This window comes from Spea bombifrons, chromosome 2, assembly GCF_027358695.1.
Source record: "Spea bombifrons isolate aSpeBom1 chromosome 2, aSpeBom1.2.pri, whole genome shotgun sequence".
NCBI lineage: Eukaryota > Metazoa > Chordata > Amphibia > Anura > Pelobatidae > Spea > Spea bombifrons.
In genome coordinates, this window is record NC_071088.1 from 130,382,585 (window position 1) to 130,443,532 (window position 60,948).

Sequence of the window (60,948 nt, forward strand, 5' to 3'; positions counted from 1 at the left end):
AGTGTGCGGCGCCATCGGCCACCAGACCCTGACCTGGTTGGGGAAATGCCTTGTTGCTTATAGATATTGTATAGTTTGTTTCAGGATATTTAGTTTTATTCTTTAGGGGACTTATAACTTTAATTTTGATTGCATAAAGATTAAAACCAGTTGACTTGATTGGTGAACTTTTAAAGAAATGTGTCTACACCTTAACTGCTTTAGGGCTGAAGAAGCAATAACACAACTAGGATTAAAGTCTTTTGTATTATGTACTTTTTAATGGTGTCGCTTGTCAATATGTTGTATATAAGATAGATCGATCGATAGATAGATAGATAGATAGAATCAGCAATCCAGCCATAAAGAGTTTGCAAGATTCTTAGTGAAACAGAATTCTAGTAATATAAATTAGTCCGATCATTTATCTCATCATTGGTCTCTCTGGATGAAAGAATCTAGTTTTGTTTAGTTTCTATTCCAACGAAGTGCAGTTAATTAGATATTTTTATCTACATTATTAAATAATTAACAAATTAAAGATCTATAAAAACAAGGCAGCTAAAATCACTGCCTGCCTTAAGCATAGAATTACAGCCAGCATCTTAGAAATGTCTCCAGGGTATACTTTAAGACTCTCAACCCATACCACTGTTTTCTAGGAGGAAATGTCCCTGTTACAATAATGTGTTATGGTTAAGTTGCATACACCACAAACATGTATGTACATGTGCAATAAATGCCTATTGTATGTGTATTTATGTACATGCTAAGGAATCCAATAAATAAAGTCCTGTATAGTGACACAGCCTTATGACCAATCCATTGCGCAATAGTCTTTCATCTTATGGGGTTCCAGTAGATCAGTGAAGGCTCAGGAAATGTTGAAGCGACTGTTATGATGAAGTCCCACGTGTGACAGAATAAAGGAGAATAGGAACCATGTGAGAATTATGGGTTGTAGGAGAATAAGGAAGGGTATAAAATGTTTGAACCGTCTCCTTTTAATTTATTAATGGTCATTTTGTTTGAGGGCCATCAGAATTAAACAGAGCTGTGCAGACACAGGGCTCAAGGACTAGGTACACAGCATTTGCTTTCCATCAATAACTTCACAGCAGTCTGATGTATTTAAGATGCTTCATGAGAAGCCATGATTTGTGCAGTAGGTTAGACAAAGTAGGCGAGTGGGTCTACTGGCGTTACTTACTAAAGCAGGCACTAAACAGGTGGGATTGTAGAGAAGCGGCTGTTTTTGCTCCCTGTCTCCATAATGCAGTAGTAATTATGTTAAGCAGTAAATGCACAGAGGTTACGAAACCATTTCCCAAATTCAGAGCAGGTGCGGGTGAATTTGGAGCTGCTATTAAAGTAAGTACTACAGAAAAGTAAGTATTAAAGAAATGATTGAGAAGGTGCTCCACCGTTTTGTATCATTGTTCCTATATGGTGAGCTTCAACGGCTACAGTATGTACACAAGAATAAAGCAAAGAAACACAAGACGGAATTAGTTTGGATCAAGAGTAGGAAGGTGAGGTAGAAGGCTTGAACTTGATGGACTTAGGTCTGTTTTCAACCTTATTTACTATGTAACTATGTAGTTATAAAATAGGAATGTGAACAAATGCAATAATAATAAAAAAATAATTAATAATAAAAAATAATTAATAGCTTTTTGTCATGAAATTGGTGGATTTTATTAATGTTTGTACAATGAAACATTATATCTGCTCACAATGTATGAGAACCATGTTTTAAAGCCATGTTCTTCAAAAATACAGTGACGCGAGTATATAATTCAACTCTTAAGACCAAATTTATTTATAATTATATCAATAGCATAATTTAACTTATTTTTGTCATACACCATATTTCCTGCTATTGTAAACGAAACATATATTCTGGAGAAGTTACGATTTCTGTATATACTTGGCCCTGTCTCTTAATGAAGATGTACAAAGGTTATTATTAAAAATAGACGTTTCGGTTAAGCTCCGTACCCTTGGGAGCTTGTTAGATATGGATTTATATCTGAATTTTTATTTTTGCATGGATTGCAACAGGATGCTTGGGAAAAATGTTACAAGCTTCTGTCTAATTAATAGTGACAGCTCCACGAAAAAAAAAAAACAGCATGCGAAAATTGGGAAATAGAAATTAATCGGTTAAATGAAGCGATCCGCGTGCGGAATATTTTTCACTAATACTAAGTCGTTGCCATCGATTTTCTTCAAGTTTGTGTCCAAATTTAGTAAAGTGAGCAGAATTTTTAGAGCGTGAACTCAAATAATACTTTTGTTTAAGATGTTCCACTGAAACTCTTTATCATTTATTTATAAAAACTACAAAGGCAAGAAAAGTTACGCTCTTAAAAGCTTAACAATTTAGACAGAAGTGTTGTGACCTGTATGTGTGTGCATTTATACAAAACTAAGAGTAATATACAGGTTGAAAAGGGGTTTCTTCATACATTTCTTATTAACCTTCAGTTCATCTTTTAAGGAATATAATAATAAATATATATATTATTTTTTTTGGTCAGCTTTGATGTAGGTGGGACACTGTCCTACATATTGCAAGTTCTGTACACCACAATATGGAATCTTAAAGACATTCTTTTTGATGTAACAGTTTTACTGCAAATAGGATATTAGACATTCACAAAGGGGGTTAAAGGTGGGATATGGCTGGGCACAGTGGGACGTGGCAACACAACATCGATATGAATAATTAGTAGATACTTTAAGTGTGACCCACCTTGTGGGACATTGAGAACACATAACAAGGGCCATAAGAACCATATTATATTCTGAGTCTTGATAAGAGATATTTGGGAAAGATAAGCGTCTACCGCAATGTTCTATTTAAGTGCAAATGTAGCGAACAAATGGCAGATTTCCATTCTGCTTTTTGTTGCATGGTCAATATATGTATATTGAGCTTCCCATATCCATTTAATGTGATAGAGAGGATGGTGTCCTTGCCCCGTTATATCCCACACAGGGAATGAGGATGCTAATTGCCCGTAATATTACCCCCCAACCCTCTATTTTAATCATATCTCACCAAACCATTCCTAGGTGCTTGCAGAGGCAAGGGGCAAATGTATTAGTTTTTCCAAGAAAACAAAAAAAATCTATAAAATTCAAACAGAAAATCAAAATTAACAGAATGAATGAAAAAAAAACTCAGCAATATTGGATGCTCAACAACTACCTTTTTCCATTGGGCGGAAGTGCAGCCTGCATCTCATTTTTGTAATAATAATAGTTACCCTTAAGGATGGTGGTTAGCAATAGAGAATCAACAGATGTTTGGCCGCATGAGGTGTATAGTTCAAGATCGCTTATATACAGAAATCAGCTGGCGGTATGGTGGAGGAGCATCACATTTAGCGTGTAAGCAAGTTATTTCTCCACCCGTTTTTTTATGCTACAATGGTTTTCCACATTTGGAAATATGATTCAGAAGGTGAGACGCACCGCCAACAATCAGGGTCTGCATCAGGGTGAATTTATACCTCCAATTCTAGAGGGCTGTTCCAAAGCATTAATATTTTGTGTGCATTCTGCAGAAATTCGGTGCTTCTGGTTCAGTATGAATATATATTACTGCCGTTAGAAAAGATCCTCCAATCTCTCCACAAAAGAAGGCTCAGAAGCCATTATCCCGTCCTTAATACATATGTCACAACCCTTCTGCCCTAACATAAATATCAGATAGGATATTGTTTCTAGGGCAAAATTATTTATTTTTACCTCAAGGACTAAAAAAAAACAAAACCACTGCAGCCACATGACTAGCTGATTTGATTACAAAAGGGTTAAATATTTTTTTTTCCTTAAAAAGTCTAGTAATTATATTACATCTTATATTCCGTGTGTAATTTAATCATCTTTATCACTTTCTAGCATAAATTAAGTAAAAAAATGACTGCCAGAGGGAAATGTTACACTGTTTTTAGTAATTTGTTTCAAAAGCTGGCAGATGCAATATATTCTTAAGATTAACCCCCTAAACTGAGACGAAAAGGGCTACCTTAAAGCCCCAGCGATCAAGACCCTTCTGGGCCAATTAGAATGTTCCCAGGTAGGAGCATTACATGCGATATGGTCAAGGAGCACTTGGTGTTGTGATAGCCGATTGACGTCATAGATAGATGCATCGGGGCACTCGGAACTATGTCTTTATAATTGCCAGACATTGATACTTGATACGTTAAGTGTATTTATACCGCAGACTGAATTTAATGTTTATAAGTGTTTTCTCTTAAAATACAGATTTCTTCTTCATGCCTAAAATGGACACTCCAGTGTCCCAGAAAGCCCCCTAAACAAAGAATGCAAATTAAAATATTAAAATTTTTTATTAAAATTAAGAAAAATACTTACCTTTAGGAGAAGCTGCAGTGCAAAGCTAATTGGCTGCTTAAAACCGCCTTATGCACTTTCTGTGTTAGACTCCTGGAACACTTACCGAGCCAATACTGGAAATACTGGAGCTGGCTGGCAGTAAGTACATCGCAAGGCAGGAGATCCAAACACATCTCTTGCATGGCAAATACATGTATGTATATGGTTTTTACAGGAGATCCAAGGAGAAATCCAATTGGAGTCAAGGAAATGGCAGAATTCGAAGTAGCTTAATTAGGGAATTTTTGCCTTCTTTAGGATCAAGAGTAGGAAGGTTAGGTGGAAGGGTTGAGCTTGGATGATAAAATAAATGTAAAAATAATTTTATTGTTTCTCTGTGAAGAATAAGCCCACCAGCCTTAGCACAATGACCTGTACTGAGTACCGACTGGCTTTCATTTTCGATAGAGAGTGTGACTATTTCCAGGTAAGTTACGCGATGTAAAGCATATTTCCACATTTAGCTACATGTGATTAAAGAATACACAAGCTCATAAAATCTATTCTAGACAGTATACGGATGGAGCATAACCTCCAGTCTGAAGCTTTCAGTATAATGGCACTTCCACTTACTCTCCAAGGCGCTTGCTACTTTTAATACATATTGTATATTCTATCCTGAAGTGTCGTCACATTTACTTTCTCCAGATAAGTGGTATCGGTTGTCGTCTATAAAAGTTGGAATACGGGCCATATCCTGCGTCTAATTCATATGGAACTAAATGTATACTCAAAAGGATACAAATGTTGGATACAAAAGACATGTGATGTATAATACAGTATTACATTTTGCAGTTGCTAAGAAACGAAAAATATTAGCTTATTACGCTATAAAATATCATACAGGCCTCTTCACTAAACAGAGTGAACGCCTGGTCTTAATCCACCCCTGAGCAGCACAAAGGCATTAACTAATGTTTTAATAAGTCTATTTGATACAGGGACATAGCCAGGACTGCTGCAGCCGTGTAGATTGATATCTATTAAAGTATATCCAAGTTTATGTCAAGACTCACAACCCCAAATGGAACAATACGAAACATTAGCAGCAAACTAAGGGTTAATCACATTAAATGCATAGACAGTGCAAGCATTATTAACCCCTTAATGACAAAGCCCGTACATGTACGGGCTCAAAATGCATTGTTTTCAATGGGTTTAGGGACCACCCATTGTCCTTAAGGGGTTAATACATATATAACGCAATTTGCAGCTCGTGTTTTCATTGAAGAAGTCTCTTTAGCCCTGCGAGAGAAAATTCCCTTTGCGTTGTTGCAAGTGGCTTCCAAATTAGGAAGAAACACAATTTCAAAGAACTACAGAGCATTTTGTGTTCAATCACTTTTTATGTGGCACCAAATCCATCGTAATAAAAAAGGCAATTTCGGTTTCATTCTAGAAAGTCATGAAGTGATTTAACTGGCCACGACTATGAAGTGGACTTGAAAGTTGGCAGATTTGGTGGTTTACGACTTAAACTCTACATCATCTGTTATTATTTTTCTTTATTGTTTTATATAGCGCCATCATATTCCGTGGCGCTGTACAATGGGTAGACAGGACATGACAAGTAGTACATAACATAACTATTTGACTGAAGAAGGCCCTTGCTCAAATCTAGGTAAGTCGATAAATAAATACTTTAATAAGTATTACAATATCTTTTCATTATGACGTTGATCAAAACATCAATAGAATAGAATACTGAATATCCTTTCCTAGTCATTTTATATTAAAGTTTAGTACTTTGGTTGCAAAGTAAAAAAATTTAAAAATGTTAAAATATGAGTGTGGCTTGGATTTTGAGTGATTTTATTTGAGGGGATAAACAATCAAGTACATTTATTTACAAAATTGTTAATAATAACACATTAATTTGCATAAATATGAATAAAGGTAACACACAAAGAAGGGTCATAGAAAGTTGCATTGAAAAAAGCAGTAAAAAAGCTTTTGGGATTAAAAATTGTAAATGTTTGTTTGCATATAAAGGGTTGAACCAAACTAAACCAGAATATTCAGGGATTAATAATGTGGTTATAGTGGTGTCAGATGTATGGCCAGACTGGAGAAAGCAAGGTGGTCCTGGCACCTTAAGACCAGCAGCCCCCTGATGATGTAAGCGCAGCAAACTTTACAAAATGACACTAAAATGTCACAGCCGAGACCCATAGTGTAGACAGCACTAAGCGGCTTTCAAACACAGAAAAAATAGTTTACAAACCATAACTGTAACATTTCAGCAACCGGACGTTCATAAACTATACATTTCCTGAAAGAAGACAACCTAAAGTATCCAGAACTGCCTGAGAAAAGGTGGATCAGTAAGTAAAATATCTCTGCTCCTTGCTATTTCTCTGCTTATAATCACCGGGGTCTGCCACAGCACTGAGAGACAATCTCTGTGGAAAGGAGCAGCTCTGGATAAGCCCCAGAAGCACTTTGTGTCCTCGGCAGCTGCAAACATTGGCCCATCATAAAGAAGACCCTGGGCCAAGTACAAGTAAATCCAGGTCTGACACTAGAGTTTCGTCCACTGTCACCCAATGATACCTGGGAACTTCTCATTACTGGTCTTTCTAAGGTTCTCTCTAACCTTGGAAGGATGAAGGGGCTTAGTTGGTGAGGCATGGCCAGTCATCTGTGGCTTTCAATAGCCAAAGGGTTGACCTTGTCAAGGAGTGGGCAGAGTCAAACACTTCCCCCAAGTTCCAGTAATAAACTTGAGTTCCCAGAGCCACTTGAAGAGTCCCCAGGTGTGTGGACTATGTGTCAGATGCCCCTCTCCTGCCCTTGCTTGGGAACAATAAACATCGCAGCCCCTCTACCAGCTCACAACACCGTATGCGGCTTCCTAGTTTGCTTGCGTGCTAAGGTTTAACCTGTATAGTTAGGTCTCTGTTTTGGCTCCAGTCCTTTGGACCCTGCGTCTTTCTTGTTTACATGACGTGCTCTACTAACACTGAGCAGGACCATAGTTAAAAAAAAAAAGGATAAATACCCAAAGAGAAATGGTAACCTGATCTTAACACGCAGGGATCATAAGTAAGGGGAGAGAGAGAAGAGAGACGGATGTTTTCCTTGGTCTCTTCTACAAATGACAGAAAGCAATTCTGTTGCTTTCTAGCTTACAATAGCATTCGAAGGATGCGCAGATAGAGCCTGCTAATAACTACAAGATTTAATTATGTTTAGTGCATCCTTTTTCTGGATATCTAAAAGCTCACTAAATATTATTTAAAAATGTTGCATTAAAACGTATTTCCAGACTTCATGAAGAAGCAGTTAAGATAATGTAATTGTGGTTGATTGTCTGGAGCTAAAGAAACTCCAAACAAACCTGATTTTACATTTACACTGTAAATATTCTGTACCAAAAGGTGAAAACAGGTTGTTTAATAATTTTGTGTAACTATTGGGTGAATCATAAATTATCATTACTCATTAGCTGCTAATTAACATGTAAGGAACACATTGTTTAACCCCTTCATGACCCTTAGGACGTACCAGTACGTCCTTAAAACCTGTGGCAAGAAACCCATTAGGATGTGCCGGTACAATCTAACTTTGTTGCAGCAACAGGGACATCTGTCTAAATGTCTACCGACAGCCTGGATTTTCCCCTGTTGGTAGAAGACCATTGCTGGCTTCCTGCCCACTGTTGATGTGTTACAACGCTCACCGCGAACGAAGGTACACCGTCATTCAAGGAATGCCCCATCAAAGGATGGGCCATTCCCTTCCGGTAGGTGTCACTGCTGACATCCACCAGAAGTTCACCTGAGGACCTGGTATTCCCGATGGCCAGCCTGGGCCTGTCACCACACCATGTGCCATATCTTAAGGTGTTCTTAAACCCATAAACTATCAAGAGGAATGTGGTGTAGCTCTAGCAATCATTCTAGAATGGTCACCATGTACCAAAGATGCCATAATGGATATGCCCACACTTTTGCTATGTGCATTGGTATGTAGCCCAGTGTAAGACATTCTTGTGTAAAACAGGTTAACGTTTTCTTGAATATAAATAGGATTTTATTATGAATGCTTTTTTTCTGGTGTAAAGTTTTTAAAGTGGTCTAAACACCATAGCGACCAACAGAATGGTCCTGCTGAAATAAGACCACTTTTAAAACTTTGCACCAAAGTCACTGTTAAAACAAAACCCGCGTTTTTACTCGATATATTAGCAATGTCCTAGGGATGTACCAATTACTCGGATGACTAATTGTGGAATGCTTTCTAGAAATGACTTTCTTAAACGGCATAGCGATAGCATGGGTCATGCTGCTACTTAGAAGAAGAATCTGCTCTCCTTGAAACAGCCATCATCATCCGTCATGATGATGACATTTTGGATTTTAATTCAAACAGTCCGTTCTCATGAGTCACTGACCTCATAAAAGTTATTAGTGATTTTTTTTTCATATAGACCTTTACTAGAAATGGACACTTTTCCTAATCCCACCATTTCAGTTTGAATTTTTATTTTTTTATTATAAACAAGTTGTATAAATACTGAACCGTGCATTAATGACCCTTAAAATTCCTTTTGTAAGTAACTGCACCAATCTATATTTTTTTAAGCGAATACCTGATTTTTTATTCGTTTTTATATATCACTGACTAAATGTTAATGTTATTCACTCAAACTTTGTAATATAAGTTCTATACAAAATTATAATAACTTTACAAAATACAAATTATATATTAAATTATAATTTTCTTTAATCACCCCTATAAAGTGGACATTGCTATCCCTGTAACTCAATGAATATTTCCATAATACTTTCAGTTTATTATATATTAGTTACAGAAATTTTTTAGATGCCTACTCACAAAAGACATACCAAAATTTAGGGGAAAAATTAAATTGTGCAGAACCTCTTGGCTTTTTCACCTCCGTTCCCTCTATCACTTTCCTTTGACTTTTTCCTGTCTCATCCCATTTCACCTCCAACCTCATTTAGTATTTTTGATTGTCTTTCCTCCTTTTCTCCTTAATACTTTTCTCTCGGTCTCTTTTTGCTATCTTTCTCTTGCTCTACTCTCTAACCCTAGAGGCCGGCGAACACAAGATGAGTGAGAACGAAAGGCTTTGGCTTCTTTTTGCTTGGCCTTGGCTTACATGCCTGCCTTTATGAGAAACTAGGCCAAGCCCACCTCAGCTTGCTTTGTAAACTGCCCCCTCCATCTTCCCTCTAGCCCTTCTCAGTATGCCTAGTTGTTTCCTCCTAACTAGGGGGGCAAAAGGTTCCTCCTATAGTCTAGCAATTGCCTTCATGGAAACTTTTGTTTCTGTGGCCAGTTACATCACAGGCATCACGAGGTTGAGGTCATCATGCAGCATTTCAGGAACTACAATATATAGAGTCATACTCTGCATTGGCGGCAGACAAAAAACATTGGGGCCATCTAGTCAGACCTTAATCAGTCCTTGATATCATCTTAGATTTAGGAATATTCAAAGTCTCCAGAGGATATCTGCAAAATTTGAAAATACTCACTGGGGGGGGGGAATTGCCTTCCCCCCAAGCTCGACTCTTGAATACTATTCTTGAATACTGAAAATGTACAGCCAATTTTTATTAATGGGGGGGGGGAATCCAAATATACATTTTCAGCAATTCAGTCAAATTCATTTTATCTTTATTATTCTAGACTTTTGTAATATACCAAAGATAATAATGGGTTATAAACTTATAATAATGGGAAATCGGTTAAGGATACAAAGCTTATTGTGAATGAGACGTTAACGGAATGTAGGTGTTTATCACTGTTAACAAAACGTTGACAGCGATGAGAAATTTCAGATAAAAACTTCCAGATCTGTTTTACATCACGTGCAGAATGAAACCTCTGATTCAAGTATTTAGTAAACGGGACTCTCTCCTAAAAATCTCTAAACCCCATATTTAACATGAAAAACATATTTTTTCACCTTTCTTCCTTCTCATTTGATTTGCTATTCGAGATCTTGACACAGAATTTGTGGATGTGTCAGTAGAGTGACAGTAAAGTTTACGGGTCAGCTGGCTGCTGAGTATGAATCGTAGATGTAACAGATGCCAAATATTCTAAATAAAATGAGGGGTTTTTTTACAACTTGGGTATCTCTGTGACAGCTATGTGAAAATTCGGTGGCGGCTCATGTTCAGATTAGTTGATATACTAGAAATATAACTGCGGAGACATCTTGGCATTTAAGGCTGACAGGCTTTAATCAACGAGAGAGGGAGAGAAGAATCGTAATAGTTTGGCCCTTGGATTTATCCTTACAAAACCCCCACTAATACTTTTGTTTTTTAAAGGTCAATGACTTACATTAGAAGCTCTCCGCAGAGCACTTAAAGGCCGAGGGGACTGAATTTATTCAATAAAATGGACGGTCCAACATTTGTACTGCGGTACGGATTATGACGGGGCTCTATAAAACTATAAATTATTCCCTTTATGTCCCTTTAACTAGAACATTTGTATGATAAATAACATATTAGCAAATACGAAGGCGTCTCCAGCCCTCAATACCAAGTATAGGCAGCGCCATTCTATGTAACTAAATGCCCCATAAGTAACGATGACTCCCACAAGCCTTGTCACGGACACTGGTGGGTGCGGACACGTTGCTTGCCCCTGCTCAATACATTCATTTGCGTGGGGTTTTCGTTTGTGTGTATTCCACAGCTGTAATTTGGTTATTCCCCATCTGATGATGTGATGCTATATTTAAAACCCATACTATAATAATATAATATTAAAAACATAATTTAAAACAGCTGTTGATGACTTGAATAACTCATGGCTTTTATATACTTTGTTATATCGGTATATAGCTGTTCATTGAAATTATATATATATATATATATATTTTTAATTATTATTATTATTTTTTTTTTTTATTCAGACATTTCATTGAATTTAGAAGTGTGAAGAAAAATAAAAGTATAAAGAATAAAAATACCCTGAAAGAAATAGGGAAAATTTGCATATGGCAAGCACTACTTCACCTAGGTCACAGCTGAACAACGTGTCCCTAGACAAAGGACTCATGATATCTCATGAGATTGTATTATCTCATGATAATAAAATAAGTGTTTAGTGACAACAGTTTCATCAGGAAAGAATAGCGTAGCGGGAAGCATTATATATGGGGTTTACATTCAGTAATAATAAATAGTACAAAAAGACAAACTATCATGCAGACAAATAACAAATTGCAATCTACAGTAAGTACAGAGGTTATAATATGTTAAATGATCTGTAATGCAATATGTATAGTACGTATAATGTAAATCAAAGTATTGCCACATGTAAATATCAACACTACGTTACCCTAGACTATAATGTGTAACGACAGATGGGTCACATACGTGAATATTATTCAAATAAACAATTAGAAATCTCAATACACACAGTCATCTTACAGGGGGGTTCGTTATTCGAAACATTCATCTAAGAATAACTGCATCAAAACACAGGAAATAAACAAAAATGTAAAAATAAACCCATGACTACGAACCCATATTTAACTAATTTAAAAAGATATCCATTTTTTTTTTTTAGAAATGGTTAAAGAACCGTTATGCCTTAGCTGAAAGAAGGTTGTTCCTGGCACTCAAAGGGTTAACTCCAGCAATAAACATTTCCATGTGTTTTTCTGCCGTACAATAAAACAAAAATAAGCAATTTATACATTCACAGTTCTAATAACTAATTCATTGACATTATTCAAACTGAAAGTCTGCTTTATTAGCATGAAGATTACAGAGAGGATTTTTTTTTTGTATTGTTTTTCCCATTCAATTTATTCAGAGCTATGAGAATATCCTTTCAGAGACCTACAATTAATGAGCAGCAATTAGAGACAGTCGCCGTCTAATTTCACATCCACAGCCAATCGTGAGCCCAGATGTGACATGAATGGGTTGACTCGCCTGCATTCTACTTTCTGCCTCTAGAGGGAGTAGAGAGACAGAAAGTCACCAAAAAACTCAATCAGAGGACCTGATCATCTGGAGAATAAAGAGCATGCAGGAGCATCTGGAGGATGAGAGCTTTGTGCTCCTGGTCTTCAGACACAGGGAACACCATTGCCAGCTTTGCAGATGATCTGCTCCCAGCACTGGGGCAGCTGACACATTGGATTGCATTTATTAGGTTCTTGGGCACTGAATAACCTTTTTTACCAGTGATTGTGAGAAAGGAGAAACATCTAAGAGGCTTAACATGAGCCACTGTGAGCCTTACATGACCAGGAACAGTAACTGTCCCACTACAGCTATACGGAATGAGAGCCAGGACTACCTGCTGATGGAGACAGAAGATGGGGTGGACAACTCAGTGCATCCCTATGGCTATTACCCTATGTAAGTACACCTGAGCCAATGCTGTAGCTCCTATGGGCTACAATATAGGTTAATCTAAAAAAAAACAAAAAAAAAAACATGCATTTCATTGTGTATTAATCCATGCCTAATTGCATAAAAATGATTTCTACTCTGTTGGCAATGTAATGGTCTAATACACATATATTCTACTATAAATTGCACCATTCTAAAGTTTAACAGATGTGAGAATGCAGCAAATGTGTTAACCCACTGTGTGCCAGATGTGTTTCCTGCCTCCAGCACTCAATTAAATGTAATGTTATCTGAACACATTCAACCTACAACTTAACAATTAGACACTCAAGATGTTTCTTTTGCCTGCTGTTATTATTATTTGCAATAATCTCTATGTAATAAATAAGAATGGCTGTCAAGCTGTACATTGGCACTTGTTGAAGCATGGACCTGACCTCCTCTCCACATTGGAAGATATGATATCAGTTATTATCAACAGGTTTCTTTTAGTGAATCCACTTGGTGTTTATATCAAGGCAAAAAGCTACATAGTAATTGTGTATTCTTGTGTTCAGTGCAGATGCTCATGCCAGACAAACTGATATTATTATTGTAAGCTGCAGAAAAAGGACTACTTTATGGTTTAATGGACCAAAACCACAGATGGTGAATGTGTTCTGTAGGAAATAGTCTGTTGACGGATGGATAAGAAATTAGATTAGGAAAAAAACACTTAACTGCAAATTTTAGTCTGTTTGTTGAGAAATGGGGGCCAGAAAATAATTATGAGCTATGCTGTGTTTCAGGCTCATTCATCAGAGCATCCATACAGAAATAGCATTCAGCGTCCATGGCTACTATAAATGGGAGCCCTTATTACTGGCAAAATGGCAAAGCAATGATTTTTTTTAATTAGCCTTTTTTATGATTGTTATATTTTTTGTTATTGTGTATAATCTTTGTTTAATCTCATTTGAATCCTTCTGAAGTACCAGCAGTAACGTGATTTAAAGGCTCCGACGCGTTTCTTGGAGAACGCTTTATACCATAAATGGATGCAAAAAATGTCAAAGAAATTCAAGTCGTGTTCCAGATCTGGAAAGGCTTAAATGCGGATTAAATTATACTTTTAAATGAATACCTTTTGTAAATTTTAAACTGAGTGGGTGGGGGGGGGTCATATAGTAACACGGGATGGGGACAAAGCAAAAACTTTTCATGGAATCGCATGTGGGTTTCTGATAGATTGCTTTCTGATTCTGTTGGTGATACCGGAACCTTATCTAATGAAATAGAAATTACTTTCTGGACAGCTGCGAAAAATGACTTTCAAAAATGTACGGAAGCCAATTTCTGGCATTATAACGATTGCGTTTTAGACCAGTGGTTCCCAACCCAGGCGCTTTAACAGGACAGGATTTAGTAATTAACACATTGTGTTCCAATAGGGAGACCTTGACCTTCAGGACCACCGTTTTAGACCCTTCTACCTTGAACGGGTCCCGAAATACTGAATGGCTATTGGTGCATTCAGACGATATTGCAAAACCCAACATGTCCATGAGTGCGGAGGGTATTGCAAACACTTATTTCTTAGATTTATGGTGCGTCGTTCCTTTGTCAGCCTCCAGTGCTAATATCCTTGGATGTTTTCTAGGATTTCCCACATGAAGACATATTGATCTCAATGGCAGATTACGTTAAATCCAAACTGCATTGTTGGGGGGTATATGACGTGTAGTAGGAACCAGATGGAAAGGTCGGAAAGATCATTTAACATATCGGAGATATTTCTCTGCAGGGTGAACGTTACATTTTGTTTGTAGAAGTCCAGTTTTTGAATTGTTAATGGGATGTTGCCATGGAAAAAAAAATGTTTGTGCACGGAAATGCTGCGTTTCGAAGAGCAGGATTGCTGTATGGAAGCACCGGCGTCAATTTTATGGCCTTGTCTCTCCCAAGCTTTCTATTGTTTGCATAAATCAAAGACGATTTGAATGTGTTTTCTTGGAAAAAAAAGTAGAAAAGAGATAAATTTTCTATTTATGGAGAAAATAAAAATTTTAAAATTAGGAAATCTAATTTATATAATAATACAAAAACTATACCCACTTAATGCGTCCATTCTAATAAGATAACATAAGATTCAACCCCATTAGGGAAAATAATGAAACATCTGTGCTTGCGTAAAGCATTCATGCAAATTTATTGGAAAAACAACGTGTCTGCATATCGTTAATTTGCCCGTCCGTATAACTCAATCTTCAAAAGAGAAGTTGTAGCAAAGATACTTGAGACTTCGCGGTGCTCCATGAAATTGCGTGATGACTTCAGATTGCTTTGTTGTCGCTGTTTGGAGTAGACATTTTATAAGCGTGATACGGAGTGTGAAGCGTGATAAGAAGCTTTTAATATAACACCGGTCACTGGAGACTTTAGTTTGTCAGAATGACTTTCCTCTTCACACTCCTCACACCGACAGCAACAATCCGCAAACTGTTTCAACGGAACGGAATATGGAAATTAATTGTAGACGCCATACCCCATAGGAGAAGCATGGTCTTCTAGTAACGCAGAATGAATATGTTTGGAGCTGCCGATGTGTGGACGTGATAAATTTATGAACAGCAACAAATGAACAGATATAGGAAAGGCTGAACTTGATGGACGCAGGTCTTTTTTCAGCCTATATAACTATGTAACTATGTAACTATGTAATATGTGAATTATTGCAATGGGCAAAGGACAATCGTCTTTAAAGGGACAGTTTAATGTTCCGGACACCCTGACTATAGAAGAACGCATGTTAACGCTCTGTAAGTCAACTTGTCCTGTTTACCCATTGAACAGCGCTGTGGAATATGATGGCGCTATATAAAACAATAATTAATAATGATAAAAGGGACTCTGGGATTCAGCCTGACCATCTATGAGGACTTAACTATCCTTCCATAATAATAAATAAATAAATAAAGCTCGTACCTGACACAGAATTTCCAACCATGCTGCAAAATCTTCTGTCTTCCTCCATGATCCAAAATGTCTTGTCAGTCATTGGCTGCTTAAGCTGTCAATCGATGGCAGTAAGGTATGTCCAATGAAATCAATGGGAATATGTTCACTGATCGACACCGTGAGCAGCCAATCAGTGGCAGGAAAGTGCACCAATTGAAAGCATTGAGGAGACTTCACACATGCACATTGGGGTCTTCTTAACAGACCCCTGCACGCAGCGTTCAGCGTTCGGACGAATGCATCTATTGCAGGGCATTCAGCCGGGGGTGAGGAAAGGGGCAAAGGAATTTGGGGGGAATTCTACAGAATCACATCAAGCCTTTTCAAACAGACCACACAAAAATATAAAGTGACCATTAAAGTTCATATGATGGCTGTTTTTGTTTTTTTTCTATGTATTGACACCTATTAAATAAAGTGGATCAGTATTCGTACATAGTATGTGTTTGTTTTATCAAACTGCGTGTACAACCATTCTCTGTATTTGGTTCAGTCTTTTTATTTTTCATATCTTCCATGTGCAGAAAGTGCTACTTACATATATTTTCTTTTTTTTATAATTTATATAGTGTGGGACAAGAGTCTTCAGTTCATCTGTAGCCTGTTTTCCATACTATGGAAATATATATATATATACAGTTGCTAAAATAAGGCTTACACAGGGCATTGGTGGATATGGGCGGTGTGGCCACTGGCTGGACATGCCCGGCGGCACGCTATGTGGGCATAAAAACATAGTATGTGGCCACACATATCCAGACATCACCCTCGTGTCATTAGGTAGCTGCTGTGCCAGGACCGCGTCTTCATTCCCAGTATCGCCCTGAAACCCTCTTGTTAGAACTTTTGTCCTAACATTTCTTTGAAATCTATTTCTGTATTGTAATAATACAATTCTGCTTTGAGATATTTTACATCCAAATTCCATTAGTTTGCATTTATCAACATTTATACGCAGCTGCCACACACATATATTGTATTGCTGTTGGTAAATGTAACAAGTAACCTATATTATGGTGGTATACGTGTCTATGGAATTATATGTGAAGGACACCAATTAGTTTTTTTTAGTCCATTGGGTTGAGGATCTCAAACACACTTAAAAGAGACAACCTAGTGTCCCAGGAAACGTCCCGAATATAAAAATGCATATTAAAGAACTTTGCAAAGTACCCTAATCCGATTTCATTAAACCTGCAAAAATAAATAAAATTGCTTACCTTTAGAAGAAGCTGCAGCTCCAGAGCTGCAGCGCAATATCTTCTACGTGGTCCAATGTTTTATGCCATTGATGGTCAACCATTCAACTCATTAACCCCATCTCCATCTCCTGCCAGCCAAATAACGGGGCTGTGGGGTAAATGAATTTGGGGGATTCTGTAGAATCATTCCACGCAGGAGGGATTCAAAGATTACAAACGATATAAAGATGTAAAGAGACCACTCAGTTATCGCATGCATCAAAGTGCATATGATGTCTGGAACGTCCCTTTAAATCCAGGTTTTGATGCCAACTATTGCTGAGCTCAGCTTTTCATTGTTACACTGAGTGACAGAAAAAGAAAAATTAGGTACAAACTAATTTAATGATTCTAAACTGTGTGTGGGTGACAGCTTTGCTTTAAGTCACTTAATTATGTATTATAATCCTGAAAATTGCTTGTAACCAGTTTTCTTAAAAAAAAAAAGCATTCTTTCCTTTTGCTCTCCTGCTATAATAAAGCTATTTTAATAACTTTTGATCTAAATAGCTTCCATTTTTTAAATTGAAAAGCTTATCGAGTCTCATATTGTTGGAAAATACATTATTAATGTGGTTATTATTCTTCCAGAAATATCTGTAATGCGAGTAGTAAAAGATTGGTATTGGTGTATTATGTTGTAGAGATCCCCCCAGCTTGATCTGTTAAATGACCCCCATGATCCATTCTGCACCTTAGAAAAATTCCCTCCAGTAATGGACACCAAGACATAACATTTTCAATCAAATTACCTTCTACATACTACAACGGTGTGCTAGTCCCCAGAGCTTAAGGTAAAGAACAGAGAAAAGGTAATAATAATAATAATAATAATAATAAAAATAAAATAATAATCTGGGTAACAGTCAGGGGTTGGCACCTTCTGGCTCAGGGGGCACATACGGTTGAGCGGCACACCTCGAGAAGCCCACCGTGAGCAGCCGTGCGTTTAACACGTGGTCATGTGACACGTGCTACACTCCCGTCTCTAACAGTGGGCCGATATATGTCTGTTTGAAGACTATGGACCGGCCCAGGGAGGCAGTTGCACTTTTCCTAAAGATACAAGGAGGACACCCAAAATAACACACAATGTATTTCTTAATATTTTAGACTTCTTTGCTTAAGATGACCTAATAAATGATCTACGATCTCGATATGATGTGTGTCTGCTCGTAAACAGGATACGATGTTATAGCTAAGAGTTACATTACATATTGGGATACTTACACTCTACACCATCTGTCAGAGAGATATCACAAAATCACTTGACCACGACATAGAAACAGAACGGACCCTGCTCACTCCTTCAGTAGTACAGGAGTTGAAATGATTATCCTTTCCTAGGAATTACCATCATATGTATTAGCTTTAAATATGTTTTGAATTCTGTGTGCCCGCCACTGGTAACAGTTCTATGTCCACCTTCCCAGTTGAGTACCCACAGAGCTCACGCTCTATACAGTACCATCAACAAATGGAATGTTATGATCCATTTAACTGTTTTGTTTGGAATTATAATGTGTATTTTTAATGTATACAGTTTTTTTTTTAAAATACATGTGCTGCCATTTTGGGATATAAGTTGGCAGCATTAGCTTTCGAACACCCCCCCCCCCCTCAACAAAAAGACCATGCCTGGAAACTCTCAAGGTCTGAGTCTTTGGGTCAGTTTCTTCTTTCTTCGGGAAGGAGAGCGGTGTCTGGCCACACCTACTCCCCTCCTACTCTCCACCCATTAAAGGGTGTCTGGAGATAGCTCCACCCCTACCGATGGATAACTCAGCAATCTCAAAGCCACTTCTCCAGAAGAGGGAGAGCTCAGGTAGCCTAATCTGAGAGATTCCCAGGTATGCTCCAACAGCACAGCACTTCCACCTCGCTTTGTGTCTCTGTGCAACTAGGACTGAACAATGAAGCCAAGTAGGTTAATTTCAGCATCATGGGAAATAACCCATAAAACGGTAAAAGCCAATAAATTAAAAGCGCCTGCGTTGAGCTAATTGATTTTATGTGTACAGAATGTTATACATAATGCCGAGCGCATGGCTTACACACGATATGCAGACATGTGACAGATGAGTACTTTATGCGTTTATGTCTTTTATTCTTATTTCTTACCCACATCTCCAAATACAGACTCCAAAGGTCACACGGCGCTTAGCTGAGCCGGAAAGCGTAGCTAAGAGATTATGCTGCTTTTCCCCATTAAGCCTTCCTTGTTCGAAGCAAAGAATCATTTTCCTTCTTTTTTTTTTTAAAGTAATTCCATACACTGAAGAGAATTATGAAGCGGTTATATACGAGCTTTAGATTTTGTATAGAAGAAATGCTCCAATATTGATTCATTGTCCCGGTCTGACCTCTGCACTCTAAGGGTTAGCGCAGTTATTGAGGATATGAGATCAGACAGAATGTATTTCTTTTAGCGGTGTTCTTTTAGCAGCCTGGCTAATACAATTGAATATTGATGGGTGGAATGGAAGTCCACTTTAGTTTAATCAATCATAGTTGAGATTTTGAAAAAAAACCCAAAAAACTAGCATGTTATTTCATTAATAAAAGAAAGAGTTAAAATTCAACAAGTCCAGTATTATAATCAATGTGTCCCATTGCAGGATTAGTTCACGAATGGTGTGGTGCAGCTCGAGCACAAAACACCCTCTGTATTAATATACATATATACACCACCAGCATTGGCTAGTAACTCTGGGAATTGTTGGTCACACTGGATGAGGCTTAATGTTAAAGTCCAATGATGGCAGAGTAAGTGGATTGTAATTGTATCTTCATCCATAAAGTTGGTAGTTTGAGTCATTAGATAATTTAAAAAGGTAATTTATTCCCGATTCACTAAGCCATGCATTTCATCAGAGAATGCTCGGTGGTGAAACACAATGACATAACCCGATAAACAAGTGTGGACACGTTACATTTATCAAGCTTGTTATTTAATTTCATGAATTAATGGTGTGAAATATGGTGTGAAATGTGAAATAACACTAATTAATACTATTCCGTGGGTACTGCCAGCTCCCAGGTGAGATGACGTGGTGTAGATTGCACATAGACCTCGATTATGTGACAACAGACGCACCTTATGCTATTGAATTATACTCATATATCTTATTCTCATGACAGTTTGATAAATTGAAGTGCTGTTGAGGTTCCTTGTGATTTATTGCTCTTCCCAGCGCCATAGTTTGTCTGGAGCACCAGCATGCCAACAGCATCATTGGAAACCTGAAGCGTGAACCCTTCTAGCACTGGGAGCAGGAACATACTGGGGTGGAAAATGGACCTGGCGCTTTAAGGCCAACAGCTGATACTCATGTGTAAGGCGTTTTGCTGGATATATACTATAGGTGCCTAGGCTTTTACAGCAAGACACTGGATGAGCGCGGATAGCGTTAAGTTGGAGGCACAAAGGGCAGCAGCCAGTCCGAGTATGTTTGGGAGATGTGACTGTGTACTCCCAATGCTTGTGAATGCACAGATATCAGCAGGAAGCAAACTTGGGCCATCATCTGGCACACCGGCCAAATACCTGGTGGGCTGGTGGCCACAACGCCACACTTACCCTGCAGTGAGCAGCCATCGGCCTGATCACACGCTACGTGAGCTACACCTACGTCATCGGGCAGCTGCTGCCCTTAAAATGCCCAGGCCGCCCTGACATTACCAGTCCAGCCCTGGCAGGAAGCAGATGGGTAATTAAATGAACAGTATCTCTAACAAAAATTCAGCTCTGATTATCATTGAAAACCACCTCTTCCGGAGCACAGAAAACAGTCTTGCTTCCCTCAGATACATAATTGAAGTGAACCAATAATATGAGCTACAAAAGGAGGCAGGGACATTGAAACCAGGGGCATAATATATTAAATCTTATGGCCGTCAAGAAAAAGGTGAACGTAGGCTGTTGAGCAAGAGAAACTTAAGAGATTTCTGGCAAATTTGTTTTTTATATGGAAAAGTTATACTGATGATGTGCTTGGAATTTGGATTGGCAGTCAGGGAACATTAAAACAATTTGCTGATTATATAAATTTAAATTCTATGATCCAACATTGGTTTGGTCCTCTAAGGTGATAAATACACAGCACAGCAAGTACATTTGAAGGCTTAGTTTTAAAACGGCACGGTTCACAAAGTGAACAGCGGGAAAAAAATAGAAACAGAACTAAAAACACAAACCTTTGTTCAATAGGAACAATAACAAAACTTTCATAAACATAACATACATAAACACTAAAGTAACACAAAAAGTCAAGAGAGGATAAATCTCATTCATTCTGCGGAGTTTGTATGTGTGTTTGTTGGTGTGAGAATGCGTATGTATTATAATGAGTGCATGTGTATGTGAATGTGTAGGGAGTGAGTGGGCACGAGGGGGCCACTTTGCTGTACCTGTTTAGGTCAGTCCTGTTTATTTTGCTTGCAACAGTCACACAACAAATCACTATTTAGCAGTGCAAAAGAAGGGAACATTTTTTAGTAGCTTATTTGGAAATTACTAATGTTTTGTCATGTTCTGCCCTGGCTGCGGAGCTGCATTTCTGTCCTGCTTTAGTTTCTCTGTTTTGCTTTGATCCATTCCTGGATTTCCTTTTGCTTTGTTCTATTTTCCATTCCTTGCTTCTGCTCCGGCTCTTTGCTTCAGCTCTGTTTCCTTTATAAGGTGCGCCCCACCTGTGTGTTCTGTTTGTCTCAGTCTGCAGTCTGCAGTCTAAGGTATGTCTCTGTGCTGTGTTTGGTTTACATGTGTGGTTTGTTTTGTATCTTTGTCTGCAGGGATTAGCGTTAGGACCCACCGTCATTGGAGTACTTTGGCGTAGTGGTGGGCTAAGCATACTATGGCCATATCATGTGACGAAATCTCCAATAGTTATCATGTAGTCCTAGGCTAGTTGCTGTATTCATGTTTGTCTGTCTCTTATGTACCTTTGCCCTTCTTCCTTGAATCATCTGAGGATTCCGGTTCCTCTCTCCTCTCCCCATGTCCCAGTTAAGATTTCCTATCCTTGCTTAAAGGAAGAAGCGTCCGAGGGTTCCGGCTCCTCACTCCTTCCCCTGTGTTCCTTGCCTTCTTCCCTGTCCTTTGTTGTGCCCTGTACCATGTATGTCTTGTCTGGTTATGTTTATTCCTTGTCTTGTGCCTGTTTATACTTTACGCTATTCATTTCATGTTTCTAGCCACTTCTCGTGTATATCCTATATCATGTTTCTTGCCCGGTCTCCCTTTCCCTTGCTGTGTTTATGTTTCTGCTACATTAACCTTTGCCTAGCTTCTATTCTCCCAGCCTGCAGCATCCTGCTTGTGATCCATGTGATATGCTTCATGCCTGCTCCAGGGTGCCTGCAGGATTCGTTTTGTTCTGGACTACATCTGCTGCCATATCAGGGCGCTGGTGTTTGGCTGCACTAACCTAGGTGCTCAACTCCTGTGTGGTCACCCTGCAACCAGGCCCTGCCCCAGACTCCACTGCTGCATCGTGACTCCTGCATACAACCATCGGGCGCGCTGGGTCCTTCCAGTCACCAGCTTGGACCCAGTCCGTGACATGTTTCAACTCTTATTCAAATATAGTCAAATTGAATTGACTTAAAATGAAAAGTTGATCTGAATTTGAGTATGTCGGGTTTTCTTTCTTCTTTTTTAATCCTGAAAGAAAACAGAATCTGTGAATAAATATAGAGAAGCATGGCGCACTAAGATAAGTAGAGCGGGTAGGCTATAGAAATAAACTCTACGGAACTCTTTGGCTATGAAGCTCTGATTCCCACCTTTTCACCCACATTTCTTTTTTTTTATTTAATTTTTTTATTATTTATTTTTTTTTATTTTTTAATATATAAATATATACAAAAAAAGCAAAACATACATACAAGTAAAAAAGACAAACAAGTTCTATACCACATTCGTACAGTTATATAAAAAAAAAAAAAAAAAAAAAGAGAGAGCTTTGGTTAGCCTACCATGGGGAGCTCCAAGGTATGGGAAGGAGGAAGCCGACGTGGAAGGGATCCCAACTTCTGTTTGCTGAACATTAGTCATTACAGACCCACGCATATTTTTTGCTCTGACCTTTCTACACTTGATTTTATTCTTCATATCTGATCATTTACCTATGGAATTTGATTTAAAACCATTGTGCGCATATAGCAGTTGTTGCAGGCTATTAATAGTCAAAAAATGTCAGCATGCAAAAAAAAAAAAATACATTTGTATGTCAAAGATGGTTGACAGGCAGATTATAATTAATAGCTAAAGCAAAGCTTCCAATGTGGTTGTTATTTTTTTTTTTTTCGTGAGAGACAGCTAGTGACATATCCGTTACTAATTTAACATATATATATATGTATATATATATTCCCTGCAGTAATTGATTTGTCAAGAACGCTGATTTCGTAGAAGATGCGGAATCTGAATTATTATAAAACGGCTTTTCGGTACAAAGGGGCAGAAAAAGCAACGTCTCCAGGCGCAGATGTCACCGATGCCACCGGTTCTCCGCAGGGATGGTTTAATAATGCTACTGTTAGAACATTAGCTGAAATTTATTTTTATCTCCAAAAAAAGGGAAAAAAGTGAGAATTTTTGTAAAGTTCATTCATGACTCATTTCAAACTCACCTTGATAGAGAGCTAGGTTTGCTAGGTGCAAATTGGAATGTGATTGTGATGATGATCGAACATTTTTAATGAATGCAGCCGAGATCCGAGTGTTGATAAGTGTTTCTGATGTCATCCCGAAGTCCATTTACTGTAGTAATGTCTGCTGCATTCAGTAATTAGCGGTAATTTTCACCAAATTAGCTTTCGTTAATTCACGATACTGTAACTCAAGGATGTTATGAATGTGGGGCGTTTCATGGAACGGCTCAAACGGTCATCCATAATGTATTCATTTTTATAGCTATGAATGCTTATGGCTACTTAGTATTATTCCAACCTGGTATTAAAAACATTTCATTATAGATACTGTGCCACTCAGATAACAAATTACTTCTACTATCTAGTTAGTATCTTACGATACACTCCGGCATGTACACCCATGTGCGCTTTAATGCATAGAATAACGGGGGGTTATTTTGGAATTGTTTACTTTCTGCATAAATTCCAACAAGGCTATTTGCCTTGCAAGAGATTCCATCAAACATATCTCCTACTCAGCAATGCGTATGTGTGGGCACCTACCCCCAGTATGCTCTAGTGCTGGCCTGCGCAAGATTTACATGGAGTACTTCTTGCGCACGCCTTTAGATATAATGTAAGGAAGATTTACTTTACTGAAAGTCCCGGATTTGGGAGCTTTTACTTGTCTTGGTACTTTTAGTGTCTTGGAACTTGTCCCGGGAAACCAGCAGTTGTGTTTGTCTGGTGCAGGGCTGGCCTAAAATCAAAGGAGCGTGGAGTCTGTTCTTTCAGACCTCGGCTTCAGTCCTCCCTGACGCTGTGTGCTAGTGATTGATGCTGAGCGCATCATATCGGGGAACTCAGCACATATTGACCCCTTAAGGACAACGGATTGTCCTTAAACCCATTAAAAACAATGTATTGTGAGCCTGTACATGTACGGGCTTTGACATTAAGGGGTTAAGAGCACTCAGAGCGTGCGCTCCGCGAGGGAGCTCTGAAGAAAAGGGGGAAAGGTAAAAGATGGGGAGAAACAAAGTTATTCAATCACTAGCTGTATAATGTGTGTGAAGGGAGTGTCGGTGCTAGAAAGAGTGTATGTGTGTTAGTGTACCGCGATAGACTGTGAGTGCTAGAATGAGTGTGTGTGAGATGTCAGTATTCTTATCTCTTGTTTACTTCCTCCTTTAGGTATTCAAAGGGTCATGCTCAGGAAATGCCTTGTGTCGAGTTCAAATGCAATATCATGTTAATTGTAATTTGTGGGCCTTAATAATTACTAAGTTCACTCCCCAATATAATTATTCTTGTGAACTAAAGTCTATTCCATGGAGCTCTCTGACGGAAGCTCATCTGCACAAGGTCTTTCTCTATTGGTACTTTTACTGACAGCCCCACCACTGATTCCCGGCCCAACTATGATCAGCGATGGCAGACGGAGCTCCTCGCTCCCTGTCACGGAAGGATCGGATTGTATGAATGCGTCAAGTGGGTTTTTTGGGGAGTGAGGTCTTCAGGTGGAAGAGACGTTAAGGATTTCACTAATAGGGAATCAGTTTGTGCATAATAACCTATGGGGCCTGGCTTATTGCCTCAAAAGAATGACAATAGTTTAAAGAAAAAGATATGCTGCCCATTCTGTTTTCCTTTCCACGGTCACCGGCATATCCGCAAACTGAGTTAATGTTTTTCTCTGAATAACCTGAAAGTCATAAACAATGGTTTACAATGGCAAATGTTTCTTTTGTTTGTGATCAGTGGGGGACAAAGTAAATATAACCCCAATCAATTTACAGTGGGAGAGAACACAGAACTCTTTTTGGAACCCAAGTGATTTCTTTTTTCGTCTTGCAAAACAAGTTAGCGCGGGAATAAAAAGCCACCAGCAGCTCGCCGTATGATTCACATCTGTTCCCAGTCTGATTTGTTAATTGTTTTTTTATTATTTAAGCATAAAAGCGTAAGGTTGAAAAATATATAACACATACAATAACACAATGCTTACACTTCGTGTGACATCTGTGCTACGATTTTGTTAGTGTACCATATTTCAGTGCACACCGCAGAGCAGTGTTTGAAATAAACCCTATTATAGTTATGCAGGGTATTCAGAGGTTTGAGTATTTCTGCAATTAAAGGGGGGGGATTATTTAATCCATCGTGTAGGTAAATGTGCAGACTAAAAAATACCAGAATATATATATTAGACATGTGCAAATTTTTCAGTTTGTTTTTGGCCGAACACACTTACTCTCTTAAACTCTTCTCGTTCACTCTGTGCCTTGCACTCGTTTCCCTACTTTCCCTGCCGACAACCTCTGCTTCTGCCGGCCACTTCCGCATTTTTTCCTCCACATCTTCTTCTTCAAAGTAGCGGCACTGCAGTGACGTTCTGCCCGATCCTTCAATCGGGGCAGAGGACGTCACCGCAAATTTATTATTTTGCCCTCAGGTTAACTGAGGACAATATGGCGGCGCTTGTGATGATATCATCTCCCTGATGCTCCAATCGGGGGAGAGGACGTCACCGCAAATTTATTATTTTGCCCTCAGGTTAACTGAGGACAATATGGCGGCGCTTGTGATGATATCATCTCCCTGATGCTCCAATCGGGGGAGAGGACGTCACCACAATCGCCCTCATTTTGTTCTTACACATCATCTCTGGATAGCCAGTCCCATGGCATGATTTCTCCCAAACAACCCCCACCCCTACCAATCAAACATTGATCACAAAAACAAAACAGCTTTGATGAATGTCCTTTGTTCTAAGTAATACATATGAATTTGTCTCTTTGTCATACTGATGCATTTACGTAATATATTCTATATATATTCTAAATACGCAGAAGGGCAGCAACGTCAGTATCTTTTTTTTTTTTTTACGAAGGAGCGTTAAAAGTTAACAGTAGTAAGTGAATATTCTGACTAATTCAGTGTGTTTCTTGTGTCTTGGAATAAGCTCAAATTATGTTATTCGTTATTACAGCTCGCTGGTAAGAATGTAGCAGCTCCGCGCTGATTAGTCAGTGTTTAGCAGGTATAAATATATTATCTGTTATATTATTGTCAGTAACAGACAGCTCAGTAACGTGTGATGCAATGAAACAAGACGCCACTTTCCACTGACACATATTACATCATTATGTATCAGTTTATGTAATGTGTTTTAATACAGTCGTAAAATACAAAACACAGCTGAATAATTTAGTTAACGAGAACACATTGAGACGCAGTGGCCAAGGATTGCTTAAATATAAAGCAAACCCACAATCAACCAGTTTACCACCCTTTAACAGATAGAGTAGTAGATAATGGCGCTTCTTGGACTCCCACATTTGTCTTTTTTAGGAATATAACGCCTGCTGTGTCCACTAAGTCATGTAAAATCTCACAGCGATGAATATTGCAACAACCCTGTGCCATGGACTCAAAACACGTCCAGGATGCTAATGGTGTTTACGTAGCGTAATGTTCTTCACGTTTCTCATATTCACGGCTTACAATGCAGTCTTTATACAAATGTAGATGTGACGTCTGTTGGGCTCCATGTTGGTCAGCGAGTGAGACTCCTACAAAGGTGTCTTATTATATTAAAGGAGTTTGTGTATCGTGTAATCATTGTAGGATCTCTACTGGCGCAGCAGACTGAGGATGATAGATCTTTGGAGTCCTTAAGTCATCAAATGTCTCAGTCTGGACTAACCACATACATTTTATATAAAGAGTGTGAAAAATAGTTGTATGTATCATTGTGTGTGTGCGCATGACTGTGTGATGTGCCAATCTGTATCCAGACCAGTGGCCATCTGGCAAACAAGACAAATGTCCCATGGTGGATACGCAGGGCCACATATGCAGCCAGTTCTTGTTTTTACCAGTGGCTGGCTTTGGAATGCCAGGGCCCCTTTTCTTTATATATATATATATATATATATATATATATATATATATATATATATATATATATATATATATATATATAAACAATGGATTATTTTCTGTAGATACCAATGATTTCATTATTCATATTCACATCATATTAAAAAAAATCATATAAAATATAATAAATATCTAGCCTCACTACTTTATCCTATAAGTGATATAAGGACAACCGCACACAATTCGTAACTTGAGGGTCGGGCTCTCTAAGCCGCTACTATTCTGCGATATTTTTCTGCATTATAAAATGCTAAACCAAGCTTATGACTTATCTTTTTATAAATCTGATTAACGTGCAGCCATACGTTAAGCACATAATTCTTCTTTTCAGCCCTCCATATTTTATCCTGTAATTTACATTATTACTTTAATATTTTGTTCTGTTAAGTAGTTTAAGGTCTATTTAGAGAGGTCTATAAATAGTTATTTTTGTTTTTATTAATAACAACAAATAACAGCAAAACAGATGAACGTGAATAAATGTCAATAATGATTAATGCACCAATAAAACAAATCCATTACTAAATAGGAACTGTCATTCATGTACCTTTTTAAATAATTATTTATTATAATGAATGCAGTTGTGTTAGGTCCTGTGGAGGGCTGGCACCTTCTGGCCTGAGGTGCAGGTCAAACAGCAACATATTTATACACAGTCTCAAACATACACACCTACACTAACACACACCTACACATACACATTCATGCTCATACACATATATACACATTCATTCTTACACACTAATGCATACACATTCATGCTAACACATACTTACACATAGACATGCATGTTCACACACATACACTCTGACTGTAACATACACACATGCATACTCATTCACTCCCTCACCTCATCTCACCAGCAGCTACGGATGTTTTTTCGCCCGCTCACACAGTGCGCGTTATGTGACCCCGCAGCGACCCAGCCTCTCACTGCCAGTCAAAAACATTTTGACCAGCCCATCCCTGTTCCTCTTCTACCCTCACAGGGGCAGGGGCAATCAGAACCAATTAGCTGCATCCACGGAGAGAGCGAATCTTAACAAATAGAAATAACTTAGTTATTTTGTATTTTAAAACCATGAGTTAATTTAGTGTTTGGAACTAAGTAATTTGGGAAAAGTGACAGATCTGCTTATATATATATCACAAGCTGTCATTGGGTATGTGAGTATGACTTTCTCCTTAAGACTCAGGTGGAAGAGTCAGTGACGTATACTAGGGCGGCAGGTCCCTCCGGTGTCCCTCTCCTCCACAGGATGGTTACAACTGGCATATTTACTACGGACTGCATTAGAGACATAGATATGACGTCAAATACCAATCTTCTATGTCTTGAAAGCGTGATGGGCCTTTTAATGCAGTAAAGTCACCAAACACACAAAAACACAATGTTGTAGAAGGAAAAAAGGGTCCTGTTCTTGTGGACTTCCAATCAATTCCCGATTTCTGGTCATGGACCACTAACCAGCAAATTGTTGTGGCCTTTGACATATTCTGTGGATGTTAATTTAGCATTTGGAATTTTAAATTAGTTTTGGCCGTCTATAGAATATTTTTTTCTTTTAACCACGCGCCGTAATATTTAAATCCGTCACGAAGAATTGTTACTGAATTATTAAAGCTATTAGGTGTAGCATGCGCTCATATATCTTACAAAAATATTTCTGCTGCCTAAACAAAGCTATAAAACACTGTAAGGATGTAATAAAATAGCGCTTTTGCGTCTTAAGAAATGTAGCCAGTTGTGAAAAATGTTCGTAGTGAAAAAGGGAAATAGAAAAAGAAATAATAGAAAAGCTTTAGTGGTTCTTTATGCATTCCTCCATGATAAAAATAAAGCCCTTGGTTGAGGTAGAAGCTGCAGCTTAATTCAAGCAGGGAATCAGCAGAAAGAAAGAAAGAAAGAAATGCACATGGAGGTCTGAACAGAGCCATTGGTAGCGTACATATGTCACGTGCATAGAGATGTGTTGAGCTGGACACGTCTTCTGCATGGATAATAGGTGGGGGGTAAGGAAAGCGACAAATGCTTATGGAGGGATTCTGCAAGGTGGGGCACCATGGGCACTTGTCATTTGTAATTAAAGGGGTAGCGCTACCATATTAACCCTAAGGACCCCAAAATGTGCACCACCAATTTCTACAGAGGTTATCGAGGGAGAGCGAAGACTGCTGGAAGAAAATCTTATGGGACTGAGATGTCAGAGAGGGTCCAGTTGTTATTATGTTGTGTTATAAGGTCCTGGTTAGGGAAGATAACCTGCATTCTAGGTTTATAGCCAACGACCCGGACACCCCAATGTATCCCAGAGGCTCGGGATTTCCCAATACGAGTCACAGCAGTATGGAGATGGCTGGAAGGTGCAGATCATCCAGCCGGGAAAGTGTTACAGATGCAAAGAATGAATTAAATTCATTGATTGACATGTATGGTATATTTACATGTCAATAATGACATGAGTTATTGTGACATATGCATGCTCTAGTAGCCATTTATGGGAAAGTAATGGGAATTTTCTACTTAAAGGCATAGCCAATAATTTAGGTTTGAAAAAAAGATCCACATCAACTGGGTGAAAACCAATAAAAAAGGATCTCATATAGTGCTGTTTGTTTAGATTTTGTTTACGTTGAAAAGAGGCTTCAAGATCCAGTTTTTAAGAATAAATTGGCCATTTTTTTACTTTTGTGCTCTGAAATTTTAGTAACCGTTAGCTTCATTGTAAATGTCATGCTTGCATAAAACATAACATAACATACCTTTCTATGACTCTTAATCTGACTAGAATGTCCTATCTCTTCTCTTTTCTTCTCTTCTTCTCGCTTTTACTCAATTAAACAATTTTGTCTTTTGCTAAGATTGTCCAGTTAACTTCATTCTTTACTTCATCACAATTGTCAAATAACTTGATTTTACGCTATATATTATATCAGTGTTCCAAGCAAAGCATCATCATCACCTTGGCCTACACTCAAAGAAAACAAAATACAAAAGAAAGGTCACCTTTAACATAATTTAAAAACATTTAAATATTCTTTTAATGTTATATCGTACCCCCCATTACAGTGTGTGGGTTAATGAAAAGATTCCATGGCAAACCAGGCCCCTTAAGAGGAAGTCATGGCGTCTTCTTCCAACATTGGGTTAGCCACATTTGGTAAAATGAATGTTACTTTGGGGGTTAAGGTTTGTGGAGTAGGTAGGGTTTATACAACTTAATGGGCTATGGAGGACCCCCAAATACTTCTAAAGACCAGAAACGGCATTTGTTTGCATTTCTGTTGGTAAACTTGTTCGTTCTGATGGTCCTGATTATACTACACAATGTCACGTCATGAGGTCCTTTTTACCTTTTCTCTAATGGGTACTCGTTTGTACATTTTTACGAAAGCCTGGTGGGTGCAAGCTAATTGTTGTTGGGCACCCCTTTAAAGAGGAGCTCACGATGCGTCGCATTATTAAAACATAAAATACAAGTGTAAATAAAACAATTGTAGAGTATTATTATAATCTTATTATTATTTATAGTGCTTTATATATTCATATCTTCTAAAAAGTAATCAAGCCCTTTCTTTGATACATCTATTCTATTCGGTAGGGTGGTAGATTCTAAATCTTTACTGCTCTTACTATAAGGAGCCCTTTTCTTTTGGATTTAGAGAGACTCGGCTCTTATATATGAATTCAGGTAGTTTCTTGATCTGTTAGCTGCAATCTTCAAACATCTTCAGGAATTCTATTGGCAATGACTATTAGATGAAATATTTTCTATGTAGTTTTTCCACATAGGCAGTATATATAGCAGCAATATATTAAAGACCAATATATATTAAAACATATTTTATGCGTTGAACGGCTCATTATGTCTTATAAATTCATTCGAAATACATGAAAAAAAACTTTAATGGTATTTTATCTAACTCCTCCATGGAATGATTTTCTCCAGTAAAGATAAATTGTCTACAATTAGACATCAGTAAATGTTGAAGAAATTAAAGAACACTTCGGATTTAGATGTTAATCGTCTCCTGATGTCCATCATGGAATTATCTTTTTTACTGTCAGAAAACAGGCCAGGCAGTTATCGTCGGCGAATGATTCATAAATGCACGGGGACATTTTAATTAGAATATACAGTATTTCAGCCTTCCATGCCAGGGGTTATGTATGTATGTGAATAGTTGATTGCCCTTGGTGCCGCAGACCAGACGACTCTGAACATTCCCTGATGCCTGTCTCATGTCTGATCTCTTCTTGGTCACTATGAGTTAGCGTCTCTTGGTGTGTGCTGACAGATTGTATAATAGCTTTACTACGAGTGTCCTAGTCCTGACAGTGATTGGGTATTCTCTTCCTGCGGTCTTAGTGCTGACCCTAAAGAAGGATCCACCACCATCAACCAGTGTCTGTACTGTGATAAAGAAAGCGGGTCTGCAGAGTCCTGCTTCCTGATCACTGTGTGATCAGCAGACAGATCCGAATTGGGGTGGGGGGGCACAGACTCTACTTACAAGAGGGATCTCAAATCATGTTATAATGTTCTCCCGGAGTGTACATTTAAAATATATAAATAGATAATAAAGCAGTTTTTTTTTTTTTAATATGTAAAAATGTATTTAAAAAGTAAAAGCAAAAGTTCCCGATAATATTCGAACCCTCTCAGTGGAAATCTGAAATAATATAGCCTTGGGTTAGAGGGCACTGTTTTTGTGATTACGTTTTATACCATGGCAGTTTAGTACATGCCCCCAATAAATCATTTTTTAAGATGTCATTGACACCCCAAAAAAATCAATACATGAAAACAAGCTTTTTAATCTTATGCTGATATCCAGTAAGTCATTTTCGTGATTTGCCAGATAATGTACATTAAAGGGGAAAAAAAAAAAAATAATAATATAATATATATATTTATATATTATATTATATATATTAAGTAGTGGGGGATCTCAGAATTCCATGCCTTTTTCTCGCCCCCAATAATTCATAAAAAATTCATAACATACAATGGAATTGTATCAAAAATATTAAATAAGAATTATGATAATGAAGAAAGTAGACGTTCCCGCAGTTTAAGAAGACGTATAGTGGATAAGTACCAGATTCAAGGAACACTCATGTTTTGGAATGGACGTTCGCCATTTGTTGAAACTGATGTATCCTGTGACTATAGTCTAAGAATAGAATGAAGAAGGACAGAAATTGGCAGCCGAGGGGTATTTGTTTGAGAAAGCAGCACACATGAAATGACTTTAAAGGATAAGGCTACGAGAAGCGTCCAAGTATCTTTCAGAAGCATAACAAAATAGACTGAAGGGAACATAAATACGTGATGACTGTTCAAGGTAAGACGAAAACTTTGATCCAAAATAATACGAGAAACCAGGAAATGAATTTCAAAAGAAATGCTTTGGGAGGAAAATAAAAATTAGTTCTATGATCTTTGATCCACTGCGCATTATTAAGCAAAAAATAATATATTTTATTTATTTCAATTGCGGAATCGTGGAGATAAAAGATGACTTTCTTGCATATAAATGATTTGCTTGTATCTTTCCGTTTAGCTAGACAATGCATGGAATTCATGGATGCTCATCGTTGTGTTTAAACACAAGTCACTCGTTAGTAAATACACCAAGATCTACTGACTGTCATCTGGCAGAGCTGCGTTTAACAGCCAGCCTCTTCCCGGTTAGCGTTACAACGAATCCCATTAAACCGGCTTCACCTATTCTCCAGAAGCGTAAAAGGATTCTGCAACGGAACCGGCAATCAAATAGATGCTTTCTGACTTCTCTGTAATTCACTGAATTTGGGAACAGAATGTTTAAGAAAAAAGAGAGATGGAAATCGAACCTCCTCTCTAGGTGCCAAAAAAATAAAAAAAAGATCCCTAAAGCCGGGGGAAGGGTAATTGAATATTACTCTACATGGCCAAAATATTCTCTTTTTAGCATTAAAGTCTTCCACTCCTATAAGACGTTATAGTGCATTGCATAAAAAAAAAATTGTAATCGCAATTATTGGTTAAATATTTTTTTGGGGCTAAAATAAATAATTATTCTTTTCAATAATAGATCTAATACAAAACTTGGCCGTTAGTTTCTTCCTGTTTTGTTAAGGTGGCAGATCAGGGAGTCAGGGGGGAGAATAATATCTGGTAATTAAGATTTTCCCTTCTGAAAGAATCTTGCAATCTAGAAAAAAAGTGACGGTTTATTACACAGGAAATGTCTGCTTAGTTCTTTAATCTGTATGGGGCTTAATTTTATGTTTTTTTTTTATTTTTTATTTTTATTTTATATGTATTTATAAATATACTTCTCATTTGTTTGTGGGGCACTCATCTGGCATACTGAACGTAGCGTGCGGCCGCGCATGTCTGTCAGCTGCACCTGATGTCATCATGCGGTCACTGACCTTACGGTGCCAGGGCCGGCTCGTGATTGATGCACAAAAGGCACAACATAGAAAGTCCGTAAAAGGGGGGCATGAAGCATACCGTCAGGGTGTAAATGCTTCCTCTAAAGCCAACTCTAGAAAAACCAGACAAGATTTTTACCTAAAAAATTTAAACTGCAACCAAATTCTCATCCTACAGAAGAAAAGATTGTTCTCTCGACTTGGGTTGGCCAGCAATTTCCACTTGGGTTCTGACCACTTTATTATTGATTGTAGGCCAATTTACCCTATGGAATACCCTATCTGCTAAAAACCTCTATTTGAAGTACCGTTTCTTAACTGCTTAATTCATGCGTGTTTCCATGAATAATTTATGTAATAACATTTTTTTATGAGGGGATTACTAAACTAATATGGTTTGTAATTTAAAAGACTCAAAGGATTGTCGAGCTCTTGGCTTAATGTGAGTGTGGAAACAGGGAAAAGAAAAAATGTCGGTGCGCTAAGCTAGTCTCAGGCTCAAATAATACAAATGTGTAATACGAGGCCTACCAAACAGGTGTAAGCATGCTGCAATAACAGTGAATTGGCTGTACAATGTATACAAGAAACAAAAACTGTCTGCGCTTCTTACCCTAATAAAGTTGGCAACAAATATGTAAACATAATATAAATGAGAGGTTTTGGTTATATGAATTGGCCAAATTTATATTATGTTTACATATTTGTTGCCAACTTTATTAGGGTAAGAAGCGCAGACAGTTTTTGGGCAGTGTAGAAAAAGCTTCTAGCTTTGTAGGCGAAAAACGAATACTAAAATGTGTATTGTGTTGCTTCCATACAGGCGAAGTACAGAAAGTAGACTATCCCACCGACGACAAACCTTACTACGGGAAAAGGGCAGAAGGCAAGCTAACCGCGGACCTGCCTATATGTTTAACGACAGGTCTACAAGTCTTTCAGCAGACGAAGAGCGGTTTCTGGATGCAGCAGAATATGGTAATATCCCGGTTGTACGCAAAATGATGGAAGAATGCCTTTCCCTAAATGTTAATTGTGTGGATTATATGGGACAGAATGCTCTCCAATTAGCAGTGGCCAATGAGCACCTGGAGATCACGGAACTTTTACTCAAAAAAGAAAACTTAGCGCGGGTGGGAGACGCCTTGCTTTTGGCCATCAGCAAAGGATATGTACGGATAGTAGAAGCAATACTCGGCCACCCATCTTTTGCTGAAGGCAAGCGTCTCACGACGAGCCCTAGCCAGTCGGAATTCCAGCACGATGACTTTTACGCCTACGACGAGGACGGGACGAGGTTTTCACAGGATATTACACCGATTATCCTGGCTGCACACTGTCAGGAATACGAGATTGTGCATACGCTTCTGAGGAAGGGAGCTCGCATCGAAAGACCTCACGATTACTTTTGCAAATGTACTGAATGCAGCGAGAAACAAAAACATGACTCGTTCAGCCATTCCAGATCCAGGATCAATGCCTACAAAGGACTTGCAAGCCCGGCGTATCTTTCATTGTCCAGTGAAGATCCGGTTCTGACTGCATTAGAGCTCAGCAATGAATTGGCTGTGTTGGCAAACATTGAAAAAGAGTTCAAGGTAACCACTATGGTTGTTATTATGGCCATACGATTTACAGTTTTTTTAGGTTTTTGCGTTATGGGGATATTTACACATTTTTGGAGTGAATAGATAAGATAGATATTCAAATGTAGATAGGATTCCAAAGCTATGTGAGCAGACACAACACTTAATTAGTTCAGACACATAGAAATTGACGGTCCTAGTTTTTGAAAACCCACAGTAGTTCACCCAATGGAGACAAAAGTTTGCCTGGTTCACAGTTCTCATACCAGGAAACACTGCGGGTTTGACCCAGAGTCTGTGGGTGAAGCCCCGATTTTCCCAGATCTCCGGGTCAATTCATTTTTTCTCCAGGCGGTGGAGCGGTCTTTGTCTACACTCCGTCTTCACGTCCTGCCTATTCCCACAGCTCACATCCCTCTCACTCCCTACTCACTAAAGGCTGTTTGGGGCTAGCCATGCAGCTATATGTGGCTAGCCCCAGCCCCATGCAAGGCCATTCCCCCAGAAGGGCAAAAACTCTGGGTAGTTTACCCTGCAAAGTTCTCAGGTATGACAATTAGTAAGAACACACAATCGGTGTAAATAGTATATGACAATAGAAATAAGTAACAGAATGAAAGTATGTGGCAACCATTGCGACGAACTTCAGATAAAGAGAATAAAGCAAAATAGCAAGAGAGTATGGCACCAATATTAAAAATAAGACTCATTTTACTTGACAAGATATATAATATAATGAATGCTTTTTGATGTTAGAATGAAGATGTTTCTGTTTAGTTTAGATCCAGTCTTATTGGTTATACTGTTTTGTTAGTACTATACTGCAGGCTTATTGTTGTGTTCCGTCCACTCTAACATTGCCAATGATGTGTAATGGGGCCTGGATTCCTGATCCATCATGGGCCCTATCATTGGCGCTTGCAGCCCGCTACCCATGTCTGTTCCCTTGTGGGGATTGGGCCCCAGATGGCTCCTTTCTGGGGATTGAGGCCAGGTAGCGCCTTTCTGGATATGGAGCCCTTTGGGGCAGTTGGAGGCAGTTGGAGGAGCATGAGCAGGGTGGCAGGAAGAACATGGGGTCAGGAGGGCCCTGTCCTTAGAATTGTACTTAGCCCCAAGATTTGCCTCTTGGAATATAGAGATTTATATGAGGTATGGTTGGAGTAGATTTTATATAATGTCTAATATTCTGCTTAAATGACAGCTGTTTTTCACAAGCAGGTATTTTACCAAAAGTCCCGAAACAAATATCTTTACGTTAAAAACAGACATTTTCTGTTTTTTTTTCTTCCTTTCTTCTAAGTGAAAGATGAAACCCATATATATATATATTCCATTTGAAATTGTTTTATGCCCTAATTGCTAGGATAATTAGAAAATGCCCTGTAGAGCAAAGCATCTGACCAAACATTTTTAATTGTGATAAATGAGCTTGTATATAATAAAAATTAGGAGAATATTTCTTGAAAAGGCACATTCTCTCAACCATGGAATGATGTGAAATCATTATGTCAGGGTCACTGAGTGTTCACTGCAAAGATTTAAAGTTGCCCCCTGGGTTGGTAAAAAAAATCAGTAACATCGGGGTGAACCGGCCTACACGCTGAGGCGGAGGTCACAAAAAGCAAGGTTACATGACCCTGCGGAAATAGCGTGGCTGTTTGCATAGTGTGGGGTTGTGTTGTTGTGAGTTTGTGTGTGTGTTAGAGTAAGTGTGTATGTTACTGGGGAGGAGCAAGAGGCCACTCACATGGGCCATATTTTCTTTCTCCCTATTGGCTCTCACATACACAAAGGAATTAGCTTCCGGGCTGATTTTAAGGTAGAACATTCATGATTCCATGAGTCTAATAAAGTGCTGGTTGAAGATTATTAAGTTGAAAAGGATAAAGTCATTTTATTAGCTTTTCCATGCATGCTGTACTTTCACCTTTCTACTTTCATGCAAGTAAGACAAGTGATTTAGTGCCATTTTTGTACTTTATTATTTTCTTTATACATTTATTTTGCAGTTGTTCTTACATTTTATTGGATGTGTCCTTATAGATTTGGATTGTTTTCTTTGTTTCTGAAAAATGTCTCCTTCATTAGCGCAGAATGATCTGCCAGTCAGACCATCGATGGCCCAGTGGCATATTCTTCACTAGACCAAGAGAGGCAGACTTAGGGTCGCAGTAGGACCGTGTGCCAAAGCTCTCATTGGGGCCAGCTATATCTTTTACTTATAAACAATGGATGAGAAGTAGTTGGGTAGGTCTGGAAGGGAAGTGCGCTGCCCTGGACGAGGCCTTGGTCAGGGACCCCATGGATACATTCCTGTTACGTCTCCATGCTGAAGACCCATCTTATTTAGCTATATGATAGTTTGATAACAATCTTTATATTGGATTTAACATGCTTGACTGTTTTGTGTCACCTCTTCCATATGTTTTATGTGTTTTCTAGAATGACTACAAAAAATTGTCTATGCAATGCAAGGACTTTGTTGTTGGACTTCTTGACTTGTGCAGAAACACAGAGGAGGTCGAAGCCATTTTAAATGGCGACGTCGATACGAACCATGGTTTGCTAGATGCAAATGGCCGTCCCAGCCTTTGTCGTTTAAAACTTGCTATTAAGTATGAAGTTAAGAAGGTAAGAATGCGTTTACTGAAAGGATTTAATGTTATCGTCCACCAAACATAACGTTTAACTTTTTAATATTGAACTTAACTAAATTAAAGGGAACCATCTCATTCCAGGTAATTCCGATAAAGATTATTACAGGGAATTTAAAAAAAATATTATCTTTGATTTTCTGTTGTGCTTATTTTAAATTACTAGGTCACCCTGAGATATTTGTGATAATAGCTTTACAGAGGAATAGTATGGTGCTAGAGTCTCCTGCGCATACCTAGAAACCTCTTCCGGAGCAATGGCTTTTTAAGAAGGTGGGGCTAGCTCGAGATAGCGGATAGGCTAGACCTTATATGGCCTTAAGTGGGCAGGAAGTAGGCAGGGAAGTGGGTGGGAGGGGCCATGGCAGAACACCCCTCCCCTCCCCAGGAAAGAGGAACGTGTCCCGGAGACTGGTGAAGCATTAACTTTGCACATGCGCAGAAGAAGAAATGTGTTTACTAAATAACCAACCAGGACTGCCACTTGTGGAACCAGCAGTAATTTTGTAGCGATCATTCTTCTTCTTATTATTATTATTATTAATAATAAAATAAAAATACTTTTTTTAGGAATAAATATTATGTATAAAGCTCACAGGGATACATTATGTGTTTTTTTCCCTTCTTTTTCCTAGTTTGTGGCTCATCCAAATTGTCAACAGCAACTGCTGTCAATCTGGTATGAAAATCTATCGGGATTACGACAGCAGACCACAGCCGTGAAATTTCTGGTTGTTTTAGGTGTTGCAATAGGTTTGCCGTTTCTCTCAATGGTTTACTGGATTGCACCCTGCAGTAAGGTAATTCAGAGTTCTAAAGCAGAATGTTTACGTAGATGTTACAGAAGCAAATGTGAAAATTCAAATCGGAGAAATAGTTTGGGGGCAAAAAAAGACTACCGTTTTATAAAGTTTTTTTTTAAATGTTCTATAGAACAGAAAGAGAAAACAATATCATAAGAAAAGTAGAATGTAACAGCTATTAATATGAATTAATACAAAAATCACAAAAATATCAGTTGCCAAATTTTATACCAAAACCCACTCTTCACCAACAGATACGGTAAGTAATAACGCCACCTATCCAAGACTGTCGGGGGGTATATTATTATTCCACTGGGGACCTGTCAATTGAAACAGTGGGAGAAACTGAGTATAAACATTATTAAGAGCAAGTATATGGAAGAACACAAGTGTTACTTAGTTTATCAGAACTTCGTGCAGTATCTGAAAGGTCCAGAAACTTGATAATGGTGTAGGAAACGCTGAAACTGGTTGGGGTTATTGGAGCGCCATGGCCATGTTTGTCATGATGATTTCTATGAATTTTTAAACGAATACAATAAATCTTTAAAGTTTTATCCTTCTTCTGGAGACCTGCCGTTGTATATACTTTTTTTTGTAAGATTCCATATTATTTTGGAAAGGGATTTCCAGAAATCTTCTGATATTATGTACATACGGATCCAGGGACACGGGAAAATGCTCCGTTAGTGAACCTTTTTTATATACGAAGTTCTGATAAACTACGTAACACCTGTGTTCTTCTACATACTTACTCTTTATAAAGATGAGACACTGTTTCTCCCATTGTTTCAATTGACAGGTCCCTAGTGGACAGAATAATTAAATACCCCCATATTCGTCTTGGGTAGGTGGTGTTATTTCTATAAATTTGAGTTAATACTAATTTTGAGTTTGAATACATATATAATATTTACTGTCTAGTAAATAAATGCAAAATGTAATCAATTTTGACAATTATGGGTGAAGCATGTTCACTATTGTTCTTTCATACCTAATTTGTTTTAGGGCAAAACAGAATAAAATGTTTCCATCTTCTCCTCATTCAGAATATTTCTCCCTCAGGTGTTTTCGCTTTGACCTCCATTTTGATGTAATTGGATTGGCAACCAGATTATCATTTGGCAAAAAAAATTGAAAATCTACTAAGCAGCAACATTTTAACGGCCTTTTATCGTAAAATAAATATTATTTTACATCCTGGTTATTTGATGTGATTTATTTTTTCATTTCAAACACATTTAGCAGTAATATGCAGACGGCAAGCCTTCTTGCTAGGATTTTAATCATAATAATTACAGACGTTGATTTAATATGCAGACTTAATGAAAATGTAAAACCGATCTCGTTCACATTTGTATGCAGTGATCTTAATTTTTTTGAAATGTATTTTGTAATTAGTGTGATTGAGGGAAAATATACTTTATTGTGGTCTCTGTGGAATGGATGTGTTTTTTTGCATTCTATGCCATGTAATGCTATTGAGGAAATATCGGTACTTAAACCAAAGATCATCGTAACTTAAATAGACATTCAAGGGTCATTTCATGATTGGACGACTTGTTTAGTCCTTATTGATTTATATGCCCGTGACGTGTCATGGTCGGTAGAGCCGGGTTATCTGTTAGGAACCTTAGACAACAACCTTGGTGAAGCCCAACTTCAGCCACCATGCTACAGCTAAAGCTAATTGATGAGATGAAACATTTCTGGTGGAGGTGTAGATCTCAGCCTTCTTGGTGAGCAGTCAGGACGCAGATAGCCCTATGTTTTGTAGGTATACATGGATTTATAATGTGGTCTGAGGTTATAGGGGACCCTGACAACACCCCCCTTTAAACTTGACATAGAAAATTTTCCTCGAGGGACTATTCTCAGCAAAAATGAGTGCTTAGCTAATAGACCCCATGTAGATGTATGTCTTCTGTTTAGTGTCAACAATACAGTCATGTTTTTTTCCCCCATGAAGTCTAATATATGGCTTCTTTCTTCCAGCTCGGTAAAATAATGCGAGGCCCTTTCATGAAATTCGTAGCTCATGCCGCATCTTTCACCATTTTCCTGGGTCTGCTGGTTATGAATGCGGCCGACAGGTTTGAAGGCACCAAGATCCTTCCTAATGAGAGCATCACGGATCATGCAAAGCAGCTGTTTAGAATGAAAACATCCTGCTTCTCCTGGATGGAACTTCTCATTATTTCCTGGGTAATAGGTAAAGACTTTCCATTAGCAAATGGCTTGGTATACCATATCCCCTGAAACCTAGAATTTCATAGGATACAGAAAACCTCTGATCGCTCAAAGCCTAATCATTAGTTATTTTCTTAGAAAATTCCTAGAACCCGTAGTGTCAAGTGTGTGCGTGTGTTTGCGTGTTTTCTGACGAGAGATCGATTTTTTTGCTAAATCATGAAATCCTTGCTGCTTTAGATATTGTCTCCGCTGCAAGCTGCAATATATCTCTCGACTATTGATTATCGAGTTTATTTTCTCTGGTAACTGTGACCTTAAATTTTCTCATAATGGTATTTGACGCTCTATAATCAAAGATGAACAAATAAATTATAAAATATAATATTAAATAATACTAAGGGTTTAGTCTTGTATTTTGGTCAACTCAAGCAAGGTATTCTTGTGTGCTATGGTCAAAATACAGAACAAAAGTATATATTTGCAGGTTTGGGTTTGAGTGCTGTTAATAAATGATTTATTTATTATTAAGTGTGACTAAATTTCATGTAATTGTATAAACTGGGATTGAGTGCATATGGATGTGTTTTCCCTACTTCCCCATGTAATCGAAACCAAATAACAAGAGTGATAAAAACCAGATTACGTCTATTAATCCAAAATATGTGTTGGCATAGATATATTTTATTTCTCGTGTGAGGTATGTTTAATTTTAACACACACATATATATATATATATATGCAGTAAGGTAATTCAAATTTCTAAAGCAGAATACTTATGTAGATGTTACATAAGCAAATGTGAAAATTCAGATTTGATTTTTTAAAGTTTTTATATGCTCCATAGAACACCTTCATTCCTATTAGAAAGAGAAAAACAATATAATTAGAAACAGAACAGCTATTAATATGAATGAATGCAAAAATCAATACTGATTTCCAAATTAATGTGTGTAATTCAGATAAGATATATGTATTGTAAACCCAACTCATATGTATGGATGCAGCCATCTAAATTTTGGATTTGGATGATAATTCCTCCACTTTCCTAATCCATTCCTTCACTTTGGTTCTGGCCGATTGGTTCACTTTGGTTCTGGCCGATTGGATAGCAGGGAGGTCTTCAGGACAGAAATAAATACAAACTACACATAGTTTTAATAAACTAATTTTATTATGGTAGTGCATAGTTCACATTTAATAAAAGAATGATAATTATAGTGTTTTCAGTGCAGTTGGAAGAAAATTGTCAGACATACACAAGCTTTGTTTTTCTCCTTTGATGCTGCATTCCAGAAAAGCTCCATTAAAATAACTGGCAGAACACTGACAACACATAGAAGTTTATACTATGTGTCAGTAACTACTCTTCAAGATAGCAACATTAAACAGAGGGTTTGACGATGGGGTTAGCTTAAGTCAGAACTGAAACAGCTTGAAACTGCCGGAGAATCAAAGTTAAGAGAATAAAGGTTTTTGCCTATTGTGGAAAAGGTGGAAAAGCGTCCCTTATTTTTTAATTGGAAAAACCTGATTTAACAAGTTAAATACTATTACTCATATACTTTCAAATACATTTTTTTTCAAAGAGTACATTAATTGTGAAGATGTTACAAATGGATAGTGACATATATATATATATACCGTATTGGCTCGGATATAGGCCGCCCCCGTATATAGGCCGCACCCTAAAAGTTTGGTGCTTTTTTAAAGAAAAAGTTTTTTTCTTTAAAAAAGCACCAAAAAAAATGTTGCCACTCTGTCCTCTCCCCCCCCCCGAGATATGCTGCCACTCTGTCCCCCCCCGAGATATGCTGCCACTCTGTCCTCCCCCCCCGAGATATGCTGCCACTCTGTCCTCCCCCCCCGAGATATGCTGCCACTCTGTCCCCCCCCCGAGAAATGCTGCCACTCTGTCCTCCCCCCCCGAGATATGCTGCCACTCTGTCCCCCCCCCCGACTTACCTGAGCAGACTCCCGGGTGTCTTGCGGGGCCGGAGGGGGACATCTATGCACATCGTGTATACAACTCCTGGTGCCGGCACTCAGCGGAAGTGCCGGCACCGGAAGTTGTATACGCGTATTGCGTAGATGTCTTCCGCCGGCCCTGCAAGACACCCGGGAGTCTGCTCTGGTAAGTCGGGGGGGGGGTGTAAAATGCATCGTGCGGACGTTCGGCTGTCTGAGCGTATCAGACAGTAGGATGCAGGTCCCCTGCACCGCTGCGGGGGATCTGTATCCTAATCCCGCTGCCTGCCCGGGCGCTAGACCCTGAATATAGACCGCATATATAGACCGGGAAAAAAGTGCGGCCTATATTCGGGCCAATACGGTATATATAGATATATATATATATATATATATATATATATATATATATATATACAAAATCATAGAAATCCACCGTGTGTCTTTAAGAACCTTTGATGGATGACCTGAAGTTCTCAATTAGCTACACTCTTTAGCACTCAGCAACACCGCTTTGTGAGTGTGCGTGGTCTACCGCTTCATGGCTGAGCTCTTGTTACTCCTAGACACTTCCGTTTCACAATAATAGCGCTTAGAGTGGTCCAGGGCAGATCTAGCAGGGCAGAAATTTCATGAACTGACTTATGGACATCCTATAACAGCGCAATGTTTAAAGTCACTGAGCTCCTCGGTACGACTCATTCTACCGCCAATGTTTGTCTATGGAGATGGCTGCCTGTGTGCACCTAAACTCAGTAATTAGGAGGGAAGTCATCATAGTTTTGCTAATAAACCAAATCAAATCAGCAGATAAATACGTTTAATGATTTATATATTCCCCATATGACTAATGGAAGGGTTTTATTCAATAAAATACATTTCTGTTATGTAACTTATGCAGAGTGTTGCCATGATATGTTGTCCTACAAGTCTGAAACGATCACCGCTGGGAGTGTTGTAAAATACTTTAAAATTATGTGTATATATCTTTATATATATTAGAGATTTCATGAAAAAGACAAATTAGCGTGCCCCTTTGAAATAAATTGACTGATAATGATAACTCCGCATCATAACCCTACCCCTGCGTATCAATGTAACTCATTTCTTATATAGTTTGTCCATTCACAAGTCAAAATGAATTCAGTTGGTTGAAATGTTAAACTTTCCTGCAAACCCTTGTTTTAGTGAATAAACCATAATTCACAGAAATTCAAGGAAAATGCACTACCCTGAATATTAGCTTTGTATCTTATGGACAATTTTTCTCCGAACAACATAACCCCCCCCCCAGTGGTACCAAATGCTACCCATTAAAAAATATCTCAACGTCTTCAATCTAGCTTAAAAAAATTGTATTTTTGTGTGACCCCGGCCTCTATTTCATTCAAGCCAAATAACTCTTTGAGAGGCAATTTGTTTATCGGGACCTCTGTGCTGTTGTCCATTTCAAAACCGTCATTACAATATTATAACAAAGGTTAAATATTTGTGCGTCTAGAATATAAACTCCACTATCGTGCAATGGAACTAAAGTCCCCAGAGAATGAGAGTGTTGATAACTAGAAATCTGTTGCTTGGTTACAGGTATGATTTGGTCAGAATGCAAAGAGATTTGGTCACAAGGTCCCAGGGAATACATGTTTGAGCTGTGGAATATCCTTGACTTCGGAATGTTGGCAATCTTCGCTGCATCATTCATTGCCAGGTTTATGGCCTTCTGGCATGCCTCCCGGGCACAAAATTATGTTGACGATGATGAGAATATCAAGGATGTAGCAAGTGCCACCTTGCCTCCTGAAATAAAATACTACACCCTAGGTAAGTTTAGTTTTGCATATGGCTATTTTCAAATGTGGAACGTAAGGCTTTTCCTACGTTAATTTAAATTGTTAATGAATGAATCTACAAAGAGTTAAAAAAATAATAATATAAAGTATTTCTAAGATTTGAAGGAACAGTTATGTAATGTTTATTACAGACAAGTGCTCCTTTACCTCAAAAATTCTGCTCCCTACCCCCTTCAAAGATATTACGAGGACAGGTATATCATTCTAGCACCCAGACACTGGCAGAGATTGCATTGAGGATTATGAATGTGCACTTACAGCAAATGTACATGTGCTTATTCATCCTACAAGGGTCAATATTCTAAATAAAGAAGAGGTCCTGTTCCGTAATCCCTTGAGTTAACACTTGCTTTTTAGAAGTATGCTTCAAGTGCTAGTTGTAACTACAGCTACATGGGAGCTACATTGACAATCCTTTTATTATTATTCTTGAATTCAAAACACTGGTTGTCAGATTCCAATTATGTATGCCATATTTTGGTGAATATGTACCTCTATTTAATTAGTCGACTGCCTACGCAATGAAAAACAAGCTTCGAGGACAAAGAAGAGAGCAGTAATAGCGATACAGACAAACTATTCATCAAAGCTGAAAATATGTTTCGAGACCATTTTGTTGTGCTTTTTATCTCTGTAATCAACCCATTTGTGTTAAAAAGTATTTAAAGGTAGTTTGATTATTATCTGAAATATCTCCAGGAGTGGACCAAGGTTTGGATCAATAAATCAATAACCAATCTCATATTGCTCCAAAAGCAAATTAGTCGTTTTATTGCATCACAAATAACTGAAGTGCAAAGATTTGGCCTTGCTGTGACCTTTTTAGTAGAATGATATCAACCACCATGAGCCATGAATCAATGGGTTTAATTCCTAATATTTTTTATCTATCTATCTATCTATCTATCTATCTATCTATCTATCTATCTATCTATCTATCTATCTATCTATCTATCTATCTATCTATCTATCTATGGCAATGTGGCAGCTACCCAGGACCACTCATGACTTTTTCCACAAGAACCAACACTTTTGGGAGATATTTTATGTTAATGAGTGGCTTACCTTGTATTTTTATTTCTTTGACTTTAAGACATCAACCTAACTGTTTTATTAAATGTTTACATCTGTAATTATGAGTATTTTTATGTTTTTCCTTCTAGCCAGAATAAAATGGCTGCCGTCAGATCCCCAAATCATATCTGAAGGCCTCTATGCAATCGCCGTCGTTTTAAGTTTCTCCAGAATTGCCTACATTTTACCAGCTAACGAAAGCTTTGGACCTCTACAGATATCACTTGGACGGACTGTCAAAGATATCTTCAAGTTCATGGTGATATTTATCATGGTTTTTGTGGCCTTTATGATCGGAATGTTTAATCTGTATTCTTACTACCTTGGAGCCAAACAAAACGATGCCTTTACCACGTAAGTGAGAGAACTTCTTAAATGCATGCACACCCAGCAAGTACTATCTAAAAGCTATCTCCTAATGGCCAATATCCTAATGGGTCATCAGAGACTATAGACACTTAAATAGGTACCCTGCCCCCATCGCAGCAAAGCAGTAATGGGTATTATTCACAAAACATGGGACTACATTATTGATGCTAACATTTACTCACAGCTACTTCCTTCCCCTCCCCCCAAAAAGTATGGTCTAAATCAGTGATTAGCGACCACGTTCAAAGGGCACATCAACAGTCCATGTCTAATGACAATCCCTACTGTAACACAATAAGGACACCTCTAAATGTCTTGACATTGACCCCTAATATCTAATTTCTCAGTGTATCTACACAGACTGTATATACTATATATATATATATATATATATATATACTGTATATTAGGGGGGGCAGGTTTTTTTTTCTTTCAAATCGTACCCATTAATAAATACCATCATTCAGTATGAAAACAATTTTAATCTCATAATTTATTGTAGTTATTGTTATTATATATGTAGTTATTGATGTGAAACTATTATATTACATAAAATGTACATTTAGGAACTTAGTCCTTTAAACTAATAAATATATACAATGTGATTTAGAATTATATGCGGAAATGTGGGTTCGGGAATGAAAGCTGACACCTTTTATTTGGCCAACGTAGAAGATGTAAGGCATATAAGCTTTCAGGACCTCAGAGGTCTCTTCTGTGTCTTAAGAAAAGATATCCAAGGCCGCAAACTCTTTTTGGCCAATGAAAGGTGTCAACTACTGCTTGTTGGTACATTTTCACGTTTCTGAATTAACTGATCCGAGACTTTGCTGTTGATTTCCAGAGTTGAAGAAAGCTTTAAGACTTTATTCTGGGCTATTTTTGGACTTTCCGAAGTGAAATCAGTCGTAATCAATTACGGACACAAATTCATCGAGAATATCGGTTATGTGCTGTACGGCGTGTACAATGTAACCATGGTCATTGTCTTGCTGAACATGCTCATCGCAATGATTAACAGTTCGTTCCAAGAGATCGAGGTAAACAGGAGCAATTTATTTAGAATAAGTCTTTCGGAATGTATAATTGTTGTGTTCTAGTTTGATGGTAACATGGCCTAACCATACGGCAGTGTACTTAGTGTACCCAAGTCACCGGCATCCATAAGAGGGGAGACAGGCTATCCATATGGCGTCTATCCAAAAGAGGCTGAAATCGGTGCTGCCCCATTGTTTGGATTAATTTACTTGGAGACGTGAAGTGGAATGTGATGTTATACTGTAATACTCCTCGGAGTCCAGAAAGTTAAAGTAGAGGGGCTCAGAACACAAGGAAAGAGAGATATTGGCAAAGGGGTTGTCTGATGGGACAGAAGTAGACATGGACATCATACAGATATACGCAACCGAAAGAGTTCAATTCTACACTCCTGCCAAAGCTAACTGTGCTTGCGATTTCTTGTCATTCACGGTATTTTGTATAATACCTTCAATTAACTGCGGTATCGATACGCAGTTTTATAGCATCAAAAATTCCACGTTCCAGCTGAAGAGAAGCCCCCAGCCTACTTTGTTTTTTCCCAGTAGCTCTTGGTTCTTCTGATTTGTTTCCTTCATACAATATGTATGGTTTGTTTTAAGAGTCACTGTAAGTAACCGGTTATGTTTTAAGAGCAATGAGTCTGCATCCCTGGCCACTGAATGTTCTGCAGATATACGTGTCTACAGAGTATGCGTATTTATTATTTACTGGCATGCCGCGTTTAAACAGAGATTATCAATAATCCTAAAGGGAATATCGTGACATGTAGGCTTTAGAGACAAGCAGGGCCGTTTATCCCAATAATTTGAAAGCACCGAAATTCACTGCATTATTTAAGTAGAACCTTCTACTCTCTGTAGGTGTAAGAATGGGAAAGCAGATTTGTTTGCCGCCCTTTTTCTTGACTGGGAAGGAAGTAGGTGCATGAAGCCGTCGGTTCTTTTGATGATTACACAAGATAATAATTATTTTTAGAGATCCAAATAAATGCTCTAAAAAAACAGCATCAAGTTCTGCAATGAATACCGTATCTTACCAACAATGATAGGGTCTAGTTATGCAAAGCTCAGCGTCATTCCAGGCCGGCAATATTCAATATAGGCAGCTCCTACTTTACTAGGCACTAATTAGACAAACACGCTGTTCCGTCATGTATGTGAAATAAAAAACTTTCGGTAATGCATCAAAAGGCAGGTTGTCTACTTGGTTCCCATGTTTCATTTTAATGCATTCGCATTAGTTGAGCTCACTCAAGAGTTGTGCTCATGTGGGTACAGAATGCATAGCCTGCCAGACCTATTATCTAGGGTGACCCCATCATCCTTTTTTGAGGAGAGGTATACATTTTACATGTTGCTAACCAGAACAAGGTTCTGTCCCCTTCAGTATGTGGGATATATAACTGAGTAGGTCACCCTACTATTAAGTGTTAGGTGGCTGAAGATCCAACGACCTTGTTTCTCTGTAGGGTGCTAGGGATCTGCCATGGCCCGTAAACAATTCAGCGTGAGAGCTCTTTTGGGCAAAGAGAGGCGGAGGGGAACAGGGACCCCAAGTTATTTGTTTAAAAGGCAGTGTTAGTGCTTCTATCTGACATTGCGTGAAGGACGAAGACAGCAGAGCAGCCGCCTGCAATGTCCCTCCGCACAAAGAGACGGCAAAACTGTAATCAGAGAAAATGCTGCAAGGGATTAAAATACTGGAGAAAAAGCCTAAAACGACGCTGAGGATGAGATAGAGAATAAAGATAAACGCATCATAATTAATGGAGCAGAGTCTACATGAGGGGGGTAGACGGTGTCATAGTAGTCTGGAGTATTTTAAAGTTGCTGTTCCACCTACTCTGAATTTAACTGTTTTGTAACTATACACATTAAAAAGTTGATTCATAGTGTTGCTGAATGCCCAAATACTTCCTACAAATAACTATTTAATTAAATACACTGAATGACTAAAAGTACACTATATGGACAAAAGTATTGGGATACCTGACCATTACACCAACAGGGACTTTAATAACATTGCATTCTAAGTACATAGACATTAATAGGTAGTTGGTCCCCCCCTTTGCAGCTATAACAGCTTTCACTTTTTTCTGGGAAGGCTCTCCACAAGATTTTGGAGAGTTTCTGTGGTAATTTTTGCTCATTCATCCAGTAGAGCATTTGTGAGGTCAGGCACTGATGTTGGACGAGACGCCCGGCTTGCAATCTCTGTTCCAGTTCATCCCAAAGGTGTTCGATGGAGTTGAGGTCAGGGCTCTGTGCAGCCAGTGAAGTTGGACCTTGCTTAGTGAGCTGGGACGCAGTCATGCTGGAATAGAAAAGGGTCTCCTCCAAACTCTTCTCCCAAAATTGAAAGCAGAGCGTTGTCTAAAATGTCCCCTTTAGCAGAATTACTCCTGCCAAGGCATATACAGTGATGCAAACACAGACATATACACTCATGCTAACATACTCACATACATACATACATACATTCTGCCTACCTAACTTCCTTACACTCTCTTACCCCTACCTCACTCCCTTATATTCTGTTTCACTCCTTCCTCCCCCCCCTTCTCCTCACCCCTCTGATATATATTTTTGTAGTTTTCCAAGGATTTTGTCAACAAGCTTGTTAAGGCTTTATTTTACATTAGTAACTCCCATGTGCATCAGGTAATAATGTATTCAGGCCCATATGGTGTTAATTTCCCAAATCACTTAGAACCTGTGCGTTTCGCTCAACTGTTGGAACACAGATGCCTGTACATTTTTCAGAACACTGACCTCAACCAGAGAACGGTTCCAGATCCTTAGAACTGCCAGCATTGTTTAGTTAAAACAGAAGAGTAATAGACACAGGGTATCATGATACATCCCATTAATCTGACACTTAGGGGATTACCAAATAATCCCCTCAGTAGTGAATCACACCATCTTTTGACGGGAAAAAAACGTGGGGATGGAACCGTTAATCAATCGTTTAAATAGCGTGGTACCGACTCTTAAATTAACACAAACTATTAATACACATGAATGAGACTGTATCGTAACCCAGATCACATACTATATAAAATATTTACCTGTTGCCTTCTGGGTTTTTTTTTAAAAAAAATCAGCCGTTATCAGATAATATGTAATTAGCAACTGAAATTTTTCTCCGGAGTTAGTGTTTCGCCACGAGTGAGGAAGATGAAAGGCATTGCACGTATTTACAGTAGGGATGTAGCCTGACTCTAATAAGGAAAACACTTCTGATTATAGTTAGACCTCATTTAGTTCTGATACGAGGCAGCGGATGCAAGCCATGTCTGACGGGGAAAAGATCTAATGATAGCTTCCCTGCTATTTTTGTTTGGTCAAGGAAGGGGTATTTTACCGGGCTGCACGGAAATATTTGTTATAGTAAATCTAGTGAGCTCAGAATGATTTACAAGATCCATCATGTATTGCGAGAGCTAAGAGTATATGCTTTAGGGACATATTCTTTATAGGGAAGACTGTGCCCTTTGGTCAGAGGGCCACCACTTAGTGATGGACCTTAATTTTAGCTCCTTCCATGACTAAACAACAGGTGCATGCACCTGGGTGGGGAGCGGGGAAAGCAAAGCACTGCCCTCAAGGTCCAGTAATGTCATCTGATACCCAGAGATGATGTGGCATATCCAGTGGGGTATGTTTTATGGTGGGCGCCAAGTGGCTAATCAGCTAATGTGGGTAGATGACTACAAACAATTCTGGGCCAGTCACACATCCAGGACTGGCCCCGAAACCTGCCGCCTATTGCCACATCCCCCCCACATAATTTGGAGAAAAGGGTGGCTTTACTTTCATATGCCATGTGGGCTTCTATAAGTGCCCTTTAGACTGAACATAGAATACAATACATGAGAAATATATCCTATGCTCATGAACAGGTTATGCCGTACATTTTGCACCCTCTGAAAACTAGTTAAAGTACTGTTGGTGTATATATATTAAACTAAATGTAACTCTTCTCCTTTTAGGATGATGCGGATGTGGAGTGGAAATTCGCCAGGGCTAAACTTTGGTTTTCCTACTTTGAAGAGGGGAGGACTCTACCGGTTCCATTCAATTTGGTTCCAAGTCCAAAATCCTTTGTGTATATTGGACTCAGAATAAAAACAATTGTGTATAAACTGTTTTCTTGCCACACTAAGGGCTTGCAGGAAGATTCTGAGATGAATAAGGTACATTTTACTTTTACACCTTATTCTTTTTTCTATGTATATTTTACCTTGGGAATCTCTTGAGGTCAGGGCTAGCCCAAGATACTGCGCTGTCTGGGACCAAGAATCAAATGATGCCACCCCCTAAAAAAGAAAAGAATCCACCAAAACAGCACCGACCCAGTAGCCTCTCCATGACAGACCACATCTTCCTATGTCTTCTGACTCTCAGGCTACCACAGTGGCTCTTTAGGGCTCTTCCTAGCAATCTCAAGCTCACATCCGCCATAGTCCTCTGTGACAAGTGAACCAACTTACCCGTATGTTCTCGTAGCCCCTTCATTTGGGAGCTAACCTCCAGTCTAGCCACTCTCAGTGTCAGCCCTCCAGTGCGCATGTGCTTCCTGCAATCACTCTACTGGCTCCCCATACCCTCCAGAATCCAATTCACACTACTTACCCTGACCAACTGAGCCCTTAACAACTCTTTACCCGTATATCTCTCCCCTCCTATGCAAACACACCCCTTAACTTTGTCTCTCCGCTACCATCATTCCCTCTTCCCACTCCCATATTCAGGATTTCCCCCGTCAAGTCAAGAAAAGCTGTAGTCAGATGCAAGTTAGGGTTTTGTGTAGCTCATTTGATCATACCCTACTTAACGTCCAGCAGGACCGTGTTTACATCTAAGAACAGTCCCCATGGTTGTTAACTTCACTGTTGAGTTGAGGGAAAAAATGCCAAATTGTATATTTATTAACCCCCTTAATACAGTTACATTTAGAACATGGGCTGGAACATTGTTAATGTTGTGGTTAGCAATCAAGTTCATTTAACAACTTGACTTGAATGACAACGCAACACATTAGTGAGTAGAACCCTTAAGTGTTATAGAATTTCTATGTGAATTTAGGTATATTATCTCCTCAAGCCATTACACTCTTGGCAGCTCTTTTGTAATATTCAATGTGATGCAATGTCTTTAATTACACCATTTCCGCATCGTAATGAATACTAGCCAAGAAACTGCCCTCTGCAATTTCCATATGAATGATGTTTGATCACCACGTGGTCCTCCATTCTCCTCATCCTAGTCCAGTTGTGGTTGTTCTGTCTCCTATGAAACTTCTGCAATATAATTAAAATCAGAGACATTTGTGTTTTTTTGCATATAGCGTTTTTAGGGTGATTCTCCCCAGCCCAAAGAATGTGTAAATATAAATTGGACTTGATTGCTATTCACATTATAACAAGAGACTGGTTGACTTATCACGCAATGGTAGTACTGGGTGAAGATTCTGTGATTAACGTTATTGAGTTGAGATGGCCTGAAATAATAATAAATAAGTATGAAAGATTACTTGTTCGGTAATAACATTTTGGAGAAAGTATTTAAATTAACCCGTCATAGAGGCTGGGCAATACATGGATAAAGAGGAATCCTGAGCTCCGGCATTGATAATCCCACCGGTTTCCATTGTGACAAGGCTTTATTTAGAACTTTGCCCCAGAAATATCCTTTATTCATATCCCCCAAAGATAGTTCCCCGTCCCTGCTCCATTTGGGTTGCACTGTGGGTGGGAAAAGAAAAATGTATATTTTTGTATTGGCCCCATATACATAGAGTAAGAGGTGGAGTCGCATAAGGTTTGAATATCTTAGAGGTCTGTGTTCACATGTAAGAAGGGACGTAAAAAGTCGTAAAAGCTTATCTTTACTTTGAATGTTGCTCCACTATATGGTACAACAGAGTACTTTGGGCAGGATTGGACCGGAAACAGAAATAAGTTAAATGATTACATAACTTGTGCCAAAGAAAAGTTGTCCTGGCCACAGTGGCCCCTTAACTTCTTGCCAAGGATGTCCTATGGCTAGTCAAGACCTGACACAAGGTTGGAGGATTCCTAAGTGGCTTCTGTCCCAGATACTGGCATGAATGATGTAGCTAACATACAGGTGATCACTTGCAGAATTGTTACGTATAAACCACACACAGCCCAAAAATGAATTAATATAAATTATAATTAATAAATTAAAAAATAATAATATAAAATATTAATTATTAATTCATATCAAAATGATGTAGTGATGATATTCCAGAGAGCTGTTTGCTGAGTGATTCAAGTAAATATACATATTTGAAGAAAGTAAAAATTTATTTTCTGCATTCTGCGGGCTCTAGTGCAAGAATTCGTATTCAGTGTCTCCCATACTTCGATATTTTTCAATCCCACGTTGGAGAACTGTGCTAAGACATCTGCTTGCGAGGCGATTGTGACGAGTCTGCAGTGAGGCGCAAATAAAAAGTGTTTCGTAACTCAGAAAATTCAGCAACAAAGGATTCATCCAATATTGTTTGACAGCCACAATAAATACATGCTTGTTCATAAGGAGCGTTTCAATAGCCAGATTATATTTCGTCTGGTCTACCAATTCAGTAAAGCTGAGCAGAACGGCGATAACGAATAAAATATGTTAAAGCAGTTTGCCCCATTCTACAGTTCCATGATAAATAATATAATGAATATACGAATGCGTAAAACCCCTCTTCCGGGGTTTAGTGTATATCATTTCATATAGTAGCCGATTTGCATGAGATTCTATGGTTTTGACTGTTGTCTTCCAATTATACTCATTGCTAAATGTACAAATCTTATCTATTCAGCCCTTTTAGGAAAAATCACATTAATGGAGCTTTGTAGAAGTAGCAGCTGGTTCAAAATATTTTCTCATGGGTTACCACCAAAACCTTGTGGCTTTTGCCCACTTGTGAGCATTTGTTTATAGCACAAGTAGCCTGATAATCATATTTGTAGAAACCTGTTTTTTTTCCCTGCAGAAGTTGGGGTAAATAGGGATTTAAAAAAAATAAATAAATACCAATGGCGTACAGGTCTGTTCACAAATCAATAATATTTGAGATATGACATTTACATTTAGGGCGTTTAAGCTAAGCTTGGTTGAAACAACTCTAAAAGTGATTTTCTTAACAAAATCCTCCCTTGTGAGGAGAGTGAATTTGATGAATTGATGATAGTACTTGATAGGGTTCTACATTTAACATTTGTGCCAATGAATAACTAGGAAGATGACTGAAGAGTCAACCTTTGGTTAGTAAAGTCACATCATTATGTCATTTCTTGAGAAAATAACAAAATTAGCTTTAGTGAGACCCCAGAATACTGATTTTGACAGCTTTATTCCACATTTTCATACATAAAATACATTTTCATACATACATATTTTCATACATATCATATATAATATAGGTAATATAGACCAATAACAAGCCAGGCTCATTATTCCCATTTTATGGACCATGACTTATTACTGTGATCAAGGTAATTGGTGAAAATGATATTCCATAATATTTAACTAGTTTTAGATCGGCATATGGTTACATATTTAACTAGAGTATTTATTATAGTTTTCATTTATCTCAGTGACCAGACTACATTTATTTACAATACACAGCATCAGTAGACTTGGTGGAACTTCTAAAGACGTATTCCTAAAAAGTATTTTCTATATTTTTTTTCTTAATATTCATCATATTTTTATTTTGTATGTTTCTTTCTTTATTATATATGTTTTGATTATTTTGGACAGTGGAGTTTGTCTGAGGTTTTTGTTCTAGCGTTTGGGTTTTCTTCAAAACACACTTATCTGGGGTTGAAGGTACTTTATAAAAAATTGTGGTTAATATTAAATCCATGATTTTGCATTGTTGATTAGATTTTTTAGTTTGTTGCAAAAAAATTCGGGGCATACCCAACAGTTAACTATATTATTCAAAGTTCTGTTACAGAGATTGGTTTATCTAAACTTATGCAGCAACACATGATCTGAGGCTCACAATTTAATTAAATGCGGAAGCATGGACAAACTCAGCCGCATTGTGATAAAACATCATTGCCCGGGGATAGATAATTCTGTTCTATAAAAATCCGGTCAGATGGTATATGTGGCATGAATGTGAAAGAGGTTCGTTTTGTACTGTATGTATGGAATTCATGAACACATTCAACAAAAAAATATATTCTTATATAAAAATAAATGCATGTAAAAGAATTGTTTTAACCCTGCCATAAAAAAAGCAGAATACACTTTGTCTCTTTCTGCCACCTAGTGGTCGATTTAGGTTATTCAGGTAGAAACATAATACATAATTTGTTGATGTGCTATGGAGAAATTACTATAGCACAAAATAAATTACGCCATGGTATAAAATAGGTCTGGACTGTGGGTGATTATCTCTAAATTACATTCCTTGCCATGAACAGAAAGACCCTACAAAAAGATTGCTCAGTTCCTCGGGTAATATGGTGGGCTCACTACCAGTTTGGAGAAAATATAAAACATTAATAATTTGTTATGGTCATGCTCTATTTTACCTGTCGAGGGCAAAAGGTCCTGGTGGTAGAAATGTTTCGGATAGAGAAACAGTTAGTGTTTATTAATTAAATACAATTAAACATTGTTAATTTCCTTTGCAGCTTGGCCAGAGCAAACACTCAAGTATAAGGAGTTCTGAAGATGGTAACCTGAACAATATAAGTAACCCATCGCCCACAAGGTATCAGGTGAGCCATATACATAGCACTTTACAGAAGGAAAACCCTGTTTTACTGAAAAATTGCTTAACTACGACTTGTAAGTGTGTTGATGGCAGGGTAAATGCCTGCGCGTATATTTTACGGACGTACGCATTGTCTGTGTGATTTTTGCTCAAGCTGAGAAAAGTGGACATTCGCAGAACCTAGGAGGTTGACTCAGATTCCAATTATATGGGTTTATTTTTTTAAAAAAATGTTCTCATACCTCTGCGCTCCACGAATAATCTTATTTTATCTCCAGAATCTCTTCCTTGTTTTGTAGCCCTAAACTCCTCTTTCACCTTTAACACCTTCCCCCAGCGACTCGCTCCTCTTCCAACCTCTCTGCCCAACTAGAAAATGGAAAACATCATGGCTAACATCTTCCTTTCTGGTAGTTCTAACGCTGAACCTCAGCCCATCGACTTACAAACAGCCACCCTCAACTGCTTTGGTTCAGTCACCCTCAACAAAGCTTCTGATGTTCTCTTGACCTTCCATCTCCATAACTTTGCACTTGACCCTATCTCCTCCTGCCTTAAATCCTTCCTCTCCGGCCATATCTTTAGCACCTCATCTCTGGCACTCGTTCCGGTCCCCTACATCTCTCTGTTGTTGTTCCTCAGGGCTCTGATCTGGGTCCTGCACTTCTCTATCTGTGCCTCTTCTCCTAGTCTTCCTAGTAGATTCCACTACCACCCCAATGTTAACAACACACTAATCTTTTTTCCCCTCGCCTTCTCTTTTAACTTGGCTTGATAGCTGCTTTAATAATGTTTACAATATATATATAATAATATTAACTGTAGCTAGTAACATTTGCAAAGTCGCTTATTTGTTTTTGATCTTCTGTTCACAGAAAATAATGAAGCGGCTGATTAAAAGATATGTGTTAAAAGCACAGGTAGACAAGGAGAGTGACGAAGTCAACGAAGGTGAGTTAAATAAGCTTTGAAATAAACATAAAAAAACATGGATCCTCTTGAGAAAGTATTAAGGTGAAAATGTTGTACTCTGGGTTTTAGGTGATTTTCTAGTTGATCTACGCTTTCAATTATTATTATTTTTAATTATTTAAAGCCACGGTTTTAAAATTTCAAACATTTAATATGTTAACCTTCCTTTTACTGATGTGGGTTCCTATCTGGCTTGGAATTGTTACTGTTTTTCTAGATTTTTTTTCATACTAAATTACTTTAGAGTGCTTACAAAGTTTCCTGTTCAAAGAGTAAAAAATAGACCCCATAAACATCATTCGGAGTTTGAATCAGGAGGTATATTCTGGAGGGACTTCGGAAAATATGAGAAATTCAATATATTTCGCTGTGAGTCAGGACCACACTGTGGGTGACAAGATGGCCCTGGCACTTTAAGAACAGTGGCCACCAAACTACCTAAGTGCGGCCGGCGGCTGAATATGGCCGCTTGTGCCTGGGCACATCCAGCTGGTGGCCGCATACTGCAGGGTATGTATGGAGCGTTGTCGGCCAGTGGCCCAATGGGCATTTGCCCGTGTGCCAGATGACCAGTACGGGCCTGCTTCTATGCAAACTCTTCCCGGCTACACATACGCACCACATGATGTAAGCCTCTATGTAAGCGTCTTTTAATAGACATTTTGTTTTTTTTTCTCCTTTAGGGGAGTTAAAGGAAATCAAACAAGATATTTCGAGCCTGCGTTACGAGCTTCTCGAAGAAAAATCTCACAACACCGAAGACCTGGCTGAACTTATTCGAAAACTTGGAGAAAGACTGGCAATCGACCCTAAACTTTAATAAAGCAACAAATGGCTTGCATTGCAGCACAAACTTATGAGTAGCTACCGGTTTATGTACTCTCAGCTCCGTTTAATAAGTAGTACTATGCGCTGTCACATAAACAGTATGTTAATACTTCATCATATTTTAGGCCTTGTTCTTGAAGACACTTGTGGACACTCAAAATATCCCACTTAACGGTGGCAGGGTGGCAGTTACGCTTGGGAGTATTTTTCTTCATACGGCAAACAGTTTGTTAGGTCAGAATGGTCTAGAATAAGGTACAATAAGGTTCTAGAAAGAATTTTCTGGTGACAGATACTCCTTTTAGGTGCTTTGCTGGTGTAAGGCGTTAGCATGGCGGACAACCCTCTTGGGTCCACCAAACAGTAGTTCCCACTGAAGCTGGGAGATGGTATAGAATGCATATTTCAGTGACTATTTATGTAGTGGGTTAGTGGATTTGCCCGTGATTAAGGCTTTACTCAATAAGTTAAGGTGACGGCAAATATGTTTATCATCTGAAAACCGTAGATGGGTTATAATTGCATCATACTGCAAGATGTGAATAAGTATCAGTTATGGAGACCAAAGTTCCAATTAAAGACACAATAATGCTTTCCGAAAGCTCATGTTTAGAGATATTTCGATGTGTATATAGCAGCTGTGCGTCTTGGGCGTTTTGCATCTTATCACGCTGATTCACAGTAGACGCGGCGGCGCTATTAGCATAATGCGCATCTGGGCACCTTCGAATCAGTGAGCCGTGAGCTGAAATCTAGTAGCCCACTTACTGGCTAAAAATGCTAAAAAAGCCCATCAGCATTCAGCTCCGGCTTACAGCGCATTTCCTGAAATACTGATATTTACTAATATTTATTAATAACTCGAGCTTCATAAAATGGGAGCCGAATGTGATTTTAAATTACGCAGCGTCCAGGACCTTAACAGATATTTTCCCCAAACATATCTGCCCATCTAGCTACTTTCTTTTATTTGTTTTATTATCTTTATGTTCATTTTATATTTGTTCATTTGGTGTACAGCGTTTTATATGTTTACAATGGAAAGATTTACTTTGTTTATCAAGTTTATTTCTCAATGATCTTAGCTTTCAGTATAATTTATTTATCCAGACTACCTTTTAACTTCTTTTTTTTTGCTTTGCGGTGTATTTTTAGATGTTTAGTTTAATAGTTTACCTCATGGAAACAGATGTATGGAATCAGATGGCAATACTAACAATATTTAACTGTCTCGACCAGGGGTAAGGCTAGCCCCCCACCGTACATGCCCAAGGAGCAAGGAATGAGTAGATCCAAATTATACTACTTTCAAGGACAAATGTTGGTCCTGAGGCTTAGTAACTCCATGCCGTGACTCCATGAAGAATCCAAAATGTTACCTATTATGTGTAAAGTATTCTCACAAATGCCTAAATTGTTCTATCCTTGAACAAGACACAAAACAAAAGGCCATTTAAGGCAAGGTATTAAGTTCAGACTCAACACGGAAAACAAGAAGATAAGGGGTCTTAAACCTGGCTTTATTTTTATTATTATATAAAAATACAAAGAAGTGGCTGGTGATAGGAGCCCCTATAAATCATGATGTTTGAAAACGATGTGTAAATGAAATGATGTCACCTGAATTAAATTAAATTACATACCTGAGAACTCCCCCGTTTTAACGTAGATTACCCAAACTCTAGGATGTCCTTTCACGTCTGGCTGGAGGTGATATGCTCCTGTGTAGAGCAACATGATGTGGCCCTGGGGATAACTGCGTTTTTGCCTCTCTGTAGTCGCACCTCAGACTGGGCCACATTCACCATAACGCAGATTAGACATGTCCCTGGTGAGACACTTTTGAAGATATCATGGAGTGGCTAATGGTGGCCCGGCCCTTTATTGCTTTTGTTCTTCCCACAGCTGTATAGGCATTTTTAATGCATCTTTCATCCTATTGATCCTACACTTCATACTTATTTTATTTTTCAGAATGTAAGACCCACCTGAATATAATACGCACCAAACTATTTACATGAAACATTTACGAAACACTTGTCCCAAATTTGGAATTTTGTGTCTTCCAACAAATACACAACATACACATTGTGGGAACACAATTCAACAGCGAAACCCTTGTCGCATCCTACACAGGGGCTGAGAGGGGGCGCTCGTCGGCACACCAACTGGGGTTTTCTCCTTGGGGCCGGTCCTAAGGTTTCCGGGTCCTGGTGCAAGATCATTTGTGGGGGTTTAATTTTTTTTTTTTATTATTGTTTTTATTTTGTGAAAAAAAAATTGTGGACAGATCCCTAGATCTGGGGATATCCCTAGATAAATCTAAAGTATATTGGGGGAAAAAAAAGATATGTTTTAGGTTTTACTGTATTTTTTTGAATTGTGCTTTGATTACCCAATTGCCCCAATTTGGTAACATTGTTAGGGTCAATATTGGTTCTGTTAGCTGTAATGATACTGTACTAATCGTCAACATGCCTTATACAATAAAAAGACCGCCAAAGAATCTGGTCCCTCCGAAATCAAAGCCCTGATAGGGCGTGTGAAACAAAAATAAAAATCCAATATTGCTCAAAATCTTCTGGAAACAGACTCAATTTCCAGATCCTTATGTTTAAAGGCAGCAGAGCACTAACAAAGTGGCTGAACATTTGCTATTCAGTGAAAACCTTCCTAAGGGACAATCTCTGAGAGAATGCGATACAACTGAATGAATAGATCAGATGTTCAACGTTTTATTTTTAGAAAGACAAAGTAGAATTAAAAAAAATGAGGTCATTAAGTTATTTTTTTGGAGGTAGTAGTCTATCATGATATCTTCTTCGGGTAAAGCCAAGGCTAGCCTGGAATTATTTTGT

At 38.3% G+C, this 60,948-nt stretch overlaps 1 protein-coding gene across 1 annotated transcript; it reads left to right on the forward strand.

Annotated features, from left to right (window-relative positions):
• Nucleotides 1-12,593: 12,593 nt before the first annotated feature.
• On the forward strand, nucleotides 12,594-58,115 carry TRPC6 (transient receptor potential cation channel subfamily C member 6). Its single transcript, XM_053456513.1, has 12 exons — nucleotides 12,594-12,758; nucleotides 34,822-35,596; nucleotides 38,030-38,218; nucleotides 38,877-39,041; nucleotides 41,040-41,256; nucleotides 44,790-45,023; nucleotides 46,216-46,480; nucleotides 47,340-47,535; nucleotides 51,528-51,731; nucleotides 56,208-56,294; nucleotides 57,166-57,241; nucleotides 57,946-58,115. Exons 1-12 carry the CDS (start codon nucleotides 12,619-12,621, stop codon nucleotides 58,080-58,082), a joined length of 2,685 nt encoding a protein of 894 aa, XP_053312488.1. The 5' UTR covers nucleotides 12,594-12,618; the 3' UTR covers nucleotides 58,083-58,115.
• The last annotated feature ends 2,833 nt before the right edge of the window (nucleotides 58,116-60,948 follow it).

What these genes read in the sequence shown, in the direction of transcription:
- TRPC6 (XM_053456513.1), top strand. Translation starts at nt 12,619, where the DNA reads ATGAGCCACTGTGAGCCTTACATGACCAGGAACAGTAACTGTCCCACT. An exon ending in CCCTATGGCTATTACCCTAT is followed by an intron (nt 12,759 to 34,821) that starts GTAAGTACACCT and finishes GCTTCCATACAG; the next exon opens with GCGAAGTACAGAAAGTAGAC. An exon ending in GGATTGCACCCTGCAGTAAG is followed by an intron (nt 39,042 to 41,039) that starts GTAATTCAGAGT and finishes TCTTTCTTCCAG; the next exon opens with CTCGGTAAAATAATGCGAGG.